This window comes from Pezoporus wallicus, unplaced genomic scaffold, assembly GCF_028554395.1.
Source record: "Pezoporus wallicus isolate ANWC-B61680 ecotype Strahan unplaced genomic scaffold, APGP_CSIRO_Pwel_v1 contig_11133, whole genome shotgun sequence".
Classification (NCBI taxonomy): domain Eukaryota; kingdom Metazoa; phylum Chordata; class Aves; order Psittaciformes; family Psittacidae; genus Pezoporus; species Pezoporus wallicus.
Window position 1 is genome coordinate 761,969 of NW_026636583.1, and position 72,089 is coordinate 834,057.

The 72,089-nt window shown below is 46.3% G+C and overlaps 1 long non-coding RNA gene across 2 annotated transcripts; it reads left to right on the forward strand.

Moving 5' to 3' along the window:
* The first annotated feature begins 28,111 nt into the window (after positions 1 to 28,111).
* Positions 28,112 to 48,589, forward strand: LOC130594751 (uncharacterized). 2 transcript variants are annotated; one of them, XR_008971153.1, is made up of 3 exons: positions 28,112 to 28,249; positions 28,539 to 28,697; positions 48,412 to 48,589. It is a non-coding gene; the product is annotated as an uncharacterized LOC130594751 (long non-coding RNA). The 2 variants fall into 2 exon arrangements; XR_008971154.1 differs by lacking the exon at positions 48,412 to 48,589 and adding an exon at positions 30,173 to 31,025.
* Positions 48,590 to 72,089: the final 23,500 nt, after the last annotated feature.

A 72,089-nucleotide genomic window follows, 5' to 3' on the forward strand; every position in this document is an offset into this window, starting at 1 on the left:
TTCATTCAAACCAGAGAACTGTTAATTTAATTGTCTCAGAAAATCTCATTTGCCTCTATAATTAAAGAGATTCAACATCACTGGTAACCTAAGAGGAGGAGCTGTGAGCTCCCATCATGGACCAACGGAGTGATATCCTGATCTCCCTGTGAAATGCCAGATCAATGTGCCTCAGCTGGCCAAGACCAGCACGCTTACAGGCTCTTAGGCAAAAATCCCAACAGAACTGCTCAAAACCCTACTCCTTCCACCTTCCCAAAGGGTATGGAATGTAAAGGATGGATCAAAACGGTCAAGGGGAGGCTCTGATGTCTCCTAGCAATGGCCCTAAAGGAGTGGCTGTTTTTCCTCAGGTGAGGAGCAAGCAGGACAACCATCACAATAGCAAATGATGCCGCTCTCCTTGAGCCTAAAGGAAATCTTTCGGAGGACATCTGTGACCCTGAAAGATCAATGGCAGGTCAGATACCACTCAGAAACACCTCCTATGATATTGGCACCTTCCTGGCACGGCTCTCCAAGAGAAGCCACCCTCTACCAATTCCTCCTGAAGCTAATTGGGACTCATAAATCATGGCTTGTGGGGAATCACATCGGAGAACTGGACTTGCAGTTCATTCTTATCAGTGTTTCTCAGGTCTTTGCTCGCTGTCAATAGCCCTCCATTTGACACGACAAGAGGCATTATAATACAGCTGTAATTACAGTCCTCTCATTTTGGAGGCTCCTCAGCGGTTATAAATGTGTATTTGAGGCAAAGGAATTGCACTGATGTGCAGCTGATGAGGATCTGGCCTTCGGTGTTAGAAGCACCACTTATAATTTGCTTCAATCATTTTCCTGCAGAGAAGCAACATGGCAAACTGTTTGCACACAGATGAGAAGCAGCAAACACTATTTTCCCCAGTTCTGAACGGATTTAAGCGTGTTGGTTTATAGTGAGGGCTTGTATACTCACCAAATGGGGAGGTACAGCCCAACACAAACTCTACCACCTTTCCACCAACACATGAAGGATCGATCGTCCCTTGCTTGTGTTTTCTCAAGTGTATGTGACACATTACATTCAAAAAGAAAGCGAATAGGAGACATTTCATTTGTCCTATGAGGAACTGAGGAAAAGAGGCTGCCAGGACAAAATTCAGACCCATCTGCTGCCCTGCAGAAAGATGCTTGAGTGCCCTGGTTGAACTCAGGGTAGGAATGGTACTTGCTGCATCCCCGGACCCTTTCTGCTCACAAACACCCTTCGATTTGCAACCTGGGGCCAGGCTGTCAGTGGGGAGAACTCTGCATGATGACACCATGCCCATTATGAACAGGGAGATGCCTTACAGATGATAATGCAGTCCCCATGAACGCATCTGCCCTTCCCCGGCACTTGCTCTGTCCCTTCCCCAGTGAGGAAGGAAACCTGAGAGCACTTTCTGGTGAGAGCAGCGAGCTTGACAGGCTCATAAATATCACACCGTACCCTTTCCTGTCTGTCCTTTGAAAGAAAAGACTGACACTAAGAAAGCATTTGATCACATTGGATTTGTGCCATTTTGCGGCTTACTTGAACGAGCTGAAGGGGAGAGCTGGGGGCAGCAGGGACTGGGGGAATTTCATGGATGCAGTGGGGTTGTCAATGGGCAGAAAGGGGCAGCCAGGACCAGAATGGGGAATCAGTGCCTCCATCGGTCAGGTCAGCTGGAAACAGCCTCATTGCCTGTTAGGGAGCTGAAGACAAGAGGGAGAGGAGCAGAGCTGGGTGCTGATCCCTTTGCAGATCCCAGTGCTGGTGCACGTGGCTCCTGGGTCATGCTCTCTGGTGACTTAAAGTGAAGGGAGACAAGAAGACAAGGAATAGACATGAAGAGGGTTTTAAGCCGCCCCAGTGTATTTACAGCATGGAGAGCATGACTTCTCCAGCATGTCACTGTTATGCATGGGATGCAAAGGATGCATCCAACATGTGATGGGTTTCATCCTGATGGCCCAGGGCATTCAGTGTGCCCCATATAATGCACCCCTAGCCCCATTTCCCCTCACTGTATTATGTATTATATTTATGCATTGGAGGGATGAATGCAGAAACAGCTCTGTGTTTGCAAACTAGTAAAGACCAGACCAGCTCCAACAATAAAACTAAACTCTAGATCTAATTTCTCATTTTCAGGGTTCGTGGCTGTAAATTTTAGCTCTCGACACAATCTCTAGTTGGGACAGATTGGTCTTTTGAAAGCCATTCTCGCTCTCACTTTGGAGCTCTGGTTTGCCCTAAGATATGGGCTCTTAGTTTGCAAACGCAGTGTAAATTTATAGTGCCATGTAGAAGAGAATAAATGAGTCTTTATACCGGGTCCTTGGATTTTTTACTGCTCCTATGAATAAAACACAAAGAGACTTGAAAGCTTTATTAAATAAGAAGGTGGGTGTCCTGAGAACGATCAGTTATGGGCATTGTACCAGTGTTGCAAATTGTTGATTTTAAAGCCTTTGGGGCAATCTATAGTCGACCCAAATGATGAAACCTTTGTAGGCTTCAGGGAGCTCTGACAGCTTACACCAGCTGGGGATCTGTCCTGCATTTCCAATGAGCATTAATGCAGCACTGCATTCTTGGCTGTATTTTGGTAAGGGGATGTCCCCTGACAACCCAAGAGAGCGGGAAGATCAGTTTACGTGTGACTAATAGTTTGGTATGTGAACGCAGCACCGTGACCCTGCTGGGGCTGCTCCTCATGTGGGGCTGGGAAAGGGTTTGTGCTTAATAGTGCTGTCATGTGCCAGCAGTGAGCCCCAGGATCTTTGGATGCAATAGGTAATCCTTTTATCCTTTCAAAGGGTCTAGAGTCCATCTTGTCTCCTTCCCAGGTGAAAGCAGCATCCATGAAGCTAGTTATATGGGATAAAGCTAATCCCAGGGACAAGTCCTGGCAGTCCGTGTGCCTGTGCCTGCGCTGTGGTGTAGCTTCCAGCTGTTTTCCAGCTGTTTTCTCCTCCAATTTCTTTTTCTGTGCATAGAAACCCTTCTTTGTCTTTTCTTTCTCAACCAATATCACTATTTGGAAGAAATTCGGTTACCCCAGCACCGGTCTGGAGCAGGACCGTGGGAGGATCTTCCTGCACATCCCTGCTCATGCTGGTGCAGCACAGAACCGAATCCAACCTGCCATCTCATCCTGGTGCAGGGCTGAACATCCTTCCTGGTACATCCTGGGAGCCCCACATGGGATGGATGGAGCAGGGATCCCCACTGCCCTCTGCCTCACTGGGTGCTGCAGGACTGCTTGCCAATGAAACCTCTCCTGGCTCTGACAGCTCAAAGCACGGAGCAGCTTTTAATTACACATGGAAGCAGAGAGCTCCACAGCTATACTAACGATGACCGAGCATCATTGTCCACACCACCTTCCTCTCTGCATGAACATATGGGTATATAAGGAGAGAGAAAAGAAAGAGAGAGGGAGGAATATGCGCATAGCATATACTGCATAGGTATAGAAACATACATGTCCACGTATAAATGTAACCATGTATAAAATGTGTTGGCTGCTTTGTCTGATAGGGCAATGATCCAGTTAAACGGCACAAAGAGCCAGCAACAGCAAATAGTTTTGTCATTTTTGCCACCAAAAAGTACTTTTCATTGCTACATGGGCAAATACTATCTAAAGACTTCACTGATAACCTTCCCCCTTAATAAGGAAACTGAGTAATTGGAGGATAAAATCACTTTGCAAACGTGGCACCATGACTGACAGATGCACATCTTACAAGCATGATCTCTTATTTCTTGCTGGGGGAATCCCAAACTAAGCTCTTCCTTGCTGCATTTACCTTCCTGTCCACATATACTTGGGGGTTTTTAATGTTTTTCACAATATCTTTTGCTAAATATATCACAGCACATCATTTACTTTGCTCTGTAGCTCCAAGACTTCCTCATGCCTTTCTCTCCCCACAAAATGAATAGCTGGCTCAAATATTTAAATATAAAAATAATACCATCATACAGTATACGAGCAATTTTTTATTACAGTGTGCAAACAAGGCAGAGAGGGGAATATGCTAAAGTAAATTTTATGTATAGCTACTGTGTAAATCTGCCTGTTTCCCAAGAGTGGTATTGTCACTATTAATCGTAATAGCGTTTCTAATATGGCATATTTCCAATATTTTCTCCTTAATTAGGATTCTGATCATACAACCTCATTTCATTCCTGTTGTGCTTCCCCTTGGCTTTCTGAAACCTGCCCAGCTCTTGTGCAAAGGGTCACGTTCAGTGGCACAGGGGAGGAGCAGGCAGGGACAGCCCTGCCTATGGGTACCCGAGCCCTGCATCCCCTGCATCCACCACATCATCCAAGGACAGTCAATGTGTCCTTCATGGCCCTTCTGCACGTGAAGCCCACAATGTGCTTGCAGAAACTGGCCCCAGCCCCTGTTTCTAACAACAGGAACTGAGATTTCCGCGAGCTGAAGGGGTGTGCTGTGCTTTGCTCCTTGCTGTTTCCTAGAATGTACATTTGTGCATAGGTTTAGGCGAAAAACGAGGTTGTTTGGAGAGGAAAACTTGAGGGATGTAGGAAGAGAAAGGGAATGAGATCATTTCCAAGTAGGCTTGGCTGTATGGAATGTCCTTGACCATGACTGCCATGGGTTTCTGACAGCGAAGGGTTTCTGACAGCACACTGATGTGCAGCAGCCGCTCCTCATCCCTCGCAGGCAGGAGCCTGGGGACCGCTGCTCCAGGTGAGCTCCACAGGTCAGGGACCCGAGGTGTGAGTACTCTCTTTGTATGAGCCATCTGCCTAAATGATGAGCAAACTCCTTCTTTAACTGCTTTAAAGTGCAGTTTCCCCGTGTACATACACATGGCTTAATACAGGCTGTCCTTACCTCTGCCTTAACCCTGCTACTGTGACTTTTGCAAGACCCTGATGCGCTCACTTCAGCCTTTGCCATTTTAAACACACACAGCCCCCCACGTTTAGAAGAAACACAGAAAAAGCATCCTTGCACACGGGTCATACAAAGCACACGTGCGTTCCTACTGCCAGTGTCAGGTGCAGGATGCTGATGCTGCACCAATGGAGGTGTTTTCATGGGAGATGTGAGCAGATCAATAAGCCCCAGATGAAAACAGAGGCAAGGGCAGACAGCAAATAGCTGTGGTAGCATTGAAACAGTTAAAAAACCAATATCTGGCTTTGTTTAAAAGCTAAAGTAAATGCTATAGGGAACCTTCACCTGTTCTCTTAGTGGGAGGGTGATTTTTATTGCAATAAGCTTGGTGAGCTCCTGTTCTGTGGTCTCGAGGAAAACCTTTAACCTCCTCTACCTCTGTCTCCTCAAGCATAAAGGGAGAGCACCATTCTTATCCTGCCTTGGTAAAACACTCCAAATGTCATGGAAGAGGCATATAGAACAGCGCTTGTATCCCCATGAGATGAGAAGGGAAGGACAGAGGATCTTTACACATCACGGATCAGGAGAGCCCCTCTGACTTCAGTGGAGCATCATCAGTTTGTCTCTTCTTCTGTTTTATTCCCCTTTGGAAAGGGCAGAAAATGGGTCACTCTAAACCAGTTCAGCCAGCAGTGGGGCTATTCCAGCAGCTCCAGTATTAACCCTCCAGGGTTATAACCTGTTCCACACCTGAGAGGTGTGGGAATGTAACAACTTATAAGGCACCAAGAATTACCTGCAGCACTTGCAAATACCCAGAAGTCAGAGGATATTCAGGGTCCAGTAAATAAACAGGGACAGGGATGCTGTGACCCTTCCCAGCCTTTCTTGGTCCGAGCTCCCCATTTTGCAGTAAATAAATAGCTATCCGTTCTATGGCTATTTTTATTTGGAACAAAAACACTTCCAAGTGCTTTGCTTTGCCTTAATTAAAACCACATCAAGCCATGGATAAAGCATTGGGGAAAGGCTTGTTGTGGCATTGCCTTTTACAGCTGGCAAGCAAATTTCTAATAAAGTGGCTTTTGAAAGGAATATTGCCTTCATTCAAATCTCTTATAAAAACTACCCATCCATTAATTCCAATTAATGGCACTACAGCATTGCCACTAACACTGGTAGTAATTCTCAGCTAATGGATGATTTTCAACAAAATCTGAATCGATGTAAGTTTGGACAGGAGCATTGCAGGATTAATTTACTGCCCCGATGCTAGCTGAACCAAAGCACAGTGGTCTTCTCAGGCAGATAAATCACAGTGGTTTCAAATGGTTTCTCAGCACCACTGTACACAGCCCATGCTATGAGTTTCCTGTGGGGTTTATAGAGAGAATAAAATGCATCCTGCTCTGCTGCTTGATCCTGTGAGTTCATCACACAAAAGCTGCCCCTCTGCACAGGAGCAGGCACCTCTCATGAAAGGAGCCCAGGTGTTGGGGATTAAAGGCAAAATAAAAGCAAGAAGGGAAACCCACCTCCTCCTAAGCTACAACACCTCCCTCATTGCCTCTGAGTGGGAGTAAAGCAGCTCATCCTTCTCCCTGTCCTTCCCTGCTCCATAAACCACTTGTCCTAGTTCCAACAAGACCCTGAGCCTCCTCTTTCCTCTCCTGTTGGTTATGGACTATTCCTCTTGGTTGTCTGGGCTGCTACACCACCCAGACAAGAGATCTGCCTTGTTTCTCCAGTTAAAGAACAATCCAAAGGCAGCAGCACAGAAAACAGAGGAAAATCCTGAAAGCCATGCAGAAATGAAGCTGTGACCGGTCCATCCAGAGAGAAGGGAGTAAATTCAGTCTGCAAGAAGGTCACGGCACCTGCTGTAAGTCTGCAATACTTTACCCAAGGGAGCTGCAATGTTTTCTGCCAGCTACAGCTCTCTGGATTTCTTCTTCCTGAGCTGGAGCAGCTGAGGAGTCCTCAGCAGTCTCCAGTGTCAGGCTGGGAGCAGTGGGGAGATAAAACATAGGGCAGAAATACAATATCTAATTCAGGGAGTTGCTGGAAGGACCCTGAATGGGCCCGTGTCTTTTTGCTCCTCCAGTTGTACTTATTTTATGTATAAATATATACATATAGATATATATACACACACCCCCCCTGTGTATATATATACATAATCTGTGATTCTGCTATTTCATTGCCAAAAGGGAAGAGGAGACCCAATTGCACACTGAACTGGTCAAGAAATGTTGAGTAAGGATTACGTGTCTGTCTGAGAGCTTCTAATGAAAACTGAGGAGCAGAACACATGAGATGCTTTGATGGGGACTGCAAGGGAGTAAGAGGCTTTGACACACAGGAATAAGAGGAAAGGAAAGGTACAATTCACTCTGCCCCTGATAAGTGGCTTTGCCCAGTGATGATGGGAAGGGTTAAGTCATTTCTTCCCCCTCCTAGAGGACTTTAATTAACAGCTGATCATGTTGCTTAATCTATGCATCTCTCCCTACCTGCTGTTCTCTTGTCCTTTTGGAGAAAGAGTGGTAAAACTGAAATTGTTGACCTTGAAAAGCAATCATTCTGCAGTCACCTCATTGGAAGGGCTAACAGCATCAGTGGGTGCTCCACATAAACACCAGAAAGGGTGGGCAGCAGTAAAATGGGGATGGGCTTGGACCACATAACTCTCTTTTCCCCTTTAATATATCATCACTTTTATACCTTTACCAGTGACCTTACTGCAAATGGAAACCTTTGTGTGTATGAGCAGAAGAAAGATCAATTAATGCAAAACGTGGGCAGTTCTGGAATGCACTGGTTTACATCAGAGCCCCAGAATGCACATCCCATGGCTGCTCATCTCTGGATAGAAAAATTCCCATTGTCCACCTGGATGAAGCCCGATGAAATGCCTGATGGGATGACGGCACATCCTGAATGGTGACAGGGCAAATATTCAGACCTTTTCCTGAGCTCATTGCCCATTGCTGGCTACTTCCAGGCCAGCAGACACTGAAAATGGTCTTATCGGCAAGAGGCTTGGAGTGATCCAGGATCGAAGGCTTAAGAATAGAAAGGGAGGTTATTTATGCTGTATTTCAAGTATCAATACTGTGAGAAAAATGCAGACAGCAGCAACATGGGAGATTTCTGAAAGAGAAAAGACACAAAGACAAGCTGGGGGATCACTAATGTAATACTTTTCTCTTTTTTTCCCTCTCCAAAGCATTCATTTTCTAATGATTCAGCTGGGCAATTCAAGTCAACTCCCCTTTTGTATTGTGGATTTAGGTAGAAAACCCAAAGGGTGTTTATTTTACAACGTGTTACAGAGAAATGACATTAACAGCCAGAAGTACAAGGATCATGAGAGATGGGGCATTAGCTGCTCTCGCAGCAGTGTGCTCGAGGGCTCGGCTAGGTCCCAGTGTAAGTATCAGCATCCCTCCATGAGACAAGAAGGCAACTTAATAGAAACGGTTTCCAAATCACAGAGCCCTGTAACCTGTCATTTTCTGGATGGCTTTATTATAGCCTTCCACATCTGAAATGAAACAGGTTCATCCTTCACCAGGTTAAAAGGATTGCAGGGGTTTCCCAGCTGATGGTAATACCGTGCTGTGCAAGTGCTGGCAGCAGAGGGGAAATATTATTTCAGCTGATAATAAGGAGCATTAATGAAAGGAGTTAAATCCACTCTGTTGTATCAGTGTGTCAAAACACAAAATCAAACAGGCTCTTGGAAAGCCACGTGTTGGCTCCAGGGTGGCTCAGGCTCAGATTTTGGGGGCTGTAGGGTGCAGAGCATCACCTGTGCCCCATGCAGAGGTTTCTCAGGGAATCTGTTCTCAAGCCAGGTCTGGATGTTTCATTTTGAAAGTTTAATTCCAACCATCTCTCAGTGGAAAACGTGCTTAACACTGGGCCATTCAAAAAGACTTAAAGCTAAGCGAAGTGCTTAAGCATTCACCTGGTTAAGGATTCTTTCCTGAACTGGGAATGAGACATGGTGTGTTTTAAACTGATTGATATATTTGGAGTAAGTCGGTATTAATGATCATGTAAATTAAAATCTGGAAGACGTCCAAGTTTTTAAAAGCTTCATCTGACACTGCAGCTCCTTGCAAATTGACTTTGTGTTCCAAAGATACCTCCATAGAAATGTACTTTCACTCACAAACATTTCGGAGCAGAGGATGCCTTTTAAAGAAGCTCCAGTAATTACTGAGGCAAGGTGATCAGAAGGGTCACTTGGCATGAAGACCAATTTGGAAAACATATTGTCCAAAATAACCCAAACAGGCGTGGCGTTAATAAATTCTATTTAAAATATTAATAATAAGATGCACGGATGCTCTTTGCTAGGAGTGTGCTGCAAGAAAATAGAGCCAGGGAAAACAAAACTGACATAAAGAAGGACCTACCATTGTGTGTCCCATGTTAATTCCCAGTGAAAGATAATGCTGTCACTGATTTCCATTTGTTACTCATCCCGGGCAGCTTGGTGTGCCAGAAATCAGCCCGCTGCATTAGTCAGGGTTTGTTGATCAACCCTATCGAAGGACACAGAACTGCCCTTACTCTCACAGCATATGCAGATTAATTCACCTTAGTTACATCCTAAGAGCAAAATGGGACTCTGCATCCTTTTTCCTGCCAGTAATTAATGCTACCAGTGATTAACCAGTTCAGAAATTCAGTTTACTGGTGGCTGGGTGTGTTTCAGGCTCCACCTCTTGTGCAATCAGTGTGCCCTTTGCACGGACATCACTGTCAATAGCAAGATGTCTATGTTGTGCTGCTTTTCCTAAAAGGGAAGAAGAAGTGACTAATGTGGGCATAACGGTTTGCATAGACAGACAGACAGAATCACAGCTGGCATGGGCTGCCTCAAATGAGAAGTGGGATCTGCTCATGGCAGGAGGGTTCTGGGGATGTTTTGGAGAGGAGAAGGGTCCAAGGAGACCTTGAAGCAGCTTCCAGTGCCTAAAGGGACCAACAAGAAAGCTGGAGAAAGACTTTTTACAAGTGAATGTAGGGATAGGACCAGGGGGAATGGCTTTGAACTGACACAGATTTAGATTGGATATCAGGCAGAAGCTCTTCCCTGTGAGGGTGCTGAGGCGCTGGCACAGGGTGCCCAGAGAAGCTGTGGCTGCCCCATCCCTGGCAGTCTTCAAGGCCACATTGGACAGGGCTTGGAGCGAGCTGCTCTAGTGGAAGTCCCTACCCATGGCAGGGGTTGGAGCTGGGTGAGCTTTAAGGTCCCTTCCAACCCAAACCATTCTATGATTCTCTGTATCAGGAGGGCAGACACACAGGCTGGCAGGAGGTAGAACAAGGCACAAGAAAGCCGCTATTCGTGCTGGGGATGGCAATGGTCACACCAGAGAGACAAATATGTCAGGGTTTGGAGTAATCCACTCCTTTCTGTGGAATCATCACATCATTTCTGCCTCCCCAGTGAAAGCCTGAACTGCTCACTAGTGCAAGGGCCACCAGCTATCTCATCTCCCCTTCCCCGGGCAGCAGCGCATCCATGTGCCAGGGCATTGCACCCAAGGGCATGTGAAAGCCCCAGATACATCCCCTGCTGCTGGTACTTTTTACATCATCTCTGTCCTTCAGTGATGTCCCCTTGGCTACATCTAAAGCCATTCCAAGGCAGAGATCCTGAGGCTGCTGCATATACTAATCTTGTAAACGCTACTCATTTTTGCCCAGGCTATCACAGTAAAATGTCTCTACAGTGCAGTACATTTATTAAAGTCCTAATGGAATTAGAGTCCTCCCACCAAAAAGCCAGATGGTTGGATTTTATGTTATTAGTTAATGCAATTTAATATTAAAGTTTTGAGTTAAAAACAGTGCATGTTGTTTTCTTTAGGACATCTGCTTATATTCTGCCAGGAAGATGAAGCTATGTTTAAACAGGGCCTTTGCTTTATTAATGAAGTCAATTAAAAGAGTGACCCAAAGGAAGGGGATACTCAGTTTTGTAAACAATCACCTTTTATTACTGCAGGCAGGGCTGGCTTTGGGAGCTCTAATGCTGAGCATGCTCTGGGAGCAGGCCTTCAGTGTCCATCGTGTTTAACAGCCACCGACAACCGGGCAGGGGAAATAAAAACTGCACCAAGAGACTTCCTATTTTTGTTGCTGTAAAATAGCTTCTTCACAGTGATTGGCAGCTGCCAGAGGCGTGTGTGGGTTTGAGGAGGGATGTCCTTGGGCAAAGAACAACCTGATGGCCACATGGTTTGCTCAGTCCTCATCTTTCATTTCAAAACCCGTCACATACGGTGCCAAGGCAACTCCAAAGACCAGAACCCAGGATTCCCCGGCCATCGGGGGTGAGGACTCTGCCCCTCAGGTTGGCATCATCTAATTCCCCACGCTGGAGCTGCAGTCTTATGTAAAACTGCTGCAATTTACTGGTAGCCTCCTTCATACCAACCCCACAGCCTTTTCCTTTTCACAGCGCGCTGTCATTACTGACCTTTCACATTTAGGATTAGGCAGAAGGGAAGATAAAATCTTCATTCGGCTCAGATAAATTTTAATTTTCTTTTTACTACATCCTCTCTTTTCTCTCTTTTCCTTTTCCTTTTTTTTTTTTCCTGAAATACACATATCTGCAAGAGTCATCCAAGCAGCAGCAATGCCATCAAGCAAATGCTCTCAGCAGTCATCACAGTTGTTCTGGGATGTGAAATTGTGAAATACCCACAGCTTTACACTGGAAATATTACCATAGCATTTATGGACTGATACTGCCAAGAGAGCTAGGACAGATTTTGGCTGGGTTAATCTCTAACGGCATATTAACATTGCTTCTAAGTCAGTAACTATCTGTTAATAAGGAAACTAAGAAAAGGTCTCAGATCCATCTCACACAGGCAAAGTGAATCATCAGAATAAAATAGAGGGTTTTTCAGTTTCCTAAACATCACCCTCTTCCTGGGACATCCAGAGTGGATTTCATGGCTGCTGTTCTTAGAACAGAAAATAAGACGCTTTAAAGATGGGTATCTGAGAGACATACCTGTAAAGCTGTTAGCCTGCAGAGCACAGATTGATACTCAATCACTACGTATAATGAGTTCTAGTTTATTCCATCCTATCCCATTCTATTCTATCCCATTCCATTCACCACCTTTGAAAATGCACCTTACCAGGTATGCATCAAGCAGTACACCCCACATCTGTCTCACACAGCCAACTTCCTCTCTTGCTTCTCTCTTTGCATTGCTAATGCTCAGCTTGTTAGATTTCTAGATGTCTGCACTACTCTGCCTGTACATGAGTTGAAGTCCTCTGTGAAAGCAGGCTGCACTGCAGGGTGTTGGACCCAGGGGTGGTGATGGAGAGGGCTCTTCTCCCAGTGCTGAGAAACACATGAGACAGCATGCAGAAGAGCCTGTCCCTGGCTCTTATGGGTTGCTCACACCTTGCCATGGCAAAGGGTGAGTAGTGGCTGTAACGAAGTATTTGGGTTAAGGAAGGTAGGAATGGTTATGGCTACAGAGCACTCTGCATATGGGAATCTCAAACAGCCTGATGCAATTAAGATTCGCCAGTGCAGAAAAAAAAGCAGAGCTCAACTCATCATTTGCATGCCAGAAAAACTTCATCTTGGCTTTTTCTTGCCTGTTTTCATATTCTGCAGTAGCTTGGCAGCTCTTAGAGAGGACCCTGGGGAAGCAGTGCGGTGGTCACGGGGAGGGCAATGCAGCCAGGGCTGGAACAACGCTCAGGGTGAAAAAGGGCTGTGCTCATCTCCATGTGTTGTCAGGAGCAAAGGCTCTCCATGAATCCCCAATTAACCAGGGGGTCTTGGCTGACTTTGTCTCCCCCACCCCTCAGTATTGACATGAGGAGCTGCATCTTGGCAAGACAAAGTCAGGAGAAGCTCCTAGAGTTCCCTAAAATTCCCATGCAGGTTGCAGGGTTTATTCCTTAGTGCCCCTCCAGTAGGAAAGAACACTTCCTCCAGAAGGGCTGCCTTCGTCGCAGTGGGATTTAGGGAGCTGCTCGATAAAATGGAGCCTGGCCATTCAGCTGCAGATGAAACCCCCTTCTCCACTCTGCTCTGCTGCAAGAGACAAGTGCTCCTCGGAAATTATTCCTTCTTTTCCCCTCCCTTGAAGCACTTCCTGTAAACCAGAAGATATATGACTGTTTCAAAGAGTTTTAATACTTTTACCAGTAACTCCGCGGCGCTGCTATGAAGAAGTGAGGCATTGCGGGTGAAGAAGTGCATGGCAATTTAGAAGATTTAATAGAAGTCGATTTTACACTGACACACATTAACATTCACACGGACTTGATAAGAAAAAAAAAAGCACCACCCAGTATTCTTGCAGCTATATGATGCTGTTTGCCAAAGCCTTTAGTTATAATTAGTCAGATTAAACTCCATCCATGGATAGCTTCAACTCCATCCAGAAACGCTACCTCACTTTCTATTTTTACAAACCACGCTGACAATAAGCACTCTCACATCTGACAGGATATATTGTCTTTGCCCATTGCCTCTTATAACCTGACAGTGAAAAATGTACACTTCAGCATCCAGGGAGTCGTTTGTTACCTCTCCACCTCCTTCTAATTAATGAAAACATAAGGGAAAGAAACAATAACCAGGTCTACTGTTCAGGCAGAAAATGATTATTGCTCAGATGAAATAAAACCCAGTATTTTTGGCACCTGATTGCCTCAGCAATGACATAATCAGCAGGGATTTTTACTGACTATGCAATAAAGCTACATAGAACTATAAATGCAAAATACTTAAAGGTTTTCCTCCCCACTCCTTCCTTTGCATGTAGTTACACCTACCTTAAAGGCTATCTGCACGATGACACAAAAGAGGTTGCGCTTTATAGACAAATGGTCTTGATACAGAAAAGTGAGAGGTTGGACCCAAAAAGGAGGCCAGCCTGGCTTCACTGATGGAGACGTGTTGTTTGGCATGGAACACTTTGATTGCTGTATTTGAGCCAGGTAACATATTTTAGTGCTGGTACATGGGGAAATGATTGATACAGATGAAATCTGGAATGCAGCAAAGCACTGCCCAGGGTTTTACTCCAATGGGAGCCAGCAGAGGGGCCATGGGGGCTGGGGAAAGCACATTCACTGACACAAAATGGGTTTCCCCAGTGGCTTTAGGGTTTCTGCTGTGAAAGGTGGGGGCTTCCCCAGCCTTTTTGGGGTTTAATTTTCATGAACACTACACGTGGCCAGGGCATTTCTGCTTGTGATGTTCGCACCCAAGATCCACCTCCGAAACCTCTCTGGGGTACCTGAACTCATCTCAGAAACCTAATTTTCCCATTCATCTTCCATTCCTTGGGACTTTTTATGGAAATTGCTTGCATACAATGACTGTCCTGGCCTCATAAACACAGGGCAGGATTTTCTCAGTTGATCAAAATTGCTGACATAGTGCTATTCCATTTCTCAGAAAGCAAGTTGCAAATAGCTGTTGGGATGAGAACAGATGCCTTCATTACCCACCAGAAGTAAATGGAAAACCAGTGCAATCCAGAGAAAAAAAATAAAAGGAGAACAGCAGTGATATGATGATATTCCATGATATTCTAGTTCATGCTGAATGCTACTTTACTGCCTCATCTTGAATTAGGCTATGAACAGTGCAAGATACTTTAGAACACCCAGGTACTAAACCCAGTCCTCAAGCAACCTGTGACTGTTTCGTCTTCATTGTAAATCCAACATGTGGCTTGTACCAAGTATAAACAACACAGCAAAACAGAAAAGTGTCATTATTGACTGGACGCAGTGGCTTGCAGTGATGGATACATGGCTACCTACAAGTAACTCACTCCAAAAAGGTTAAGTGTCTTTCATCCTGTTAGGAAAAGGATGGGTTCTCAAGTTAATAATTGTGATGCACAGCCAGAAATAATTAGAGACTGCAAGACGGGCAATCATAAATTACTTTTCTTTTAATAACATAAAGAAGGCAGAGTCGCAGAGGTAATAGAAAAGTGCAGCTCAAGCAGAGAAGTTCAAATGAAAAAATCAAGGCCAAAAGCATTTCTTTAATTCCCTTCTTGCACAAAGGACAATATAATATTCATGGTTTCCAATGGACTAAGTTTAACTACAGGTGATTTTTTCCACACTTATCTAAGGGAGGAGAGGAAGAAATAAAATCCTAATGTGGAGCTCTGCTGCCTATTTAAACCTATGAAATGTAGCACTGGAAAGATTTCCTTCACAGTCCGCAGGGGATGCTCTGACCGGGTGATGCTGGTTGAAGAGAAGGGTGGGTCTGCTCAAAGAAGCTGAATGCAGCTCGAAATTCCAGGAGAAATTCTGGATACCAGCCAGAGATGCTAATGGGAGCACCAAAAGCGCATTTCTCTCACGGGATTTTCTTGGGATATAGCAAAGTGATATTTCTTCCATTGCTTGCAGACACATTGCCGGCCTCCTGCCCAGTTTGCTCCCAGAGCTGGTACGGAAGAAATTAATAGGCTTAACACAGGTGGCTGAGCTAACACGGGACAAATTATCCTACAGTGAGACTCTATAGGACTGACTGAGTGCCTGTCTTCAGAAGCTGTAGTTAGGGGAGATGAAGTTCAGTATGCAAGGAGCAGTAGAGTCTGGAGCAGGGAAAGCAAGATCATTGAAATCTGCTGAGTTGATGTTATCTGTTGCAGTGATTTTCTTTAATTACAGCAGCAGCTGAACATCCTTTTGTCTGTACAGTATGACAGACCTATTAAAACATAATGTAAAACTTGAAGCGCAACAAAAAGAGGTGAAATGATTCCTATATCACTGTGACTCTTTTGGGAAAGAGGAAAGGTTTTGCTTCCATGCCCAGACCTATCTTGCAGAGATAATATCAGTATTAGAATTACAATAGTATCTGAAAGTCCTGAGCTCTAGGTTCAGTTGACCTGGGCGGCATCAAGCAGAAACATGAGTCAACCTTTTACATGAACGTCATTAAATATAGTTTAATATATTTTCCAATAAGAATGTAAACATGTCTGAACCAAAAATGGGCTTGGTTTGAATTTTACAGATAATGTAGGCTGGAGGTTCCCGTGTGACTTCTAAGCAGGAGCCTGCAATTTGTCCTACTTTAATCTGACCCATCCATTTTGATGGGTAGTCTCATTAATACAGCACAGTTTTACATCAGAAATATCCCCTGATAATGATACGAAGCCTAATACGTTCCTTCCACTCTGGAAAAAAATATGCTATGTGGTAAACATATTACACCTGGTGATCCTGAATGTAACTGATCGATCATCAGTTTTCAAAAGGGAAACCATCATTGGGTAGAAAATAGATCAGCTATTGAGCCAGACAATTATCTTCTCTCCTGAATGAGATGCTCCCTGCCAAACCGGAAAGAAACAGCTATTTGGCAGAACACTAAATGTAACTAATACCTTTAGAACACACTGGACAAAATTATTTGTTAATAGTGCTCCCAGGACTGGAAAAGGTTGCAGGACCAAAGTACATGTCACATTAGTGGCATGAAAATCACTTCGGGGTGGTGCAAGGCCCTGCTCTGAGTGAAGACCTGTCACTGGTACCTGTTGAACAGCACTGTCCTCCAGTTCTCCTTGCCTCCATCAGGGCACTCTCCCGCATGGGGAAAGCAACACCAACACACCAGCATTGGGAATAGAGATGAGTGGTAGGGTTAGACAAGGTTGGCAAGCATGGGCTGAGCTCACCATTAGCTCACCACCACCTGCAGTGCTTGCACCACTCCATCATGCCTGGCTTACCTCTCATGCTGCCTGGATGGAACTGTGGTGCAAGGAAACTCTCTCTCACCTGCCTGGCTCTCTTTGACCTTGCAGAAAAAACAAACCCAGTCTTTCCTGAGCTGCCTGTGACTGCCTCCAGGTGCTGTTCTCACCAATATAAGAAGTGGATAAAGCTGTGTTGGGTTAAATGAGCTCTGGCTGGGTGACTGGCTCACTGTTTCTGCAGAGATTTCAAGAGCAACGCTATGCTTTGCTGCCCTGTGAGATATGGCTGCTGGGCTTGGCACAGACCCCATGCTCCAACCCAGCCTGGAGCAGAGCTCCTCACCAACCTGCTGCTATCTTCAACTCCTGCTGGAGACCTCAGCCTCAAGCTAAAGGTAATGTGATAGAAATACTTCAACAAAATGAGATTATCAGCTATCTTTTAAAAGATGTATGTCAGCTTACATCAAACCCTTTGTTGGGTAATGGAATGTATCAGAGGGACACTGTCAAGGGGTTTGGGGCCTCAGGTTTGACCTCCCTTAAAATAGCCGGGAGAATTATTTGAAATCCAGATATCCTTTTTTTTTTTTAGGAGGAAAATTACATTCTGCCCTTGTAAATTTGATGCCTGAAAGTAAAGAAAGGTGAAAACAAAAGGAACATATCACAAGAGAAAGCAAAGTGTTAGGGTTTACAGAAACACAGGCATTTCTCCTTGTGCAGCTTCCAAGCCTGGCTGGCTGAAGCAGCCTGTTGCTGGAGCTGCACAGTCATTGCTGCTGAGGCTGATACACACGCAGAGAGATGCTGGCATGAAGCTCCCTTCCATTAACATATATTTTCTATGAATGGCACTGTTTGTCCTGCAGAGTGGAAAATCCCTCTGCTTGAAAAACTGGCCTCGAGGGACCACCTCTAAAGGAAAGAAAGACATTTATTCATCCAGGCTCACACGGTCTCGGTCCCTCTGCTGAGAATGACAACCAGCGTGACTCCGTGGGTCAGCAGAGGTCCTGGCTCAGGAACTGGGCGAGAAATATGGGGTAATTTGATGTTGACATGAAAACCTGTCACCATCTGAAACAGCGGGGGGTGAGGGGGGAAATAACAGTGTTTGCTAAAAGGCAGAGGATAAAATCACTGGATGAAATGACTGCTTCGGAACGACCTTCTAAAAATACCTGCGGTGATCAGGCTGGATGGCTACGGAGCAGAAAGGTGGAGACTCTGCTCCGAGGGCAGGTCCTCCCTGGAGGAAGGCAATTCGCACCTTTGCAAGGTAATTTGCACCTTGCAAAAACCCTGTCCCCAAATAATGGTCATAATGAGCCACAAAGAGGACAGACAAAAGGAGCCCTGCCCTTGTAAACAAAGGAGCAGGAGGGAAGGCTTCAGCAGCAAAGAGCTTGGTCATCATCCCTCTATAGCCCAAGGGCTAACGAAGCAGGCAGGCTGGGGCTCCAGCTTGGGCAGACCCAGGCAATTTCTCTAGGTGCCAGTGTGTCTCCCCCAGTCACCTTCCCCTACAAAGCAGGCAATGATTCATTTGCTGCTCCATTTTCCCTGTGTCCAACGACACCTCCTTGAGTTTTCCAAGCTTACTTGAATCCCTCTTTGAGCAGAAGCCCTGTTTGCATTTCCCACCGCCTCTCAACAAGGCTGACTTTACTGACGGACCCACTGTAAGGTAGCATTTCCTATTCCTTGCAGAAATTCCTTCTGATTTCATTATCTCTTTGCTATTGGCAAGAGCACTAAAATGCAGCTGGGCCACCCCATGAGCCCATGTACACTCGTGATTTCCAATGCATTACTAGCACACTCCAAAACTCCATTCCAAAACACATGCAATAAAAATGAATTAACTGAGCAGCCATTAGGATGTAATGTGGTAGCGCTAAGGTGAGTCACAACCTAATTACTATTATTTCTAATGGAGTTACCGTGCCATTACTGCAGAACAACACACCTCAGCTCTGCCTTCGAATGGGCACACACCTCATTGCACACACACTGGATCCAAGCTCAAAAATCAAGGAGAAATGATTGCTTGGAAAATTGCAGCCCCAAGTCAGATGTGTGCAAGACCCACACGTGCTGTTAGTGTTAGTTAGACTTGTTAGAAAAGCTGTGTCAGTGTCAATGGCATCAAAACGAGCCTTTTATTGACTGCAGGAAGTCTTAGATCAGGACCCTCAGGCTTCTTGAGGTGGATTCCTGAGGAAAGGGAGATTAAGCATTCATGATCTGTGGGCATTTCAGTAACTTTTGAACCTGAGAGCTAAATTCAGCCCATTTATTGGAGGAACAGCAGATAGAAGGTCATTGACTTCCAGCAGCCTGCAGCAAAACGTGGCTGAGGCTAAGACATAGGCTTGTGATGGGCCCATGAACAAGGTGGCTGTGGCATGTGTTCTTGCTTTGGCTCCTCCACAGGGTTTGGGTTTGCTTCTCTCGGGACTCCTGATTTACAAGGTGGTCAATGAACTTTCCACAGTGTTCATTTCACTGCAGCTTTGGGGTGTGTTGCCTGGTTCCTGAGACATTCCCTGTGAGGAGCCTGCAAAGGCAGGGAATATGGGATGTGACATAAATGTATTCTGCTAATGCTGTAAATTAGTCATCTCAAATATGTATTTAATATAATAAATTTGGAAGACAGCTACTGTAGGTTAAGTGGCAACTGACAGCACTTACAATGAGGATTAATATACATACGGGTCCTACAGGTTTGCTAAACTTCAACAACCATTTATTATAATCCACTGGTTCTTACCTTACACTTGAATGAATTGGGTAACGTTAAATAAATAGAGAAGCATGACCAAGAGGAATGGGCAAAAACCTGCCAGTGCCACTGTAAGCTCACAACTCATGAAGGGTATGTCCTAACAAAAACCAGCCTACTTAGGTTTGGCTCCAACACCAGTTGGTTTAAGAAGATTTTCATTAAAGCTTTGCATTCATTTCCAGAAGGGAATTTCTTTACAATTTTAGGTGACATGATCCTTTTCTGCCAGACCACGGCTAGAAGCTACTTGTGTCCTTCCTAAAAAGCAGGCTTTGCTCCAATTATTCCAACAATCCCAAGAGGTAATAAGTTATTCTTGCCTATATTGCATCCTGATGCAGCCTGAGAATGAAAAACTAACCTAACGTTTGCAGCTTGAGGAAGAAATAACATCTATTTTCCCTTATATTGGCTCCATATTTTTTAGGGAGAAGGAGCTAAGGCTATGGCTTTAAGTTTGAAATCTAGCAAGCATGAAATTGCTGCCATCAAGCTATTGTGTCCTACTACTAGTCTGGGAAAGCTCTAGTTGGAGATACCTGGCCAGGGTCTAAGTGCAGTCTAGATGTCTTCTGACTACATGGCCCCTCTAGAACGATCTGGTCACAGCAGTTCGGGTGCGTTGTGCTTAGCTGGAGGCATAGCAGTGTGCCTGGAAAGAGCAGATTTTCAAGCATATTTGGGCCTTTTAAGTGTGGGAGGAAGTTCAGCTGAATTTCAGAAGTGCTTTGCTATAAGTAAGCATCTAATTCACTGCTTGTGCTTTTGGAAATGTTACCAAGCACCTATCTGTCTGCATGGGTTGGTGCCTAATTGCCGTTGAAGGTCTGGCAGAGGCAGGGACTGCATTAAAAGCTCCCCACACATTTTAGACCAGTGTGGAGGGATTTGCGCAAGGCAGAGATGAAGAAGACCAGCAGAGTTTTGAGCTGCCCATCACGATGAGTACAGAGCACCTTTGTTTTGCTCAATGATTTTTGCTCACTGCTTCACCTGTGATTTTTTTGCTGATGTTGTTTTTTTTTCCTGATTTAGCAAGGAATTCTTGGATCTTCCAGAAGAACTTTTACCTATATCTGATGACAAATGATCTTGTCTTGTAAGTGCAACACCGTGCACGCTGCTGGCTGGCACTTCTGCTCATTACCATCTTTCATGGATCACCTTGTTGGCTTCCTCTCCCATCATTACCTCTTTCCCTATGATAACCTCCTTGACATTGTCTTACTGATATTTTCTTAGCCTTCCTGGACACTTTTCTTACCGCTGTCACGCACAGGCTTGCAATGAATATTTCCCCAATCCCATGTGACAGATAATAATGTTTTTCTTAATTGCTAATCACGTCTATTAGTGAGTTACTTGCAGGAGAACAGTTAATTCCAGACCGCTTAGGTATTCTGCAGCAGGGCTGAGGGTACGTGCCATGCTTCCCAGGGCAGCTCCTGAGCCTCAAAGCCTGGTGAGCTGGTGATCTCTGCACCATCCACACTCTGTGCAGAAGTGATGTAGTTTCATTCCCAGCTCTGAGCAAAGAAAGAGGAAATATTAACCTTATGGAGGAGTTTGACCCCATCCAGCATCACAAGTCCTGTGTAGTGGTTTTGGAGGGGTGAGCACAGACCCTGTATGAAAGGTGAACTTGTAGAGAGGTTGATCTGAGCAAGGGCTTGGCTCAGCAGAGCATCGGGCACAAAGCTGCTGGTACAGGTCCCTCTGAGGATGTCTCGCCTACTCCTGGGCAGGCAGTGGAGCCTCATTGATGCCCCTGGCTGCAGTGGGTTGCTCGTTTTTAATACCCTTGACAGAGCGCAGCAGGATTTCCTTGGCTCAGACAATGTCAGAAACTCAGATACAGCCTCTTATATTAGATAAAGGTGGTGGGGTGACCCTCAAACCCAGGCAGTACCGGCAACTGCAGTATGAAGATGAGATGAACTGAGATGAAGGCAGAAGTAGAGACTGAGAGCTGAAGGTGCCCACACGGCACAGCCTGATGGGGAGATAAGTGCAGGGATGGGGTAAAATGAAGCAGTGAGCGTTTGTAAATGGGACTCCTCTGGCACTGAGCATGACTGCCTGAAAACTCCCATACTTCCTCCGAACAGCTGCTTTCTCTGTGCTAAATAAATCATGCATCTTGTTACCTTACCCTGTACGCACGGAAAAGATGTGTCTGAGCAAAAAAGCGTGGAGCCCTTCCAGCTCTTTGGTTTTCGCACCAGCCCGTGCCTCTCTTGTGTCAGTTCCTGATCAGGTTTATCTTCCATCCTCCCAGTTCCTCTGCTCCCAAACCAGTCTGGTACAGCTCTGGCTCTGGGTCAGCCATCAGTGGTGACTCCAGGCCTGAGATTTGCAGTGGAGGAGCCCTATAAGAAACCTAAGAGCAGGTTTGTGCTCAATGGGGTGTTGTGGAGGTGCTCAAGGAGACTCAGACCATCCCCACTGGTGTCCCTGCCACAGCCCTCATCCCTTCAAGGATGCTCTTCTTGCTCCTCAAAAACTTGCTGAGGGTGGTACAGGCTGCATTGGGGGGTGCAAAGGGCACAGCTGTATTTCAGGTATGAGTGAGTCGAGGCAGCAGGTCCTCAGAGAGGACCTCTGCAGCGCTCCGTTAGCATCAGGGGGTATTTCTGTGGCGTGCACCAAGCCACGAGTGTCCTTTTTGCTGTTAAGCACCACCAATGTTAATCTGGGAGGGAGCGGGAGGCGTGCTCGCTTGAGGAAGATGTGGGAAACCAATTACAAGTTCTTATATAAATCCAAATGTGTCTTCCTAAATATGCCACCTCTCAAAATGAGGCTGAGATTTAGCTTTCACAATAAGCCTGAACTGTGAACTTTTTAATTTGCACATGGTTTCAGGAAATCTAACTCATCCTATCAGGGAAGGAAAAAAAAAAGCCACTTAAAAAAGAAATGCTCTTTTGCTTGTTTCTTTATTCCAGAGCAGAGTAATTTATGTACTCATTTAATTTTGTTCTGCCACAAACAAAACCACAGTATATAACGTGATCTCTGCTGCTGGAACGCTTATTGTTGGAAGGACATCGGAGAAGACATAAATGTCCCTGACACAAAAGAAGATCCCAGGTTTCAGAGAGATCACGCAGATGGGAAAATATGGGGGGTTTGTCTAAATTTATGAGTGGGCCTTTGTTCTTTGCTTTATAGTATGATAGCATAATAATCTTTTAAAACCACAGTAAGAGCCAGGTACCTGAGAGATTGGTGCTTCATAAATACTTAAACAGATAGACCGCTATGAAAACCTTTTGTTCTGCTGCCTTTTTGCCCATTGTTACTTTTGCTCCAACAATGCAGGGAAAAAAACCCATCTAATAAGTGAAAACCATTTGTGTTTGGAGGTGAGGTGGGGAGTGTTTTCAGAAGAGTATCTGCCAAAACAAAGAGCTCTGTATTATGCACGTAAACTACAGAAGCAACATGCTGGTTTTGTGTATATCTGCATAAGAGACACTGGAAATCTCCCAGCCAGCCAGTGAAACAGCTGTATTCCATCATTCCAATCGCATCTGACAGCTGTATTTCACAACTTCAGGAATGTTAAAGAAAAACCCAACCCTTCCATGCTGCTGAACTGAAAAAAGCCCACAACATGTGAATGAACTCAAGTTGGACAGTGGGTATTGACTAAGTTATCACTAATGTCACCGTTTCATCCACCAACAGTGGGATGCTGATAAACCCCAGAGGTGGCTGAGCTCACTGGAAGGATGCAGAGAAGCAGCCCCATGCCCTGGCTCCCCAGCAAAGCAACCCCGACTCTACCTCAGTTTCCCTATTAGAAAGGGGAGAGCATAACACGGCGGTCTCCCACATTAGGATCTTGAGAGGAAAGGATGTTACTACTGTGCTATAGTGAGCACTGCTTTTGTTTGACATTAGTTTTGAAAACTATTTCATTTTCTTTCTTTCTCTTGCCAGAAACACCAAATAAAAGGACAAAAGTTGGGACGAGCGGGGATAAAGCACCTTTTGCATCATAATGAACTGTATGTCACACAGACATGTTATATCCATGTACAGCGGATAAGGCTGGAGCTGGCATCTGGGTTAGAAGATGTGTTTTGAAGCACAAATACGTTGGAAAATGGTGCTGCGATCGCTGCATTCATCTGGTGGGTGAGTTGCTGGCAGCTCCTTCCCTTGGTCTGTCTGTGGGGCTGCGATTTTCCCAAGTGATGTGGAATGGGCTCAGTTAATGGACAGATGGGACCTTGCACACAGAAAAAATGTGTTTTATTTAAAAACTGAGCTTCAATTACCAAAGGGAAGAAAATTAACTGCAGGAAGATGAAATAAACACCCTTCTTTGGGGTCAAACAGGCGTTACAGTGGTGTGATGTAAAAGCCAGATCTCACACTGACTTAGGGGACTTTGCAGGCAGCTCCAAAGCTCAGAGTTGGTCTTTCCCAGTCATTAATAAAAGACAAAGCCAACATTTGCTTTTATAAACCAAAGAATAACTCATCATTTCACTCGTTGTTTGGGGTATTGTTTTTTTTTGGTAGGGATGTGCCAATTTGTCAAGCCCTTAATTTTTGGCAAGAATTTATCTGTGTTGAGACAACTGCTGTTGGCAAAAGCTAATTCCATGTACTGATGGAATTCAGAGGCAAAGTAAGAAAAAGAGACCAAAAAGAGAGAAGGCGCATCCCCAGCAACCTTATCAGTGAGAAACAGGAGAGAGCCAGAGTCAAGCTGCTGTGCCAATAAAATATTAATTATTCATACAAATTCTCATGGAGAACAGACAAAAACCAACCCCTGGGTGACCATGAGCTTCCTCACCACCAGCCAGGTGGGAAGCTGGCCGGGCAGCTGGGTGCTGGGAGGTGTTTGGCTTTTCCAAGAGCTCCTGGAGCTGGAGGTGGTTGAGGATGCAGGGAGGGTAAATGGGGTGCAGGGCTCGGTCAGTTTGGCTTCATCCCAGGAAAACAAAGCATCTGCGGGAGGAGAAAACCTGGTTGACCTGGCTCTTGTCACAGGGTACTGTCCAGTCGTTTGGTTTGAGATCAGATTTTGGCCCAAAGCAAACCTGAAATCAATACAAATAATGCTCCAATTGGGTCAATAATCTGCGTTTTTAGGGTTTCTTTTAATATTATTAGAAATATTTATATTACAGTAGCTTGGTATTTTAGAAGGCTAAAAATGCATTTTTATATAATCAGCATTTTTAAAAGTCTATAAACATCCACTATGTTTGCCTAATGTACTATAAAAGCTTCCAAAGGAGCTGTTATTATCCAACTTGTCACCTCACACATGCTCCGAGGAGGAATCTCTCTTTTTTTTCCTTGTCTGCTGTTAATAAAATGAAGCAAACCATTAACAGCTTTGGAGCTGCAAGGAGAAGTAAAGGGGCTTGTAATCTTGGACTCCAAAGGAAACGTCTGCAGCTTTGCTCCTCTCCTCTTTGAGATTCCCCACACGCAACAACAATTTCAAACAGACAAAATCAGTTTAGGTTACATAAATTCAAAAGCCCAGGCCTGCTTCTTTTAAAGTAACATCTTGCATTTTGTTTGGAGCGTTGCAATCTCTCACATAACATTTCGAACTGGTTCAGTTTTACAGCCTGCCGTGCATCTTCCTCAGGCTTCTTTGGTTAAAGGAGCTTTAATGCAGAATGATGATGTGCACGCACACGTGCATTATTATTACATATGCACATGTAGATAGGTATATGTGTATATATGTATGTGTGTAGGTAAATATATATATATATATATATATATGCAAAGTCTATCAGGCTGCGGTGGTTGCACATTCAGACTTGTCTCTCCCGGCATTCTGCATGCCAAACTCCCAGTGTTATTAGGGCATGGTGCAGGCTCCAAACCAGGTCCTGATAAAAAAGTGCAGTGCCTTTGGGAGAGGAACATGGGTATTTCAGTCCCTGTGAGCTCAAGGGTGAGTGTGGTGTAAAGCAATTAGTGAAGGGAAGAAATCTGTGTGCAAAGAGCAGGTTTGCGCTCTAAACAATCTCTTCATTCACATCTCTGATTTGCTTTTGGTTCATCTCTGTTTATAGTTCGCTCCTGTTCCCAACATATCTTGGTGTCGGGATGGATTCTCAACCCCAGGGAACCTGTCAGGGATGTGATAACAACTCACTCAATCCAAAGAAGGGCACAATTGTGCCTGCGATAGCAGCGGCTCTTAACAGCTCCCCTGCTGCTGGTGGTGGGTTCTGCTGGAGCACGAGGAGCTGCTCCTCAAGGGGACTCTGTGATTTCGGATGGGGCTGAAAATAGAGTGAGAACTTGTCGCTTTTGGCACTTGGGTTCTCAACCCCCCCACAAGATGCACCCAAGTGTGTAACAGGCAGTGAACTACCCCTGTGCTGGCTGGTATGTTGGCTAAAGCCCCCGCTGGATGTATTCGGGTGGCCCTGGGGTGAACCAGTATGCAGAAGGGCTTTTGTGGCTTCAGTTGGGAAAGGGCATGGTCTAGGAAAGCATTGAAATTCCAGGATGATGCCCGAGGGGGAGAGGCTTGGACATCCCTGCAGTGATGGAAAAGAGAAGGAATTAAAACCCAAAGGACGTGGTTTGTGCCACTGCAGGAAATGCTTGGCTGTTCTGCATGGAAATGACCTGAAGGTGCAAAGGGGACATTGGTGGTCACAAGGACCGCGTTGGAGCAGAGGAGTGAGGAGAAGCATGGTGTCTCCTTACTGCTGGTTCCAAGTTTGTACCCTGGGGTCAGACAGAGTGTCCTGAGCACTGCTCTATGTTATGGCCACTACAGTGATGGTGCTGGCACCTCAGAGACACCAGACTTCCTGGGTTTGCTGCCACACACCCGTTCCTGGGCTGTCTGAACAGCGCTGCTGGTGTGGAACAGCCTGTCCTTGGGACTGGGCGGGCAGAGGAAACCCATGTTCCCAGTGTGGGCTCAGGAGAGCTGCAGGCTCAGACAGAGCAAGGGCCAAGGCAGCCCAGGACAGGGAGCAGACACATCAGCCACTGTGGCTATTTCTGGCAGTGCCCTCGGAGCTGGGGAGTTCAGGCATCAGGGCATGGGGAAGCACTGCTGGGACGTCCTGGGAGCCCTTCCCACCTCGTGGCACTGTGGGGTGGTTCCTGCAGGCGTTTCCCATTCTTAGATGACTTGCTGTCAGCTCCCAACAAGTACAACACCCTCAGGCGAGTGTTGCCTGACAGTCTCACGTGATGTCCTAAGTGGAGGTATCCGTCGGGATCAGCATTGCCTGGTCTCTGTGTGGCAGTGCACAGACCCTGTGCCTGGGTGTCTCTATTATGTGTCGTTCCACATTCATTGACTGCTGATGGGAACAGAGGGTGTTGGGCACCTCATTGGGGTTCCTACCCTGACCCCACATCCACCATCCAAGCAAGCGTTGGCAGGTACTGGTCCCTCCAGCCCCAGTCCCTCAAAGCCTGCCCATGGCAGTGGTCCATCAACATGAGGTGCTCTTGGGATGCAAGGAGGTGATGTGGACCTTCTGGATGAGGTGGCATGGTATTAGAGAGCTGGTGTGGTTAGGGCAGGAGGGGGCATTGGATCCAGGAGGTGTTCCAGGATAGATGTCTGCTGCAAATAAGCATTGAATGCAGCCAATGGCGCTTATGTCATCATTTACGTGCTCTCTCAAGGTGACCTCCTCAGGGTTCTGTGGTCCTGACATCTTTACGTTGAAGCGGGGCCTAACTCAAGTTTCTAGGCACATCCACCTGCTTTTCTGGGTGCAAGCCAAAGGCAGTGCCTGTGCTGCCAAAACTGGCCCTCCTCAGTGTACTGCTGGGTGAAGCTTTGGAGGCTGGAAAGCTCCCATGACCCCAAGGCCCAGCAGACACCACTCTGTTGGTGACCTGCCTTAACTCACCATAACAAGGGGTGTTCTTTAGCTGGCGATGGGGCTCCCTAGTGCTCCCCATGTAGGGTGGAAAGAGTCCAATACCATTCCAGCCTTCAACACTGTTGGAGACATGGCTGGACAACGAGGTACCCAAGGCATTATGGTGAGGAACTTGGCCCCAGCGTGCGGTCTTTGAATCCTGGCTCTTCCCTACGTAAGGCAAAAATCAGGATCCACTGAGCTTCTTCCCCACCTTCTCACCTGGACACCTTTCTACCACAGAGGAAGAATTACAAATGGAAGAAGGTAAAGGAGAGGAAACACATGAATTTGGGTGCGACCCAAAGGTCTTCCGGCACTGACAAGGTCTCCGCTCCATGTCTCCCAACACCGGTGCTTACCAAACATAGCCAGGGCCCCACAAACCCTCGGGCTGGTGGAGAGTAGTAAGATGAGCTCCTGCTGTATTTGGCCTAGCTAAAAATAGCAGGAGGGGAAAAAAAAGGCAGAGTCAGGACCCTGCAGGACCAGTAGTCAATGGGCTGCGAGGAGTGATTGAACTCCAAATACTGCTCCGCAGGCTCCAGCTGACGGGCTATTTTTTGCCGTGGTTGACTAAATATGGTCAGGGAGGGAAGAGCAGGAGAAGGGGCCACTCGCCCGGGAGTGCGTGTTTCGGATGCTTCGCTGGGTATATAAGCACTGGAAAGGTGGACTCGCTTTCTGACCGGCGCTGCCCCCCCCTTCTCCTCCACCAACCTTCTCCCCCCCCACACACACCCCGAGGTGTGCACCCCCCTCTTTGCCATCCTGACCCCCAACCCGGGGGCTGGATGCGGGGTGGGTGTGAGGAGGATGATGATGATGAGGAGGAGGATGGGGATGGGGAATGGGGGGGGGGGGCGCGCAGGCACTTCTGCAGGCGCAGCCCTTTTCGCATCAAGGTGTGCTGCAATCCGGGCGGGCAAGGTTGTTTCTCCTTAACCCGTGCCGCGCTGCGCGGAGCCCCGCGGAGCCGCGCTCCCCCCGCCCCGCCGCTCGCCCCCGCCGCGCCGCGCTGCCTCCGCCGCACCGCGGGGCCGGAGTTGTGGAGGGCTGGGGATGGGGCTGGGGATGGGGAGGGAGCCTTTGCCTGGGGACTCTTGGCTTTATTATTTCGGTCTTTTTTTCTCTTCTCCAAGTGAGGACTAATCCCATCCCCGGGCCTGCTCTCTTTCTCCCTTCCTGCATTAGAGATTGGCTATAAGGAGAAGGCTGACGGCTGCAGCATGAAGCGCATTATTACCTTGTGATTCCATGACCCTCCTCTATGCATCCCTAACTCTCGAAAGCTGATTCAGCTTTCAGCTAGTGCTCTGGTGAGTCCTCTGCTGCAACAGAAGCTCCTAACTGGTATGTCTTTTTTTTTTTCCTCCTCCTGCTCCCTTGCCTTGCCTTTAACCGCTCCCAGCTCAGCTTGTTTTTAAACACTTTTCCTGGCCAATGCAGGACTAAGCGCCCATCCAACTTACCCGGGGACTTAAATCTGGGCTTTTGCATCTGGCAAATGTATGTGTGTGTGTGTGTGTGTGTGTGTGTGTGTGTGTTGCCTGTGTGTGTCTGTGCAGGGATGTGCTGGGTGTGTGTTTCATGTGGGGATGGGTTAAGAGACCTCCCCCCCCCCACCTTTCTTTTTTGTTCTGCTGTGGCATACTCTGCATATAAAAAAACCCCAACAAAACCAAACCCGAACAAACTGCAGAGCAAGCAGTGCACTAGAATAATCTGAACTGAAATGTTAGAACTTTGACATGCAGCCGTTCTGCAAGGTTAAACTGGCCTTTAAATGCCTAATTCAGACACAGGCTGCTAATGACACCTGGGGGGATTGGGGCTTTATTTATTTATTTGCAACAAACTAGTGCTATGAGCTAATACCAGGCAGAGCAAAAGGGTGAAATGTGGTTAAACTTAGCCTAAACTTGCAATGATCTCAGTGCTGGGGGGATTAACTGTTAAAATGCTGAGAAATGGACATTAATTACAGGCATGTGGTTTGTGGACTAGCAGAAGGGGAATAGGAGGAGAAGTTAGGTTTTCCCTGCAAGGGTTTGGAATTCAGGTTACATGAAGTGTAACATCAATTGACTGTTACAGCTTCTGCAGCTCAGAGTTGACTGTGGTCATATTTTACATGATAGTGGTGATACCTTGTCACATAAATATATAGGCATCGGTATTGTGAGATGGATACTGTGACACATACATGCGCACAGATTTAAGTGTGTTCTATAGCATGCATATGGATATTTTATACATAGTAATATGCAAGTGCTATCTATTAGCAGGTGTAACGTATCATCCACGTAGAAGCATCTCCAGGCTGTGTTCAGAATATGGGTATGGGTTTATGTCTGTGCCGGGGAGAGCGTACACTCAGCAGTAGTGTGTAATTGTATAGGCAGAGATCTGTGATCTGTGCTGCCAGTTTAATTGCTGGGTTTCTCTCGATGGTTGTGTCAGTGTCTCTCAAGGACTGAATCCCCTGCCCAGCCCAGCCCTTTGGCCTAGGGCTGTGCTGGGGCAAGCACATGCCTCTGCCTAGGTCCTGCTTGTTTCTCCCTTCCCCAGCACTCAGCCCTAAACACAGGCTCTCTCCAAAGTCCCCAAAGTTTTGTGCTTGACTTTGCCACCAGGACCTGAGCAGCACCTCGAGCAGAGCAGGTATATAATACAATATACAGCACCTTGCTTTCCACTCCTCCCACCATCCTCCTCCCCCTTCACCTCCAGACAATACCTGAGGCTCTTCCCTTTTCTCTGCCCCTTGGCCTTGGCACTGTCCATGTCTCCATCCATTTTTCTCCCCAGGGAATTTTACTTCCCAGGTTTTTCTGCTGGGAGCAAGCCTAGGAGCACAGCGAGCCTAGGGTGGGTCGAGGACGTTGGATGACATTCACCCACCACCACTTGCTCCTGGTGGTAGCTGCAGGATGGGAACCACAGGGTGCCTCTGGCGTCACCATTAAAAGCACCATTACGCCATTTATCTGCTCCTTCCAAACCCTGGAAAGCACCAGCTTCCACACGGAGCCTCAAGGCAAATTGAAATGTCCAGGATGAACTTTTCCTGCCAGGTTTGTGGCATTGCCTTCAGTTTTAAAAGGTCATTTTTCTTTAGCTCTTATATAGTGCTCTTTTAGTGGCTGGCAGTTACTGTCCCACTCGTTGCAGAAGTTGGGGACTGATCTTGACAGCCTATATCAGATGTATTAGATGAAAGCAAACTGGGTATGAGTTGCAGGTGTTTAATGGTCCAAGAAGTCCAGTCGCTCTCCTACTGTTACCAGTCTGAAGGAAACTCAGTACCATGGAGTGCCTTGGCTGCACAAAACCCCCCACCAGCACTTTGATTTTTGTTGGGTTTGGGTTTTAGTTTTGAATCTTAAGCACTCAGACTTTGCCTCACACTCCTCAGCTCTCTCTTTGCTTTAATTTCACTGCAGTCATGCATTACAATGGTGCCACAGCTCCATCTCTCTTCCCCTTAATCCAAACTAAAGGTAGAAATTTGCCTTGGAGTGAGGCAAATAATGATGGTTAAAAAGGCCAACAAACTCAGGGAATGGGGAGAGCTGCAGCGAGCCAGGACCAAAGCTTTTGCTGGTGTTGTATGAGTGGTGTAAAGCCATTTTGGGGGCTGAGAACAGTAGATTTACACCCCGGCTCCGCATGGCCTTTGCTTTTTTTGTGGTGCTAGAAGTCAGAGGGTAGCAGGGAAATATTTACTCCCCGTCTGGCAGTGATATTTTATAAAGCAGTGGAAAAGCATCGATGCAATTAGGTATTCCAAAGTGCTTAGTTTGCCACTTGCTAAGTTTACTTAAACCCTCTTTAAAGGGTTCATTAGAAGCCTGTGAGAAACGGTAAAATTCATTAACACCAAGGCAGCCATTCCGCATTTGCCTGTAAATTGGCATCGATCGTGGCGAGGGGCGGCGGGCGCAGGTGAGCTCGCCCTGCCCGCCGTGCTGAGCGAGCAGGCAGCGAGCAGGCAGCGCCCGGCGTGACCTCCGCCGTCGCTCCCTGCCTAAATCCTGCCTATAATAGTCCCCCATTCAGCCCGGGCGGCGTTTGCAGCCCTGCCACTCGGCCCACATTGTTCCAGGAGCTTTAAAGCTCAGCGCTGCTGCGGGGAGGCGAGGGACAGGGGGAGAGCTCATGGCTGCGTGCAGGATCCAGCCCCATGGGTGCACGAGCAACCCCACAGGGCTGTGGGAATAACTCAGAGAGACTTTGGTCCGAGCTCCCAGCACCTTGCTTCGGCTGCCTTTTCCGTCGTGCGTCTGCAGGTGTATCCCCGAAACCCTTTAGCATGGAGCTACCGGAGGAGTTATTAGAAGCATCTTAATATTTCTTGTTTTCCAATACCCTGAACTCCCCAAAAGGCATGTGCTGTCTTTTTGGGTTTGCTTATCTGCGAGGTAATGTCTCACTCACAGTGACCAGCAGAGGAAAAATCATTGGATTCGCTAGGTAAGATGCTTTCTTCTTCCTATGCTTTAATCTCTACTTACTGATGAAAGCAATTGCTTGTCTGGGGCTGATGAGTTTTCTTACTCTGGCAAATGGAGCAGTCCTTCCCGGTGTCGGTCTGTAAATCAGTAGCTGACCATTTGATTTTGAGCTTTCTGAAAACAAATTGGCTTTTTGTTTCCAAATTGCAATTGGAGGCAATTGGGAAATACTAGGTATTCAACTTTCCCCCACATGGCTTTGTCTGCAATTATCTCTATATGCATATAAAGCAAATCCTTTCCACTAAACCACATTTTAGTCTTTTAAATTGCTGAAAGTTTACCATTTTGAATGAAACACCTACTTTTGAGGTGGAGTGGGAGGTTGGCTTTGACTCTGTGCTGTTTATGTGACAAAGAGCCCCTGCCAGGGCAGCCACCGGAGCGCTGCTGCTTTGTGACCGGTGAATTATCCAGTTCCTCTTCCCAGGGACCAAAATCCATCACCTGCCGAGGGCAAAGCCTGGAATTACCAGTGAGGAGCAGGAGCTGGGGGGGTGTATGTGTGTGTATGTGTGTGTCTGCACATGGGCTGGGCAGGAGGAAAGTCTGCTGGTTTAAACTGAGCCGTAACTCGCTCTCAGGATGTAGATTGTAAATCAGCGTTATTTTTCCTCCTGTGACCATATAAATGCGCATATTGAAACTACCTGCTTGAGAGACATACTTCTTTATATGCCCATATGAACCTGGCAAGCTATGGAATGTAAAGAAGTATGTATTTCAGGTGGGAACCCTTCTCAGAGGAGCGATGTGTGACCCTGGGCAAAGCAGGGGAGAAAGACAGACACATTATTTGGTATTATTTCTTATTTAACTGCCTGACCTGGCAGCCCGAGTGGGGAGTCAGTTGATGGTCTTGTTCCAGCGCGTGTATTGTTCTGTCACTTTGCCTGTGTCAGCAGGTGGAAATGCTCATCAGGACATTAAATATTCAATATGCTGACTGCGGCATGGGCTTTGAAAGGCGATGCCAGAGGAAAGCTGGCTGGCCGCTCCTGGGTTTTAACAGGGATGCAGGCCAATCGCTCCTTTTTCCTGCTTCCCCAACAACCCTTTCCCCCCACCTCAAAACCAGGGCAATAGGTAGCAAACAGAGCTGGCTGATCTTTAAATAGAGGAGAAACAAAAGGAGATGGAGGTGGAAGGAGAAGAGAGAGAAAAAGGATCCAACAGTTGTGACTCGGGTGTGCAGTGTTCCAGCTTTGAATTAACGTGCAAATTCCGCTTCTCCAGTCTTTCCCACGTTAAAACTTTTTGTGCTTGAAACTGGAGACAAGGAGATCTTCCCTATCGGTGTGGCGAGTCTGCAGATCACAGCTAAAGCCAGAGGAGTGCTCTTGGATATAAGGGTCTTATTTCCCAAAGGAAAATAAGAAAACGAGCTCCTTTAGTTCTGGAAGCCTTCACTGGCTTTTGCTTTTCCTTGTTAACCTTTTGCAATGTAAAACAGTTGGGTGTTTTTTCAGGATCCTACAATAATGAGGCAAGATGAAAGGAGCTGGGTTTTAACACACAGGTGGGAGTCGCATCTGAGGGTTTAAAGTTTTCAGCCCCAAACATCCTCACTCTTCTGTGATGCCTGTAACACCAGGCAAAGCCAAGCTCCCCAGATAGCAGCTCCCCAGCTGCCCAAACTCACCTTCCCATCTCCATGGGGCAGCTGAGAGCAGCGTTTTGATTTTGGGTGATTTCCCAGCAATTGCAACAGCCCTCTTCATTTGGCTAACGGGCTCCTGAGGCATCGTTTGATAGGTGTGATGCCTCCACATCCTGCACCAAGGTTAACCAAGCCTTACCCATCACAGCACCCTCTCCTAGGCATGGGGAGAGGACGAGACTCGAAGGTTGGATTTTGTGGAGTCTTTATCCAGCTCTATTCAGCGCCGTCATCACTTGCTACAGGTATGCCAAAGGGGATTTAACTGTAAGCAGGTGCTTGTGGATATGGGTTTGAAAAGGCAGGCTGGCTCTCAGGAAGATTTCCTGTGTATGAGATTTGGAGGGATTTATTAAGAGGTTTTTTGTTTGTTTAATGTAAATACCGTGGCTGATGGAGGTGTGGGAAGTGCTGAGTCTTTCCTAGCAGAGGAGGAGCCTTTCCTTTGCCAGGTGGCTTTGGTTTGCATTGGAGAGTGGCTGGTTTGCACAGCATCCTGTTTGTGTGTCATGATGCTCTGGTTATGCTGGGCCTTGGGAAGTCTGGGTTTTGCTGGCTGGCAACGGCAGAGTCTCCTAGGACTTCATTGCAGGGATGCAGAGTCCCCTGAGCTCGGTCACCCTACATGGGGAAGGGTCCTCAACAACCAGGTCCCCACAGGATAGGCCCTGGTGTGTCCAGCCCTGCTTTGGTGGGTTATCAGATTTAGATATGAAGCTGGTGGATACTGGGAAACGAGCTGAGCCCGAGGAGGGAAGCTCTGGGGCCCAAGCGGGGTTGCAGTTTTGCTCCTTTGTAAATTGCCGATGTTAGCTTGAATCCGTGATGAAAAATGAGGACAAATCTCACCATTCTGGATACAGCACAAAATTATACGTTATATATAATTTATATATAAAATCTCACTCGCTTCCTTGCTGACCCTTTGCCCTACCTCTTCTCCTTTTTCTTCTCCTTCCTGCTTTCTTTTCCTACCTTCTTTGCTTGTCTTTATCTTTGTTCCGTTTCATTCTGCTTTTTTATTTCATTTTTTTTCCTTTTTCCCTTTTTTCCATTTTCTTTCCTTTTTTCTTTCTCTTCTTCTCTGTATGTCTCTCTCTCTCTTTTCTTCCCTTTCTTTCTTTCCTTAGCACAGGTTTTACTAAAAGTCCCTTGCCACTGCGCGTTGCTTTCGCGAAGGTGCTCATGGTCTGATTTACGGTAGATACCTGCATTCCTGATGCAATTTTTATCTCCTTTCCCCCCCTTCTCTGAATTAATACGCTTGTTAATCACATGGAATTGCTAACTTTAGGAAGTCACTAAGTGCTCAGATTTATCTTTTTATGTAAATATTTTCAAAGCTCTAATTCTGAGCGCTGTCTCACAGCATGGGAGCGGAGGTGGCGGGGAGGCTTTGCTGTGGCACGTGTCCCAGCAACCCAGGCGTAGATGATGCTAATAATGAAATGGGGTGTCTGTGTGAGCCCCCCCTCCCGAGCCACAGCAGCCCGTTGCTGTTGGTAGTAATGGAAGCAGATGATGGCTAGAGGCCTTCAGCAACTGGTTTGCGCCGTTCTTCAGTGTTGTGGCAGCTCCTCTTCCCTTTTTCACCTCTTTAGGTTAAAGCTGTGACCGTTGCATCGCACTCAGTCCCCTCTATTTGATAGCTAAAATGATGCCACTTCTCTTTTCGCTCATTATAAACTGGTGAGCATCTCCCTGCCTTGTGTGCTGTTGCGGGGAGCACCGGGATGCTCAGGTGCTCCCATCCATCCTACAAACCGAGGGCTGTGCAGCGCCCGGCACGGGAACAGGAGCTTTGAGGATTGTAAAAGCCATAAATCCAGTGGACCAAATTAGTTAAATTTTTCTATTCTATGCCTCACAAAATCCAGCCGTTCTCGAGATGGATTCTCCGCATGTAAGCGGAACCACCGGCAGGTAGAAGATGGATATTTTGCACGTGCACACGAGAGCACAGGGACAAATTTGTGCCATCCATGCGTTTTTTCCCCAGCGGGTTTCTTTTGTCTTAGTTTTCCGTGTTTGTTGTATTGATGATCTGTTATTACTGTTGTTACTTAATATTAGAAGACAGGTGGTCCCATAAATTCCAGCACCCTCTTTTGGAAAAAAACACACACAAAAAAGGAGGAGGGGGTGTGTGTATGTTTGCAATTCAAGTTTAATAGTGCATTCATCAAGAGCAATAAAGCATTTTATTGCACAAGTATTTCAAGGGATGTGCTGGCCCTGGTAAAAGCATTAGTAAAGGGGTGCATCAGCAATCTCATTTAAAACTGTCGACCCAACGTGAAAAATGTTGTGTTGAAGAATAAACTGCTATTAAGCATGATTAGATTGACCTGCAGGACAGATATTTTAGCTGCAGCAGCACAAGTCGATCAAAGTGAGCATCGCTTAGATTGCAAATTTCTTTTCTTTTCTTTTTTTTTCTTTTTTTTTTTTTATGCCCTAAATTAAAAATGAAAGAACCTCAGAATATTTAGGACCAGAGAGTGACTTTGGGGGTGAGATTTGTGCATTCGATTCGGACCGGTTTGGAAAGATGGGGAAAGGGGGGAAATGTATTAATTGCTGCCCCTTTAGCATACATTGAAAATATGTTGCTCAGATCAACCAATCAAAAAAGAAATTGTGCTGACTCAGCATTCGGGCTAGTCTGCACGTCCGATTGCAGAAGAGATCAGCACTGCACTGCAGTATCTTTCCCTGCCTTTGACACCAGCCTAGCTGGGCAGGGCTTCCCTTGTGTTTCCCAGGACTGGTTTAGGCCAAGAACAAGAGAAGGCCCTGAAGAGAGAAGGAGAGAGTCAAGGTTGCACGAGCCTCTTGCTGTTAATGATTCTTTTTAGTCAGTAAGAAAGAGCTTCCATGCTAGGCTTGCCCTGCCAGATGCGAGCGGCATGCATTGCTTGGGAATATATCTATTTTTAAAGACTTTCACCACATCTTGCACTTAGCAGTGACTGTGGGCGAGGGGGTGGTGTGTTCCTTGCAAGAGAAATATCCTCGCTCCTCAGCTCGGATCCCTCCCCTGAAAGCCCAGGGCTGATTTAAGCACCGCGCTTGCAATTGCCTCCCGGAGAAGATGCCAGGTTAAATGTTTGCTGCTTGATGCTGAAGTTGCTCTTGACCTTCGCTGAGTGGGCAGCGATGCTGTGAGATGCATGGGGTCACAATGAGAGCAGCCTGGTCCCCCAAGGATGGGAGTCGTAGCACGGGCTCCACTGCCAGCTTGCTGGGCTTGCAGATGGGTCGTGTAGCTTCCCCTGCCTCAGTTTCCCCCAGAGGCAGAGTAGGTGCTTGCTGTGGAGTTCTTGAAGCTGTTGCAAGACTAAAGCTGGAGGAGGCCAAAGTGGGTTGATGCTTGAAGGGCAAGCTTGTTCTGGGTTTGTAAGGACTTTCCTGCTTTGGTATTGGCTTGCACAGTGACGCCTGGCATGTGTTTTGGGGAGATGGCACAGCCTGGCTGCACTGTGCCGCCTCCGTGCTCACGTTGAAATGCAAAGACTTGTCTGGACGCCCTGACATCTCTAAGTGCATGCAGGGTGTGAGGTGCTGAGGCCAGAGCTCAACCAAGACGCTGCAGAGCCATGTCTGTGTGGGGGTATCCAAGCGGGAGTGAGCTGAGCGATGGGGTCCATGAGATGCTCCAGCACCGTGGGGCTGCAGTCTGGGTGCAATACTGCACGGTGCTGTGTTTCTAGGTGAGGTTGTGCCATGCCAGCACCATGCCCGTGAGCACCTCGGTGGGTACCTGTGTATGCAGATGGAGCATATCGCATAGGCTGCCTCCTCCTGACCACTGATGTGCCCTGTGGTGCTCTGAGGGTGTTTTTCCTTGCACTGTTTGACCAGCATCAGCATGTATCCTTGGTTTAGTTTTATTTTTGCCAAGTAGTCTGTATGGAGGAGCAGAGGCCGCTGGTGGATATGTACAAGGGGAAGGCTTCCAGGCACAGATCTATCTTGAATAAATCAGAATTTAACAGTCAAAGGTTTCAGCAGTTGGAACTGGTGGTGCTCAGGAGGCAAGCCAAGTGCTGGTGCTCGGGGAAAGCTCAGCAGCTGACATCTCCAACAGATGCAGAGTTTTCCTTTTCTTTTCCCCCTTTTTTTTTTCCACGAAGCCCAGGGCTGTGCATGTAAATGCCTCCCCATGCCCAGATATGGCCTGTGCTGGGACCTGTGCCGCTATCTAAAAAAGCCCTGGTCAGACTGATGAGCCCAGGGGGACAGGGGAAACAACTGCTATAAATAGTGCTCATTCTCAGCTGCCCTTCTGGTGGGACCGGATTAGGTGGCATCTGGGCAGCCAAGAAGTGTGGGACTCGTGACCACTGACCGCAGAAGTCACCCAGCAGCTGTAAAGGACGGGAGCCATCCCTGCAAAGCCCTTACATAGGCAAGTCAACCCTGGCATTTGGGGAGTCGGATAAAGCCACGGGAGCAGGAATCTGGTGATGTAAGGGCAATCAAGAATAAAGTTCACCATGATGGCTGGGGCACTGCTTCCAATCTGAGAAGTGACCTGGGGTTGGAGGCACTGCTTGTTGAAGCTGTTAGGTGCAAGTGAAGGAAGGTGTCAGGATGGAGCTGATGATGCAGGAAACGAAGTGTTGTAAGGAGCTGCTGAGATGAGTGCTCCCTTCTGGGGATCTGGGGGTTAATTTGCTGGCAGTGAGATTGTTGGAAGCTCTGATTTAATATTTGTGTTTACTTTGGGTAAACAAATTAACAAAAACCCTCAAGTCATAATAATTTAAGGTACCAACGTGGCTGAGGCTATTAGAAAATAATGAATCTCCTGCAGTGATTTCACGTCTAACCTTGCAGAAGGTGGACAGTGTGTGTAGTTTATGTCCATGTGGATGCAATACAGCTGGTCCCTATATGCAAAGGGTATGTGTAGACTGCGGGAGTGTGATCCAGCTCCTGTAACAGAGGTGGAAAAGGACTATGTTTTGCTTGAATTAAGCTCAGTCTTGAGTATGTGAAGGGTAAAGATGGAGCATGGAGCAGGGATGGTTTGGCTGAGCAGAGGGGATGGCTGTGCAGGAGGTACTTGGAGGGGATGTCCTGAAATAGGTGCAGCAGTGGACTAGGGTCCAAAAGCAGGGAGCAACCCTGCAGCTTGTCCCTAAGCAGGTCTGCTGTGGGATGGGGACTGGGATGCAGAGGCAGGCAGGACCAGAGGGGTATTTATTCAGGCTTTGCCCCTTCCCTTCCTCACCGGTGTCAAGCTGTGATGCATGGGGAGCTGCACCTCTTTGTCTCTTTAAATGAAGCTAGCTTTGTCCTAAAGCCTTGTCTTTGAGACAATAAGATGCACCTACTAAAATCTATTGCACTGTTTTTGCAAAGCCCAGCAAAAGTCGGCCGTGTGCCGTCCCCTCCCTGTCCTCCACACTCATTTGGCCTATTTGAAGTTGAATTTATTCCTGGGAAGGTCCCCATCAATTTGCCTTGCTCTTTTGTTGACAAGTTTATTAAAAACCTGGGCAACTACATATTAAACTTTTATCAGTGTCGAGGAGGAATACGTCCTTTGAGCGGCCACAAAAGTTATGGATTGGGTCTTAATATTCCTTGTTCCACTGTTCGTCTGAGTCAGCGTAACAAATAATAGCTGCCACTTCTTTTGCTTTGCCCCTTCTTGAGAAACAGTTCTCTTAACAGTGTCCAATGATGCAAAAAGGTTTCAGGTCTGGGTAAACAGGAGTTGGTTGGGTTTTTTATTGTAGCTATAAGTCTTTAATAATTTGAATTAATAACTTAAAGCAGGACTAGAATACAAACCCTAGAGAAAGTTATAGCTTCTTAGCTCTGAGTCAATAGTTTTGGTAAAATAACTGCTATTTCATAGAGTTGATATGAAAAAATGCCCTCCAAATCAATAATATTTGCTGTACCACAAGTGATGTGCTTCCATCCATCGCAAGGGCAGGAAGGGGCTAGAGTGTCGCTTGGTTGGGGCTGTACCTTTTGTGCCGCTGCGATATGGCTCTTTTTCTTTAGTCATAAGATGAAACAAAGAGGAGGCCAATATGTTGCACCAAAGATGTTAAAAATAAAGCGTTAGAATTGCATAACCTAGTTCCCATTTTGCCATGCAGCTGAGTTTTTAGGAGTTGAAAGAAGCCTGAAAAATAATCGGTGGGAAGGAGGTTTAAATTGATATAACAACAGACAGGCAGGGGGAAAAGTGAGTATCCACAGGACTGAGCCACAGCGCTTGAACCGTGCCAGATACATAAATAAATATCTGTCCCAAAACAGCATCTTTCTCTGCCTGTCACCGTGTCCAAGGATTTTTTAGTTCTTAAGCAGGTTTGTTGGCATAATTTGTCAAGTCCAACAGGGAGGTTTCCGTGTGACAGAGGATCATTTTTCACCATGCACAGTGGTGCACCAAGGCAGTCCTGCAGGCTCTGAGCAACTCTGTAATTAGATAACAGTTAACGTAAGTGTATTAGATAGATCATTCTTCATGCTATAGGGTACAGCCGAGCCCGCTGCTGCCGCTGCTGTGCCGTGCCGAAAGCAGGCAGGTAGTGCTCTGGCCAAATAAGTCTTTTTCCAGGAGTTTATCTGCACCACCATTTGCTCCAATTATAACTAATTGGACACATATTGCATTTTCATAGCACCTAATTTTCTATTGATTTTAACGGGACTGCTGGTGTTTTGTACTATTAAGTGGTATCTCGTATCAGTTGCTGTTTAAAAACGCTGAGTACACGGCCCTGTATGGAATCATGCAGTCAGCACATGTTTTAAAACCTCTTTAATTGTTCGGTCCGTAAAATGCACAAACTGTATTAGAGAACAGCTTTGTTCTCTTTGGAGGGTGTGAGTTAAAACCCCCAAATACCCAATCCTACAACTGTTACCACCAGTTTCAGGAGGTGCTGCTCCTGAAGATTTGCTGTGTTTCAGGCAAATGGAGGGTCCATCTAGATCCTGCATGGAGTCAGAGAATTTGCAGCTCCCTCCAGGTATCAGTGCTCTGCTCTGCTAGAATAGACCAGGTCTGTGCTTGAAATAGGACTGTTCTTTTACATAGGACCAGAATTTGGTTGAAGGCAGAGATTCTCATATTAAAAGCCAAGATTCTGATAAGGTGACTTTTGGTGTTCCATGTAACTAAGGAATAAGGTGATAATTGTAGGGCTTGGGGCTTTATTCTCTATCCTAGATGTTGCTGTGTACCTCGGCAATACATCCAAATAAAACCAGACTATCAAATTAGCTATTGCATTTCAGCAAATACTCAGTGAAGCAGGATGAAAGCAATAGCCCTCTGTTCAGCATCATTTAAAGAAGAAAAGATTTTAAAGAGAGATTTAGGGGAGGAACAGAGAGGTGGCCTGGCAAAAAGTGGTTCCAGCAGTGCACAGTGGATCATTGGATCATGGATAACAGTATTAATGTCAGAGAAGGCAGATAAAAGGTGATGGAAATTATGTTATGGGGCAGCAAAGTTCCCCCGAGGTGCCAGGGAGTTTGCTGTTAACTTGCTGCCTTTGCTGGTCATTAGCAAGCACCACATTGTGTCTGTGGGAGACAGGTGAGTTCATGGGGGTGTATAAATTAAATAGACACTTTATTAAGTTCAGGTAATAGTTCTGGTTTGAAAGACTGAGTGGCTACTGCAATGTCAGCAACTACTTTAGTGCACAAAGGAACTGAGTGCTTTTTAATTAAGTCAAATAAAATCCAAGCGGAAGACTCTCGAGCCTTGTCTGGAGTCGACTTTTTGGGGTTGAATATCTATAATTTTAGAGATGTTAATAAAACACGGTCCGCTTTTCCCCTGCAATAATATAAGTTAAATTAATATTTGATGTCTGTAAGGAAAAGGATAAAAGGGGCGAGGTTGTATTTTCTGGTTTGCAAATGGCACATTGTGCAGAATACAACGACTGTGGCATTGATTTAAGCATCCACGCAAAGACACCATGCAATAAAGTTGAATCATCTGCAGTACAAGTATGGCTGTTTGGTAGAAAAGGTAGCAATGTGAGTGAGTAGACATCTTCCTGTATTATCAGAAACCACTTCATCTGGGGGAAATTTCCTCCGATTTAGTCATGTTTGGATGGAAATCAAATAACACATTAGCTTGAGGAAAAGGGAAAAAACCTTCCAAAGCTAATTACGAAGGGAATGTACACTTCATTAAGATAAAGCTGTAGGAAATCAATTTTCTGTATTGTTGTTTTTTCCTTTTGATTGGATTTTAGAATGATAAATTGTTAATGCATTTGATCTAAAAATGATTTGTTTATTCAGATGAAGAGCAACGGTACTTTGTCTCATTTGGCCTTTTAGCTTATAATGATAATGACTTCAAGGGATGCTCATTTCTCAAAAGGGTATCGGACTGGAATAGGCAGGAGATTTCTGGACTCAGAAGGATGGACCCTATGCAAGGGTTCATTGTAGGCTAATTCTATTGCATGTTGAATCTTCTGCTTCATTAGGAATATCGACAAATGCTGACAAATTCTTTGGCTTTTCTGGACTGTCCATAATACATCTTTATTAGAATATTGAGGCTAAAGTGGAAACATCTTCAATAGAGCAAATCCTCTTACGTTGCCTACTGCTGATCCTACTTGCCGTGGTAGTGGTTTGGTGATGCGGGGCTTTTGCCTGTTCTCATGCCTGTTATTGTTAACAGTGTAGCTGACCCTAGGGACAAAAGCAAACCAGAGGCACTAGGCAATGGCCAACAGAGAGGGAAAAGCGATGCACAGGTTTGATTTGTTGTTCTGGTTTTGATTTGCCTCTAACACATCACTTGCTCAATGTGCCCGTGGCTCTTCAGTGCCGTCCTGCAGCATGCATGGACTTCGCTCAACTCGGGGATGTGCCTGTGCAAAAGGCAGGCAGGGGTACGAGCAGGGTCCTGTGAAGGGTGGCACCAGCACCTGATCCTGACCTGGGGTCCAGAAAGGACCTTCCCAATGTCAGACCCAGTTTCATGAGGAAATGCCTAGATGTGGCTTCCCTTTGGACAGCAGAGCTACATTTGGGGGTGTCAATGGTTGAGTTTTTGAATCCAGGACATGGTGCTGTTGCAGGCTGCTCCTACAACATCAGCATAGGCAGGAAGAGAGAGTGACACTAACCCCTGCCTGGCTGCTAGGGCTGGGCAGATCCTGCCTGCTGAACCTGGCAGCACTGAGCCCTGTACCCCCGCATTTCGCAGGGTTGGGGCTCCACAGGCATTCAGAGCATGAGCACTGCCTCGTAGGATAGATCAGGAGCTTCATCACAGCTCAGACCTTCGAACACATCTGAGCAAAGCCTCTGTAATTCATCTTGCTCTGATGGCTTGTACAGCCTCAGAGCCTGGACTGGTGTTTCCCAGCTGGTGGAGAGTTTTGCTCTCCCTGCCGGGAGGCTACAAGTGGGTTATAATGCTCTCCATCCCCTAACGTGGTCTGCTCTTTCTCAGCTGCTGAGGAGGCCTCACCACCAGCGAGACATCATTAGTTTTGATGAATGGCATCCAGAAGAGAAAACCTAATTTTCTAAAAAGGAAAACCTCACCCATAGCTCACTGCAGGATTTAAAGAAAACGGCACAGAACATCCCCGCCGACTCGCATTGATTTCAGATGTGTTCCTGGGCACTCCCCAAAGTAAAGAGGAGCTGGAGCAACACTTGTCCTTGGCAGAAGATGCTCAGTATAACTCCCACTCTGCTCTCCCACAGTGCTGCTTTCTAATCTCTGTCCCCACATCAACAGGACAGGGACAGAGCAAGCATACTTGGGAGCAGGATGTATTTGAAGTGTGCAGTGGTGATGCTTAAGCAGCTTGGTGCACTCTAACCCAAAATCCATGTGCCTGTCAGGGTTTAGCTTGCAGGTTCAGTGCAGCCTCAGTCACCGATGGTACTTCCACCTCCACCTCCACCCAGTCGCTGGTAGATAACTACTTTCCTTTTTCTCCTGTTACTGACCAAAGATGAATTTAATACTTCCAGGTTTTAAGTTTCCATTTAGTTCCTTGGCTTGATAGTCTCTTGAAAAGGTATCCAAAAATAACTTGATTAAATTAATTGTAGAGCTCTTTTTAAAAAGCTATTCTCTCTCCCTCTGTCTCTCTTTCCATTTATTTATAGGCAGCTTAGAAGCTTAGAGTAACATGTTTGGGCAGTTGAGTGATCTGCAGCACTTAGTGTTTCGATGCAAAGCCTGTGTTTCTTGGGGAGCAGTAACGCTGGCCCAATTGCAGTATTTCTGTGAGCAGTGATTGCAAGCTCAGGTGCTTTTTCCTAATATCATCTTCCAGCATGGTGGGCTACAAGGAAAAAGGGGGAAAAAGTCACCTGTGCCTTATGACGCATGTAAATTCTTTAAATAGGTTATGCACATGGCAGTGTGCAATATCTGAGCATGGCTCTCGGTTGGCAGGGAAAGGCCTGACTTTATTGGCTCCCACTGCAGGAATGGTCGGAGTGGCTGTGATTTTGTAAATTCGATTTACTTGAGTTGTTTCTGGCAGTGGGGTGTTGGTGCTGCAGAGGGAAACCAGCTCCCCAGTGCTGCAACACCAACCATTGCGCAGCGGGGCAGGAGCTTTTGGTGTTTGGGGGCAAATTGCCTGATTATGAGATTGCAAGAAAGCAAAGTGGGGGGATTCATTTAATTTCCCTCCCCTGTTTTTCTTTACCTTTCCACCTCTTTTTTGTTGGCTTCTGGCAATGGCAAATACAACCATTGCTTGCCTCAAGCAGATCTTAAAACTGCTGAAACCACTGATTTTAATGCCAGAGGAGAAAACAAGGGAGGCTATAGGGTAGGAAGGCAGAGTTTGCTAACCTCTAGAAAGGATTTCAGGTATTCCAGCCTTTCCCCTCCTGTTTGCCAAGAGGAATCCCAAGGGGAAAAGAGCTCTGCAGCCCTGAGTTACTCGGCTGCAGGCTGGGCTGGTCATAGCAAAAGACATCTCTGCTTTGCCTGCTTGCTGCGTGCTGGGTGGCACTTCAGATACCGAGACCCAGGGCACGGAGGAGGACAGCACATCATAAAACCCCGAAAAGAAGAAAGCAGGAGGTGACAATTAAAGTATCTGGATTAAAACAATAGCTTTTACTTATGTCACACTGTAATAGCAATGTGGCTCTCAAAACAGATGGAGCCAAATATCAGGCTTAAAAATGCTCCAGGCTGGTGGTTACTGCTGCAGACTATTCCACTGCTATTAAACTTGCTTCTTTAATTCAGACCCGCTCTTCAGCCATAGCCTCTAAGAAGCTTAAATTAATCCTGACTGCCTGAAAGTGAAGCCATTTGAACCAGTGCAACATCAGGCAGCAAGTTCAGAAGAGGTCCAGGCAGCTGGGAGAGAAAGGACCCCGAGGAATTCCCCTCTTTGCTGGCCAGAGCCCATGAGGCCAAATGCTTTGCTAAAGCTGGTAAAATGGAACCAAATCAACTGTTCAATGGATTTGGTCCCCTTCAACCAGCTGTAGCTGTGCATTGATCTCTCAGACGCACCTTGGAGGATCAAACACTTGAACCGGACCAAGGCAACTCAGGTAGCAGAAGACAAATGGCCATGTGAACGCTGCCGATAAGGAAATTATGATGACTGGCATCTGCAGATCTATCACCTGGGCTCTAAACTGGTGGGCTGAGCCTGAGTCATTATGTAGTTGCCAGTCAATTCTACCTATCAGAGACCACTCAGGATTGATAACCTCTATCGTCCTCCTCCATTGATCTCAGCTGTAATTCAGGACTGTGTATTTCAACTGCAAATGCTGTGCATTTTCATGTGTATTGGCTTATGCCCACCCAGGAGCCCTGTGTTTCGTCTGCTGCAACGAAGAATAAACGTTTTGATCTGAAGCTCCCTCCTTGTGTTTTGTACCACGTGCCGAGCTGCTCGGTCAATAGGCTGTAGTGAAGAAATGGGTTGTTACAAGGCGACCAGAGCTGGGAATGAGTTGGGAATACCAGCTTTATTGCCCCAAATTGCAGATATCCACAGCCTGTACTAGCCAACAGTGTTTTTTTGTTTGGGAGGTAAAAAGCTGTGCTCCTAAAAAAAGATCCTCAGTTTGACTTCGTTAACCTGAAACACTTGTAAAGTGTCTGCTCCAGTCTGGTCCTTATAAGCACTGATGTTATGCTAATGGATTTAAAGAAAATCACTCACTTTCCCATGTAATGATTGGTGGGAAAGAAAGCTGGGCACCATCTTTTCCTAGCCCTTGTAAATCTATAGTACTATCACAAGCTATGAGTATTGCTGGTACAATGATGGATTAGATGCAAAAGTCTGATGCGAAATTATTCATGGACTTACTTCTTAATGACACCTAGCCCAAGTCAGTCCCTGACCTGAGAAAGTGCAGAGATTTATCTCTTTTCACACACCAGAAATTTGGTTTGCTTGATTCCATATTTCCGGTCCTTTAGCTACCATTTCAGTGTGCTTACTAGGGCCAAACGTATTCATGTGCTTTAAGATAAGGAGCTGTTTGATGGATCTGAGGCTTAACATGCATCTAATATTTATATTACTGAGTATTCAAAAGGCAAAGACATGAGGAGCAATGTTACTGCAGGAGCACCTTTCCTCAGCTAAAGGGAAAACAGTGCTTACCCAATTCTGCTAGCTCATTTTTCTGCACTTTAACAGTGCCTAAACACCCTTGCCAAAATCCTGCTGAAGTCGACATGGTTTTTTTTCTCCCCACATTTTTCAATTAGATCAGGCATGTACATGGTACTTCTGCCTGAGAACAAGTGCAGATTGAAAAGCACTTGTGGAGCTGAGAGCTCTCTCTTTTGGGATGCGGTGATCACTTCTCATACTGAAAAGACTGCTAAGATGGCAAAACTTCAGTGTCACTAGTGCCTCTATTGCTGCCGTGCAATGAGACCATCTTCCGTGCTGAAACCCCCTTTTGCTAAGCCCAGATCTGTACAACAGTGATGACTGATACATTTCCAGGTTGCTGCAGGGAAGATGCAGGTATTAAGTTGTTCTCTTTTCTTCTCTTCTCTTTCTGTGGTTGATCAGTATTAAAGTATCAACACAGCAGCGAGAATGGGCTGTATCAGAACTGGTCAGAAATATTTCCTGCTTTTTTTTTTCTTTTCCTTTTCTATTTAACGCTAAAGTGGGAAGCAATGGATGAACTCTTGGAGAAGGATGTTTTCCTTCATACAACCAGCTGTTTTCTTGGAAATTACTATTATTTCAAGTTCTTTATTTTTCACAAATGAAACAAACATCCAACAATGCATTACAAGGGGCTTTGACCTGGCCTAATAAGAGTCACGAGCCTTTGCAATATGCATTTGCTGACATTTGTGCCTGCAAACAGAGGAAAATGAGCAGCTCCAACAAATCCCTGTGTCAGCATGGAGCCAGTTTGCAGCATGGGTAGTAAGGATGCCACACAGCACAGCTCTGTCCTCAGCAAAATAGCCAACTGGCCACCACCTCTGAAGCTCCAAGTCATGTCGTGACATACTGTCTTTCTCAGCCCATTATTTGCTTTGCAATTAGCAGTGCTGATTTCCGAGTACTACACAACCTCACCTTCTGATTTCCATCCTGGAAGCATCAAGTGAAGTATCCGCTGCGACAGGAACGACTGTGTGAGCAGCAGTCACTGAGCAAGCTTCACCTTAACGCTGTTGCCACCAGTCCCAAGGTTCATAAAGAAGAATGGGAATGAAAGCGCAAGGGAAAGGGAATCCTCAGCACAAGTCCCTAATTGCTGGCAGTCTGGGCTGTGAATGATAGCAGGACTCTAGAGGAAAAGGTTGAGCAGAAACAGATGCTTCCAGCAGGCTGTGGCCTGGGTTTCCAAAATACCACCCTCTTCCCTCCTGCTCCCGCAATCTGGGTTATTCTCTCTTGTTCCCCAGGGCTGCATCCAGTGTAAACAACACCTTTATTAAAATTCTTCCTTCGTAAGGATAATTAAGTTACTAAAAAATGTCAAATGGGGAAGCTGGAGGAGTTGCAACGTGAACAAAACCATGGAATGTAAATGGAAAAGTTTTCTCCTTGAAGAAGTGTGATCCGTATTTAGGTACCCCCGAAGCAGCCTGAGCCTCGACTAGCAGGAAAGCTTCCAGTTCTCTTGAAGGTAGAGAAGGTATGAATACCCAGGAATCTCCAAAGTTGGACCATATATTTAGATGCTTAAATGTGGATCCCACCTTCAGGCACCCATGCTTGAAGATTTCTGCCAGTATTTTTATTGCCTAATTATATCTTTATGGAATGAGAAATTCATTTCACTTAGCAAGGAATTTCTTTAACAGTACAATTATGGTCTAGTCAAGGAAATATGATGCCCAAGCAGAAGGCAGTAGGTAGGCTTCAGGGGAACTTTCGAAAGGACTGCTAATACATAAGGACAAACAAAGGCACAGGCCATGAGGCTCATGGCCTGAAAATCAGATCTGCCTCAGTCAAGTTCCCATAAAGCATAGCTCTGGGTGGAAGTTTTTCCACTGACTTTGAAAACCCCAGGATCAGGTCCTGGCAAAGTCATTATAAGCCTTTAGCCAACCACCCTTAACTACATCAAATCTAATTGTCCTCCATATCCACTAAGAGGCTGCCCTGATGGCCCACCAGACATTGCTGGTTTCCTGGAAACCCTATTAGCTCCTCAAACAAGGCAATCCTGAGGACTCAGTCCTGCAAACCTTTTGTGCAAATATTAAATAACAGTGAATAATTAGTAGGAATAATCCTTTTTTGCTTGACCCTCTTCTGTAATAAAGACCTTTGTCAGCAAACGCAAACGTTATTGTGAGGAGCAATTCATAATCTAGAGCTGCTAAATACATCAGCCTGAATACACTAATACTCTAATATCCGTATTTATACAGGGCTTAAGGCATAAAACCAAGCACATTATCTGTCCTACAGACCTGAAAGCATTCATCAATCAAGTGTAGGAAGAGAAAGGTGATAAGGAAGGGACCCACCTCTACCTTTGATGCACCTGCAAGCACGTCTCTGCGTGGTGCAATCAGATCAGCTGGATTCTGTCCTTGGAGTTTTATGATGTGAGTTTTTTTCCTTCATCTGTTTTTCTTTTTCTTTTTTTTGTCTTTGGATGGAAGAGAAAAGGAAGGACAAGCAAAACCAACAGGCAGTAATTGTTCTGTGCTGACAGTTTGTCAAGTGAAGGAAGCACAATTTTAGTTAAGAGACCAGCACTACAGTGGCGCTTGAGCAGAAGTCTCTTCTTTTCCTCCCAGATGGCATTGACATATAGCCTGAAGGGGCTATCAGGATATAAAGCTAAAGATGGTTAAAGACGTTAAAAACTGTATAGTGTGAGCACCATCTACACCAGGACCATCATCTAGGAGGAAGATTCATCCTGACATATTGGGCAGAAGACAGACCTTCTACTGGTGCTCTCTGTAGCTGTTGAGCTAAAGGTATCTTTGAGAGAGGTGAAAAATATATATATTCCTGCTACTAACCATGCCCTTCTAGTGGGTCTTTATTGACTCTTGAAAAACTATGACCAATAAATGTAATGATCTGCCTTCCCCTTTCTTTCAGGGTGAATGATAGCTCCTGCAGGTTGTTTATCACTGGGTGCAATGACGGGCTTGAACCATTCGTGTCTAACTCCACTTCTCAGCAGGCTATTGAATGCATCCTCTTCATCACAGGGACACCAGTGTTTCCCAGATCCTGCCAGGGCTTCTGTTAATGATAAACACTGCATTCAGAATAAGCCTGCAAATCTTGCCATAGGAAAAAGGGAATTTGAATTTCTGCATTCCTTAGTTTAGTGTTGTGTAAATCACTGTAGTTTACTTGCACAGAGAGTGGGCTTAATACTCTTGCTTTTCCCTAATAAGCTGAACAGCCCTTTCATACAGGGGGTGCAGCTGGAGAGATAGAGAACTCCAAGGAGGGGCCTTCACCTGCAGGAAAATTCCTCTACTTCCTCCCAAAGCAATGAAAATGTCAATACTGTTGACACAACCCTTAATTAAAAATGACTGCCATAATCATGGATGCGATAGCCATGGGACATTAGTTAGGATTAATGTAAACAGTGAGATGTGCTGCACATGTTTTCCAAAGGAATAAAGGGCTGGATGATGGTATCTTCTACAGATCCAAGTGAGAGCAGAAGAAGGCTGCCTCGGCTCCTACGCTCCTTTGACACCCAGCCCTGGTGAGCTGTGCAACGGTGACTGCCTGCATTGAGCTATTTGCAACCATGAGATAAAACGTGCCTATGTGTACTTCTTTGGCTGAGGTTTAAGCAAACGTCCTTTACTTTGTGTTTGACGTGGTCATAGCAGCTTGGCGGGTTCATGCATTACCTCAGTTACTGCGGCAGTGCTGAGCTGTAGTAACACCCCAGCCTGCAGTGTGGATAAGTCATCCTTTTTTCTCCCAAAGAATAAAATCCTTCACATTGGGGTATTCAGCAAACAGAATTACAACAGAAAACAGCTTGTCAATGTCCCATTTATTTTCTTACGCAATTGTTCTGCCTGGATTGGACAGGCTCCCTGTTTTAATGGTCATCTGCTCTTATTTATCCCATGCCTGTGATATTAACGCACACCCAGGCATCTTAGCTGGGTATAGGTAGCTGTCTTTTATTATACAACACCAAAAATAAACACTGTGATGTTCAAAGTAGGCCCAGGGCTGCAAGGTGGGGTTGTACCACAGAGCTGGGGTTGAGCATGGAAGGTGGGCTACAAGCAGCTGGGCAGAGACAAACTGGAGACCCGGTACCTCTTACACCTAGGAAATAAGTTGAATCTGGATCCGCAGCTTCTGCATCATGGCGCAGGTCCATGCCATCAGTTGCAGATGATTTATGTGGTTAACATGGCCAGCCTGACTTTGCAGGTTCCCCTTGGGGAAATGCCCCCCTTGATGCCCACAGGGCTTGTTCTGTGCAGGGCTGCAGGGAGGATGGTGCTTGCCAAAGCCTCCCCATCTATCTGCCAGCAGGATCCAGCGACGTTACCTGCAGCAATACTACCAGGTCCTTGTGCTTGTAACAGGTTGTCAGACTATGTGGTGCGGTTAGGAAGGAGCTGACACGTGTCTTGGCCCTTGTTTTATACACTGTTGGTCTCCAGATCCCTTCTGCTGCCAGTTGCGGGTGCTTTTTGCACTTCTGAATAGGCAGGGTGAGGCTGGGAAAGCCCAGAGGTTTGCTGCTTGCGCTGATATTAAGAGATGCGATTCCATGGCTTTACTAAGACTGCTTCATCTCCTGTGAGTGAAGCTGGAGTTAAGCCTGGTGTAACACCCTTACTTCACTTTGGGGATGAGCATTTCATTCTCAGCTGTGTTGGAATGGCTGAAGACTTCCCAGTAATACCTCTTCTTCATTTTGAAGCTTTGATTGTTATATCCAGCATACAGCTTGACACTGGAAATTTTTATGTGGGGTGTTAGTAGGTTCTCAAGCATAGACAAATTGATTCATGAATGGATTAATCTGATGCATCTTTTAGATGGAAAACTGACATAATTTTCCATCAGAGACCCGCTAATAAAGCACATTTACTTGGTTAATCCATTTTTTTTTCTGTACTAAGTGCACTACATAAGGTATAAAAATATCAAATCAATAGCCAAAGAGTATATACAAATGAGACTGAGTGATCAGAAACCATGTGGCTTCTTGGAGGACTCCAGTCTCGTTTAGGCTGTTGAAAGACCCATTCCCAAAATCACCGCAGGAGAGGGAAGCTGTAAAACCCCTGGAGCAGGGAGCGGGTGCAGCAAGCCACATGCTTCCAGGGTCTTCATGGCTTCAGCTCTCCTACCGCCCTCCCTGTTTTTAGAAGGAGCTGGTTTGAAGGTGCTGGGGTTTTCTTCTTTATTAATTTCTTTATTATTGCAGAAGGAGCCACGTAAGTGTGCTAAGTCCCCTTTTTCATCTGGAGCAGAGCAGTGTTATTGCAAAGAAAACGCCTGCACAGCCTTCTCTCTGCAAACACTGCAGCCGTCATTCGATCAGTGCAATTCTCTTGTGTGAGCTCATTTAACAAGCGGTTGCTTTGCAGGCTGTGGAGAATTGCCTCTTACCTAATAATTCTGCTAATTTGCTTAACTTCCCCAGATTGCAAACAGCCCTACTCTGAACAAGCAGCTTTCTAAATGAACCTACAGACAAGCTCTTGACAAGAGGGGAAAGGAAAGGTGGATGGCTCAGGAGGTTGGAGTTCGCAGTCTTTTATGTTTGACCTTTGGGCCAGCGTTCAGATTTGCTTGTTGGGAAAAGTGCATTCAGGATATATTTTCTTCAGGGATTTATGCTACCCTTTTGCTTGTAATTATTCTCACTCTATGTCTTCCATAAATTAAAGATGCTTCTATCAGTGAGCTCCAGTCCTCTCAATTATCTTGCTTATTTGTGGCTGTGAGCTAACACCACACCACGATTGCCATCTATGCAAAGCTCCTGGTCGGTGGCTACAGGCAGAGAAATACATGGGAATACAAATGTCTGAGAAATCCCAGGAAAAAATGAAAACTCCAGTAAAGGTAAATGTCAGACTATTTAAGGACAATGTTAACTATTGATTTTTTAGAGGAGACTGCCTCTTCAAAGGATGGCAAGCATGCCTGCAGATACAGACCAGGCAACCTAGATGGATAGCGGAGAGAGGGAGGCGAGCGATCTAGGAAGACAGAGATTTTCTGGGAGAGCAAAATGAACCCTTTATGACGCCTTTGGGATTAAGTTCTTTTGCAGTGTCCACCCTTCAACCCATTTAAACACCATGACTTTTCCAAGAAATGAAGGGCAAAGAAGCAGTGATAAGCAATACAGAGATAAGCAGCAAAGTACTCGTTTCACCGGTGTTTCCCAGTGAAAAATGAACCCTCAAGCACACCCCGTGATTTGTTGTCGAAGTGGCAAAGCTTACCCAAGTTCCTGATTCTGCTTCCAGCAGAGATGTTCATTGCTCATTCTCACACCACGGAGCAACTTGGATGCATTATGCGGTGCTTTCTCTTCCCACCAGCACCTGCCTGCACGCGTGGTGAGACCACCATCCAATATATCTTGTTAAAAAATGCATATATATGTACATATACATTATATATGCCTGTCTATATGTGTATATATATACTTACCTTATGGCCCATGCTGTGATATCCCTGCTAACGCACCTGGAAGCAGATATTCCTGGCCTCAGATGTGTGCATCTGCAGGGAATTGTGCCTTTCAAGCTGTAGTGCAGAGATGATGCTGTACATGGTGCTCGAGGAAAACGGCATGATAAGAATTTAGTTAGGGGATTTAAAGGTCTTCCAGGCCTGCATTTTCAAAAAGGGAAACTTCTTACCTCGATGGGTGTTTTGGAGCTGGAGGAATGAAGGTTCTAATCCGGTGAAGTGTAGTGTCAGAGAGGGTAAATTAATTTTGCAGCTGGATACAACGCCTTTTTTAAAGGCTGATTTGGGTCTTAAAAGAGAAGGTATTACACATATCTACTCAGCAAAGGGAATGGGTGACACTGGCGGGGTTACTACTGACTTTGGCAGGTTTTAAAGTGGGTATGTGAGGGGAACACACCCTCTCAGTGCCCTGTGGTTCCCCCCTACAAGTCTCTTGGGGGCTTCAGTTTGATGATCCCTGTAGGGCTTATAACCACAGCTCTCCTTCTTTGGCAGCCAGCTCCAGCTGCAGAATACCCCAGTTTGTGGTAGATCCTAAACACAGCACAATACGGTATTGCTGCCTGGGGTAACTTTTGGTTTCCATGTATTATTTCAATAGGCAGGTCTTCAGACAGTGTTAAATGACAGATGATGCAATTTTTGAATGTGATGTTCATCTGAATTTTATTTTCTGATGTTTTGACTCATTGACTTGATGTCTCTCTATTATGCACACACCTCTGGAGATGTTGCTGGCAACGGTTATGCATAGCATTGAGTTAGTGAATAAAACCACTCCAGGAACTGCTTTACAGATCACAGTATCGTTTTCTCTGTAATTGTCCCACAATTGGTGGAAGTTATATGGAGAGAGTGGTGTGCTCTGACAGGCTGCGTATTTTTGCAGGGTGCATCAAATCTCACTTTGGCTTCTGAGACTTATTTCTGATGGTTCTCGGGGATTTAACTTTAAGACCAACGTATTTTAGTATCCCTATATGCTCCACTGTTCATGTCATCCAGCAGCAACTGAGGATGAGCTGTCTCCTTAATATGGATGAGGTACCAATTTATCTAAGTTATCACCTCCCAATCTCTCATTCATCTCCGCTGTTAACTGCTGTGTTTCTGACATCCATACCTAAACTATCAGCAACTTCTTCTCCTTCAGTTGAAACCATAAGTAATTTTTGGCTGGAACTTCTTGTTATGTATATAAAGGCTTCTTCTCCCAGCTGGAATTCAACCATCAGATGACTGAATCAGGCTCTGGACACTGCATTTTAAACCCACAACATTGCATAGATCCACACAGCATACTATATCAAAAGTCTTTCTACCATATGAAAATATATGACCAAATTAACATGTCCCAGGCTTACTTTGAACAATGCTGCAGCCCCAGTTGTGTACAGCTCAGGCATTTGACTGCAAAGTCAGCAATAACTTCCCCCTTCCTGACACATTCCCAAACCGGCGAAACTTAGCTGTACTCCTGGTATTCTCCCTATAGAAGGTCCCAGTGGTATTATGTATCAAATAAAGGTCTCATTACTTTGTTTCTCGTTCCTTCATGCCATTGCTCTCATTAATCATTCTGTTCTTCAAGCCGGTGCTACAGCCCATTAGAACCATCTCATTCCCCATCCCTAAATTAGAGCTTCCCTCCCCTGCAGTTCCTTGCCCCTCTCTGCTGCACATGTCACAGGGAGCACTGACCCACTGGGACCACTGCTGGTGGTGGGGCCACTGCTGGATGGCTGGGGACCTTTTGGCTATGAGCTCTAGACTTGAGTCGTCATGCAAAGAGCATGGTCTCCCCTTTCTGCCCAGCCTTGTCTTGGGGCTCCTGGGGATGCTGCCGCTGCTGAACACCCCAATGCTGTCAGCTCTGTGCCTTGCAGCATCTCTAGATGCAGTCCCCGTCCCAACCCACCAGCCACGCAACAGCACTTCTGTTTCCAGTGTGGGACCAGGGAGATTGTGACTTTCTCCTTTTCATTCAGGAGCACAAATGACTTGCTCGAAGCACTGCAATGTGATTCTCTTTGTACTGAGGATGAAATGCAAAAGGGTAGAAGAGCGGGAGTAAAGCAGATCCCCCCTCAGATCTATGGATTCACCAAATCCAGTGATTTATTCATTTTAATTAGCCTTGGAATTAATGTGTAAGTGTATATATATACACACACACATGAATTTATATAATGACACATAATTAATTTAGAGTTTGGCATTTCAGAACAGGTAATTAAAATAGTTCATTGTTGATTAATCACTTGAGAAAGAAATTATTAGCGATATCACTGTTAGCATTATGTTTATTACTACAATTTAGGGAAATTAAGGCAGTTCACTTACATTAAATTAAACATGAAAGCACAGCTGTAATATACTCTATAGACAATATCTATTTACTCAGAGAGCAAATGTGATGTGTGCATTACTGTACATTTGCTAGGTCATACGTCTTGGATGGCCTCTTCGTGTCACCGACAGGACTGTAATACTGACACACAGACAATTCCCATCTCTTTCTGTAAATACAAAAATAGGATCTGCTGGACTTCAGCACTTGCTCTGCACTGCAGTGCTCCAGGCAGCTCGCACTGGTTTGTGGATGCTGAAGGCAGCTCGGACCCATGTGAGATAGAGGGTGGCTCTGCAGCACTGCAGCCAGACGTGGGGAGTGGGGAGCTAACAGGGACATACAAAATGTAACCCCCCCCCCCCAAAAAAAAGAAGAAGTGGGATAGAAACTCAAGCTTTCACTCCTCAGCAGGACCCCGGGTCATCATTTTGAGCCAGATTATAGCCAAACTGCACAGAAACGGAATAAATCTCAGCCTGACTCTATGAAGTGCTAAAGGCTTAAACAGATCGTTTAAGTGTAAGTTGAATTTGATTTTTAAGCAGCTCTCTCCTGGGGTGGGGAAGGATTTTGCCCTGTGGGGAAATAGGTATCCTTTGCTTTTGACAGCTGTTTTGTCTGGAGTATGTTCAGCCCGGAGTGAAAGGGAGCAAGAGGGAGAAGTCAGTGGAGATGAAGAGGACCCAGAGCATCTCACGTCACGTTTCCTGGATCTGTCTCTCTGTGGTTTTATAGCTATGGGAAACAATCTATAATTAGGTGTATAAAATAGGCCTCTGATCTCCTTGCTTCTGGCCCAAAAGAGCCTGAAATTGATAACTCAATTATCACTGCTGGAAATACAAATAAATTAAAAGTACCTGGTAGGAGGAACTCTAACAGAGGGACACCCATTCAGCATAGCGAATGCTGCTCTTTAATTGCAAGCTCAGAGGCAGTTAAAGCCCCAGGGCTCAGGCTGGAGCAGGAGGGGGTGCAGGCTGAGCCTTTCCTCCTTGGATATGTGGGAACAGTGCTACTTAGTGTGATGGAGCCAAGTGCCCCTATTGAGCTGATGAAGGTGATCCCCTTCTCAACCCAGGAGCAATGTCACAGTGAAAGCTTTGGAAGTGGTGAGTGACATCCTCTAGGAAAAGGGGGACGTGGTGGATAACCAAGGTTAGCTTGGTTGTGGGGTGAGGAAGGGACAGGTTTGGTTTGAAGGGTTTTTAGCATAAGAATTTGTGCCTAATCCCATCCCCAGCAAATTGCTGGGAGGTTTTGTTCTGAATTTACAAGCAGAGCAATGGAGGATGCTGTGGGTCTCCTTCATTTTTTGCCAAGTCATCTAGCATTTACAAACCCCCCTCTCTCTACTGAGGCTTGTTTTTAATGACTCCTGTGCTGAGTTAACCGTCTCCACCGGTGTGACAATGACAGCAGTCACTAATGGCCACTCTGTCTAAGCCACATGCTGAGCACTGATTTCAGTCCCTGCCACAGCCTCTCTCTGCAAAAAAGGCTTCTGGGTCTTTTTAAGCCATTTAAAATGTGTAGGATGAACTGGCCTGTCCATTGCTGCTCCTTGGATATTCTGCTGCCTGGAAGTGTCCTTGAGTCAACATGGAGCTCCTGTAGGGAAGTGTGACCTGGAATGATGCAAAGACTTCGAAACTTCATATCCCATTCTGAGAACCCACTCAATAACCAGTGAAATTGTATTTAAGCAACCTGCCCTTTGGTGCAATCTCAACCAGATCAGAAGGACAAGTGCAGCTTGTGGAAAGCTCTGTTTTAAGTAGGCAGCACACTTCATGGCTCCATGGGGAGCGTGTGACAGTGCAGACCCATGGGATATGTGCAGGTATTACTTTATAAAGGAAACAAAAGCACTCCAGATGATCCCCAAAATCTTTGTGCCAAAACCGTCCCACCAAACCCCATTGAACAGGGAGTTTTCACTGTTGGAACTGATTCTTGGATGAGGGAAGGCATAGATTTAGCTTTCTGTAGTGCCAGTGCAGGGTTCAAACAATGCAAAATCCAGCCAGGGTCACACGCACCCTGTGACTGCTGGGCAGGGGAGGAGGCATCACCCAGGGAGGGTGCCAGCTCTTCTCATCCCAAGCACTGTTCCTCCCACGCTCCCTGCCCATAGGCGTGCATTGCTTTCCTGCTGGAGCAAAACAGGGCAGCACAATAATATCCACTTCATAAATACCATGTGTTTTTACTTCGGCAGCAATATTGCCCATGAAGAAGCCTGGCGCACGTCATCCTTCCACTGCCCATTGCGTGGGGCAGTTGTTAGAGCAATTCTGTCTGAAAGCTTTTAGCTCCCATAGCTGATGATTTATATTTGTGCTGTAATAGCCAGATACGGCAATAACAGTAAGGATTTGACTGTTTTAATGAAAGTAACTTTTTCTGCATCCAAATCAATTTGCTAAGTTTGGATGGTGGAAAATGAGCCTGGATTTGGCCAGGCTTTTCATGTGCCCTCAACAAAAAGGTACAAGGCATTTCGTAAGAGCTAGCTTGACATAATCAAACCTTCAATAAGTGATATCTGCATAACTAAGGACAATAGGAACAGCCCAACCTGAAGGAAAAGGGTTTTACAGGAATTAGTGTCTCGCTGTCACATTTGTAAAAGGGACACATGCATTTTTCAGATCTTTGCACATTAATGGCTGTATTTGATTCAAAATACAGTCAGTGAACCCTCAGTAAATGGAATTAAATGGTATGTGTCTGATTTGAGGGTGACAATCCACCAATTGTTTCTTGTTTGAATTACTACCTGCGTGGCTGGGCACAGCAGTAATTGAAACTATAATGTTTCATTCCCCTTTAGCTATAATTTATCTGAAAAGTTCATTCACTGCTATTCTATTCTCCTTCCTGAAATCTCTCCCTTTGCCAGTACTGTGCTGCCAGGGGCCGCATGCTTTCTGTGAGTCAGGGTTTTGTCCTGGTTTGGGCTCAGCAACTGAAGCCCATGAGCAACCTGCCTTTCCCTGGACCAGCCCCATCTGCTCCCAGTTCTGCAGGACATGGAGCTCCCTTTATTCACCCCCAGGGCTCTGCTTTGCCTTTGGCACATCCTGACAAAGTTCTTCAGATTTCCCTTTAAAACCAAGAATTTGCAGTGGCTTTTGGGCCATGAGGATGATCAGGGACTGGAGCACCTCCTGTATGAAGACAGGCTGAGAAAGTTGGGGCTGTTCAGGCTGGAGAAGAGAAGGGTGTGTGGAGACCTCAGAGCAGCTTCCAGTATCTGAAGGAGGCCTACAAGGATGCTGGGGAGGGACTCTTCGTTAAGGACTGTAGTGACAGGACAAGGGGTAACGGGTTCAAACTGAAACAGGGGAAGTTTAGATTGGATCTAAGGAGGAAATTCTTTCCTGTGAGGGTGGTGAGGCACTGGAATGGGTTGCCCAGGGAGGTTGTGAATGCTCCATCCCTGGCAGTGTTCAAGGCCAGGTTGGACAGAGCCTTGGGTGAGATGGTTTAGTGTGAGGTGTCCCTGCCCATGGCAGGGGGGTTGGAACTGGATGATCTTAAGGTCCTTTCCAACCCGAACTATTCCATGATTATATGATTCTATGATCTTATGTTGCATGACCATGATTATCATCTGCAGTACCTGGACTTACTTGTACAGCAATAGCTGAGACATATCAGAGGTTACTCTTTCTTCATCTGTGCCTTGTTTTATTGCTTTACATGGTTCTTATACACTAAGCAGAGGTGGCTGTGGCAGCACTGGGCACATGCTAGGGGTAGGGATTGCCTCCCTCTTGACACTACCCATTTATAAGCAATTTTTAGTCTGTTTTCACCCAATATTGATAAACAGAATGATGAAAGAAGAAGAAAAGAAAAAAAGGAATGTATTTTATTCACCCATAAAGTCTGACATTTCCAAAGATGGAATCAAATTATCCTCTTCATCTATCTGCGGTAGCTGTATTGCTGGCTAGGTGTGACTTTAGAGTAATGACACCTGGTAATGACACCTATTTCTGAGCTATCAGAACAAGCAGGTCTGGGACAAACAGGGTTATTTTCCTTACAGATAATACAAACCTTAAAAGCCAGACTGTGTCCCAAGATGATAGCACTTCTTTCTCCCATGGGACCAGGCTGGAAATCCCTCGAAAGCCCTTGTCAGCAATGGGGCACGTTCTTGGCAAAGGCATTTTACAAAGGCATTTGTATCTTCTTGAGTTGGTGCCGCTGCCTCTGGTCTAGTTGCAGGTCAGGAGTGATGAACCTTGTGTTTTGAACTTGTTTTCGGGGTGATTTAGATGAAAATCTGATGTGGCTCGTGCACAAGTTGTCTGGGAATGTGTAGGTGCCATGGGGAATTGCAGGGAAAGGCAGACACAGAGGGATGGAAGCAGGATCAAAGAGGAGATCATAGGAAAGAGGATAATGAAACTTAAACAAGAATTAGGGCTGCTGGTTCCCAAGTACCACCGTGCTCATGGCTGGGCTGGTGAGCCCAGGGGAAAGCCAAGTGCTGGAGTAAAGCTGGAAGCTGAGATTGGGCTGCAAATCTGGAAGTGACGCTGCAAGGAGGGGGCTCAGCACCTCCAAGCCCCAGGGCTGGTCCCTCTCTCTGGGCATAAGAGCTGCAGAGATGCTTATGCCCTGGGAGGCATTCATGGCATTGATCTACCAACCTTCACCTCCGCCCGGGGATCCTGGCACCTTGACAAAGCATTCCCGTTTGAAACTAGGCAGAGCTAAGGAGACGGGTGGAGAATAGCAATGAGCAAGGACAGACTGGCATCTATATGTGGAAGGAGGGTGGCAGCCCATGAGGAGAGAGCTGGGGAAGGGATGGGGATGGAGAGAGACGAAGCACCTGGATGATGAGTTCTGAGAGGGGAACACTTCACCCAAGGGCAGAGAAGGACAGTTCCTCCCAGGGGAATCCCTGCATTCCCACAGCAGCACCCCTTAGTCCCTGTGGTGATGGCACATCAGTTCCTCTCCTGCATCCTCCTCCAGACCCAAAGGAGCTTCTCTTTCCAGAGATGATGATGTTGCACCCATCAGAGCAGCCCCACAGGGCTCTCAGCGTGCTCAAGCGTGGTAACTATGCTGGGCAGAAAGAGAAATACCCATCCAGGTCATGGCACTGTTTTCTCTAACCAGATCCCCACCAGCAAAAGCAATCCCAGCTGCCTCTGAAGGGAATTTCACCCAGAATGGGACCTCAAACATTACCCTATGGTATGCTCCCACTACTTCCATACTTTCACACATAAACCGTTGCACACACACTGACTGGCTGTGTTAGGGACTGTATTCCTTCATGCCTGGCATCCCAGCAGTACCAATTTAAACCACCACTTGCCTTTTCAAGTTTACCTACTAAATATTACTTCTCTCACTCGCCTTAGAGTGCAGGCTGAATAATTAGAGCAAAAGGCTGCATTTCTCAAAATAAAGCTGGGATTTGTAAGTGCCAGAGGATGTCGGTGGTGCTGGAAGGGAAAGGTAATTGACATTCCATTCGGGAAACCTCTTCAATAACTTGGGCCCTGGTTGCTTCGGATTTATTGTCAGTGGTGCAGTACAGGCAGGGAATATTGTAATCCTTGCAAGCAAGGAAACAGCACAACCAAATGCAACCAGAGCAGAAGTTTAGCTCTACCGTGTGTCTGGTGGCAGAGAGGGACTTGCTGTGTGACTTGGCTGATCTTCCAGCTCTTTTGTACCTGCCACAATGTTAGAGCATTACAGTGCAAAAAGAAAAGCCAATAAATGGGACTGAAAAGTCCCATCAGCAAACCCAGGACCTGGCAGATGAAGCCCAGGAGGTGCTTAGTGTGCAGTGCTGGGGGAATGGGGTTGTGTGGGCTGCTACAGGACACCCCGAAACACAGCAGTGGAGTCCCACTGCCTGCAGTGGTGCTCAGAAACACGGCTCTGATTAGCTGCAGGCTCCCAGGGGCTTGCCAGGATCTCCAGACAAGTGATGGAGAGAATTCGTGAGGCATCCCACACCCCACCGTGGTGAGAGGAGAGCCTGTCTGCTCGCCAGCCCACATGCCATAGATAACCAAATACCTGTATATGTGCGAGAGGGAGATATGCACCCACACAGCTGCAAATGCAGTATATATTGGTGCACAGCCTTGGTTAACCCTTGCCTGAGTCACTCCTTCTCTGCAACAAAATGTGCATTAAATGATACTCTTAGGAGACGAGTTTGCACCAGCCCCTCATCAGATTCTGCTCAAAGGGCAGCTTTGATGTCCTTGCTGTTGGGATGTTTCCAAAAGGGAACAAATTGTTGTCCCTTATCCCAGTCCTCCTGTTACAAGTTGCTTGGTCTTTCTGAGACGGGCACTTGCTGTTGGCATTTGTAGCAGGTATTGCAGTACCCAGCAATCTAACCTTGGTGCATCAGGATGTTTTGCTCCCAGTTGAGTGAAAGCAAACGCTCAGCTATTGCTCAGTCACCTGCATTTACAGAAGCACTTGCAATGCCCTGAGCACCAAACTGTTGCAAAATGGGTAATATTTTAAAGAAGAAGTTTTAAAAATCAAATTAAAGCACCATAACACAGCTCCAACAGCCCTGCTATAGCGGATGCTTCACTCCTGCAGCATGGGTGTTCGATGGGTGCAGTGACCTTGGGGCAGGTTGGGCAGGGAGTGATGCTGTGAGACCCTGTGGAAACTTCCCTTTCCCCACCTGCAAAAGGCTTTGGGGAGTTTTTCGATGATTCCCCTCATTTACTGCTCAGTTCCTAGGGGCAGAGAACATCCTCCTTCCTTCTTGGCCGCTGAAGGTGCTGTTCTCTGCCACGTACGCACAAGCCTTTGACATTGCCACATCTTTATTGCTCAGGATCTGCTGTACCACACTCCTCACTTCTTCCCAGCATCTCTTTTCCCATTTAGTGATTTTGTAAAAGGGTGTCTCCAGCTCTCCCCTCATTGTACCTCTGCTTCCACACTGTAATTGGGTGTCTTGTGGATTAACTGCTGCTGAGAGAGCAGCAGCTATGGTGCATCTAAATAGCTAATTTTTTCAGGATCTGATTCAGGTCTTGCTTCCAGTGATCTCAGCTTCTCTGCTGCAGTGGGAACACAGTGTTAGATGTGTTGACGTGAAGGAGAGAAACACTTGGGAGCATCAAGTGCCACATGGGAAAGGGGCTGGCAGGCTGCACCCTGGCTGCCCTCCACCCCTGCTGCCCTGGGCATCGAGGCCCCTGGTCCTCCTGCTGCTGCCCATCTAAGTTTGGGGCATGCCTTGGGCTCAAAGCAGTGTCTGTCCTCTTGGGCTGCCGAGCTTCTGCCCATCCCCTGTGGTGTTATGGACACCCCCCTTTGACTCCAGCTCAAATGGCAAGGTCCTGCCGTGATATCGTGCCCATGTCCCTAGATACTTTTCCATGCTCCAAAGGCACACATGCACCTCATCCCCTTGACCTGAGGACATGAAGCACTAAGAACTGGAGGTGCAGCTAAATGCCTTCCCTCGCAGGGCTGAAAAGGGGAGGATGGATGGAAGGGCTGCCCATAGCTGTCACTGCCAAGGAGCAGGTTGTACCCTGATGCTTTCCTCTGATCCGAGCAGGGTTTCCCTGAAGTGCACCCAGAAGAGAGGGGGAGTCCAGCACTTCAGGTGCAGTTGGTCCCTATGACCCCACACACATACACATACCCAGGAGAGGGTGCATCTTCATTCTCCACCCACTGTGTAGCTCCAGGGGTGCTTTGGGAATGCAGTGAAATGATTAGATTTAGCAAAAGCCTAAGAAGCACTTAATCCGTGATTATCTGCAAGCCACTTATCCCATGGAAAAGTGTCTGCAGGGAGCCAGGCATGGGGCAGGGAGGCTCCAGCAGCATTTAGAGCCAGTCGCAAAGATTGCCTTGAGACAGCAGGCTGCAGGCACCACGATCTTCTGCTTCTGTCTGTGAGCAGGAGGTCCTGACCCAGCAGCATGGACCCTGCTGCAATCAATGGGATGTTCATGCCACGGTGCTGGGCTGTGCACTGAGCAAAGCCCCTGGTGGGACAGTGATGGAGGAGAGTAGCCAGGACACACAGCTCCACTGCCCATGGAGCCACTGGGGCTGTCACCACAGGTCCCATGGTCACTGAGGGTCGGCCACCATGCGCTGGCACGTAATTCCTGACCTCAAGCCGAAAGTATAACTCTTCCTGCCACATCTGACATTTAGCTGCACGGCGATCCCTGCCAAGGAATTGCCATCATTTCAGTCCTGCTCCCAGCTACCGCTCTGATTTATATTTTTGTTTTTATCCAATTTTTCTGACTTGTTTTGGTAGGGTGGACAAAATGTTCTCACTCAAGACGGATGACAGTTTGCCGATAAGAGGAGCAACTTATCACAAACGGCTCCGATTCTTTCTCAAATGCTTAGTCTGTTGGAACAGCTTTAAAGTCTAATGTGCTATTGTAGGTTAGCCCCAAATCTGCTTTCCCTCCTGTATTTCATACTTTATGGCTCCCAGCATCAGTCCTTTTAAAACAAAACACTTCAATCTTTGCTCAGCTCATCCCTTCCTTTTGTGTTCCCTCTTCCCTCCTCTGAATTTGAAACTTCTTTTGGTGTGGCAAACACAATAACCACCATCGAGGAGTGACCTCTTGGAAGCTTGGTGTCCTTGAGTCTAACTTTAGAAATCATTTGTCACAGGCACAGAAATGTGCACTGCAATCAGAATTAGCTGCCAGAATATTCCCCCCCCCCCAATTATATTGTAATTTGAGTGACATTCTTGATAATACTTCAGGCTCTGCAGCCTCCCTTCCCCCCCCCCCCCCCCCCCCATGCCCCAGCAAACCATGCACTGGGAAAGGAAAATTCTGTCTTATTCTGGTTTAAAAAAATCCTTTTTTTTTTATTATTATTTATCATCTAGAAAATAAATGAGAAGGAAAACAGAGACAAGGAAGTTGAACAGCTTTGAGCTCTGGAGATAAGCCCAGTAGGCTAAGAGGGTATTATACAGCTGGTTTTAGTTCAGCAAAACCAGGACATGCTACCAGAATTGGGTGAATAATTCACAACTGTTAATTTGGGCTGGAATAATTCAGGTTATTTCGAAACTTGCTGCTTTATTGAGTGAAATGCCCTCTTCTGCTGGTGATTTGGACGCTAACAAAGCATTACATGCTCGGATCAGGTGCGTTTACCCCTTGAAAATGTAGATTTTGTAGCAGAATCACTTTTGGTCTGAAAATGAGCTATTTTGATGCAACCATTTATTGCTAAGGCTCAGGCTGCATCGGTGCCTAGCACAGGACGTGGGATGCAGTGGTGAGCAGCTCAGGCATGTTCAAAGTGGTGTCTGGAGATCAAGGTTCAGACCTCCTCCTCTGCCATGTAGTGGTGTGACCAGAGCTCGTTGCAAGTGCCCGCGCTCATAGCTGTGTTGCAGATCTGCTCGGGTGTGTGTGACAGGGCTGCATCAGGGCTCTGTCACAATGCACCTGGGGTTGAGGCTCAGTGAATAATCCATCAGATTGCTCCTTCTGCCCTCCCTTAAATAGACAGTATTAATTTCTATACATCAGTGCAATCCCCAGTGCCTGAAACCACCCTGCACGTACCAGAGTGACCGAAACTGAAAGAGTGGAGACTGAGATGAGCTCTGAGGCAGAAGCTCTTCCCTGTGAGGGTGCTGAGGCGCTGGCACAGGGTGCCCAGAGAAGCTGTGGCTGCCCCATCCCTGGCAGTGTTCAAGGCCAGGTTGGACACAGGGGCTTGGAGCAAGCTGCTCTAGTGGAAGGGGTCCCTGCCCGAGGCAGGGGTTGGAACTGGATGAGCTTAAGGTCCCTTACAATACAAACCAGTCTGGGATCCTGTGATTCTATGAGATCTCTGCTGCGTGCACATTGGCTGCAGGACAGCATGGAGGGACAGGGGACATCATCCTCCTTGCACCCCCTTGGGTGCAACATCACTCATTGCACCCCAGAAAGCTCCTGAAGTCCTTTGGGGAGCTCCCGCTCCCACCCAGAGGATTGCAGTGGGTTTGCATCACCCCAGGCTGGGAAAAGCAAGCTCCTGATCACTGGCTTTGCATCATGGGTGAGAACTGTACAGGGACCTCACTTGAATTAATACATTCTGGTGGAAAAGCCTCTGGACTTGTAGCATTTACTGAGAGCAGGAGAAGGAGTCGGTGTCCTGAAACTGGGGCAGCTGAAGCTGCCGCACATCAGTTGTTCAGGGGTCAGGTCTCTTGGAGGATTTTCACACTCTATTTTGAAGCCTTGAAAGACCTTTTTTGGGGCTCAAAATACAGCTGCCAGCCCCCATTGCTGATCACATCAGTACAAACACCTCTCACGTGTATTTGGAAGGGAGGTTTTTGGTGGAAAGCAGAACGGCCTGGTCCTACTTGCGAGTGTCAGGGGAGGGTTCATTTATCAGGCACAGCAAAGCATCACTCCTGGATGCCACCAGAAAGTGGCTGCACCTGAGCAGCACCAACCTCTCCCAGAGGGGATTTAACAGCTGCACCCCGGCTGATGCAGAGCTGGGTTGAGCATCCCAGTGGGTACCACACGGATCCTGCCATCGCAGGAGGCATCATGAGCTGCAGCCTGCAGCCACCTTGCAAACCTCTCCCAAGGTCAAATCCCTACAAGCAGCACGAAGGAGCCTCCTGGGACCCTTAAGACTAACAAAGCCTGAAATTCAGGTCTAAACACATGTACGGGCAACAAGGTGCCTCTTTCACACCCGGTTGTTACCTGGAAATAGGGTGTGTGGTGTCTTGTAAGGGCACAAGCTTCATTTTCCCTGTGCTTGAACCCCCCCACCCCGCACTGGTAGCTCCCCCTCTGACTTCAGAGGCCCTGTGAGTACTGAGGCAATTGAAGGAGACACGTTCGTGTCTCTGTGTGATGGAGTTATCCTCCTTGCAGTAAATAAATGTCTGTGTGTGTACTTCTTGCTTGTATCTGAAGAGGAGGGACCGTGCACCCGGCTCTTGCAATATTTCATCCTCCTGGAGGGAAAATATGATAGGAAAAGCTTAAAAATTAAAAAAAGACAGAGTGAACAGCCATAGGTAGCACCTTTTTCAGCACAATCCACCCAATTATTTTCCTTCCTCTGCCTTTTTTAATTTTAGAGCTTCTTCTGAATGTAGGTCCCAGGTCAGCCAGGCATTAAGGCACTCGGAAGTACCTCAACTTTAAACCACAGCCCGTGGAAAGGACGCTAATCATCTCTCGCATCTTCAGCTAAAGACACAGCATTTTATCTGGGATCCAGAGTGTATCTATAAATATCAGCCCATCTCGCAGCCAGGCAATTGCTCGGTCCATTACAGAAACAGGGAATCTAAATCACGGAGCTGGCCAGGGTTCGCCTATGGTTAATCTTTATAATAGGAGGGAGCTGGACCGAAATCTCTGCATAGCTGAGCTGGCAGGAGGTGCAGAGGATATATACAGTGCAAACACCAGGGAAAGCTGTTCCATAAAGACACCCAGAATAATCCAGATTCTCTCACAATCCCATGGGACATCTCAGGACAAAGCAAGATCTGCTCTCGAGGTGTGCAGGTAGAGGACGCATCTCAAGGGGACCCTTCAGAAAATAAGATCAGCAAAACCCTATTTCTCAGCTTTTCTGCTGATGGAGGAAGCTGGATGGTGCCAAGGATTTTGTATATGATTGAGAGGTCTGTAAAAAGTAGGAATAGTTGCCAAAATCTAATGTGGCTCTTTCTTTACAGAAAAACATCTCAAAGTTATCAAACATTGACAAAGCGAGACCAAAATGTGATGGTTTCAATGTGTTTTGCATGTCTATATCTCACAAACTGTCCTGCTCCGGGCTGCTTTTCTGGTTGATTTGATGGGGTTTTGGTCAAATCTCTGAGGGATGTCAATGCATCGGGTTGTGGCTCCTTGGCAAGGATTTGGTCTTGGGGTTGGCATATATGGCGTGTGATCGTCCTCCATGATCAGCCACCACATGGACCTGGCACAGGTCCTGCTGCTCTTTCCTGTTCCCTGCTTCTCTGGGGAAGCACTAGGAGATCCAGGGTGGCCCCATTCCCATGAGACACAGAACAAGAGCCCCTCCAAACGTGGAGATAAATCTCGAAACTACTACTAACAGACAGCCAAGTCCCATAAAGTGCTGGCTGCTCTTTGGAGTGAAATGGAGATTTCTCCTGCTAATTATAAAGATGGCAGGCAAAGCCCTGTGCGATATGATTTCTTACATTAAACAAATTTTATGGAGGAGAAGACTTTTAGTGGCACTATTTGCAGACCTGGCCTTTCGCCAGCTCGCTGTCATTAAATCTGCCGATCTTAAGTATCAGCTGCACTTATTCAAAGGGGCTATAAATAAACCCCTGAAGCTTATTAAAGGAACCAGCTTCCTCAGGCTGTTTGTCAAGCCTGTGGACAGACTGACATCGCCAGTGTTTGGATGACTCCGGCTGGTGCTGAGCATGGGCAGGGCTGAATGCCTCGGGATGGGTCTTTCACATAGGCACAGATTTACCTTTTATGCTGCAACACAACTTTTTAGTTAAAAGAAGAGATAACTTTACACTGGTAACAAATAGCACTTGTGCTGCTAGGACTGGACAAGTCGTCGACCACATCCCTGAAGTCTGGAAGTGTTAAACCATAGAATCATAGAATGATTAGGGTTGGAAAGGACCTTAAGATCATCCAGGTCCAACTGCCTTGCCACGGGCAGGGACACCTCACACTAAGCCATCACATAGCTGCAAGGGTTAAAAATGAACAGAGCGTGGAGAGAGGGTGAGAGACAGTGCTGGGATGTTTTATAAGACAAGGAGGTGTTTTAATGTAAAATACAGAGAAGTCCTCACTCCGAGGATGTTGGTACGCTACCAGTGCACTCAGCACTGCCACCGTTCTGGCTCTCCTCTGGAATTTGCCTAGTAAAACACTGCCAAGCCCACAGGCTTTGAGTGCCCCCCTCCACACTGAGATGCCTGCAGGCTGCAGGCAGGATGCTCCAGGATGCAGCAGCCGTGCTCCATGTCGCTGGTGCAGCCCCTATGAAAAATGGTACTGATGGTACTAATGCGTGGTTAATGACCCGTGGTCCAGAAATGACTAAGATGCAGGAATTAAATTTACAATCAACTTCCTTTTTTGGTTGTTTTTTTTTTCCTCTTCCCCCTGAAACCTTGAAACCAAAGTTCCTAATGACAAAAGTCCATGAAAGTACCTCTTGGCCTCCAGGCAGGGCAGGTGACGCAGGCAGCCGCAGGACTGAAGTTGGGTGCTGTCACCGTGCCAGGCGTGACACGGGGCTGCTTCGGTGGCAGGGTAAATTGATGACACAATCTCAGAGAGCTCACTACTCGATGCCAGGTTTATTTTTGTAAGTGCAAACTAATGAAATTTAGAGGTTTTCATAATAAAATGATAAAAAAAAAATAGAAAAGGTAGAAGCTACAATTTAAAAATGAAATTCATAACTGAAGAGAGCACCGACTGCATTAAGGAAACGAGCTGCTCAGGCTTTTTCCCAGAACAGCCCCTATGCTTTTTGGCAGGAGGCTCAGGGATTCAGCTTGTATTAGTGAAGCTCCTAGCTCTGCACAAGCAATGGACCAGGGCTGGGAGCAATGGGGTCTGTGCAGGGTCTCTGCAGACACTGCATCATCCATCTGCCCTGGGCTTAAACAGGGGGAAACCGCCGCAAGGGGTTCAGGATGCTGCTAGCCCTGCAGCAGGCACTGACCTCTTACTAGACACCATTTATCCCTTTCCCATTCCCCCGCAGCCCAGCTGAGGGGGGACATCGCTCATCATGCTCTGCATTTTAAAAGGTAACAAAGAAGATGTTAAAAATGCAGTGAAAGGGAAGGAAAAATAAGCATAAACCCACTGCAGAGGCATCCCAGAAAATGAAGGTGAGTATCCAGGAGGAAAGCCATTCAAAGAAATAGACAACCTTGAACATCTCCCAACAGGAAGGATGCATAATTTAGAGCAACCTGGAGGCATTTTGTAGCTTGTTTATTTTACAGACTTTCTGCTCTCTTCTCTTGTACTTCACCACTTCTCTGCTTACAGTCTTGCCCCTAAATTCTCTGCTGGATTAAAGAAGATGGAGGGTTATTTTCAAGAGCAGGGACAGGCACATCCCCAGCCACTGAGCCCAGCAAGGGCTGAGCCTGGAGAATTGCTGTGCTTTGATATGCTAACCATACATTAATGTGCGCAACTTGCAAATAAAACCACCCCGATGGGACACTTCAAAACCATCACAAGTCTCTGTTCCAACCCCTGGCTGCAACCTGTTTAGGACCTCCAAGAACAGATTTAGGTGTGTGTGTGGGGGGTCATGTGTTTTTAATTTGCTTTCCAATAAAGCCTGTTAAAATGAGCACAATGCTGGTGGGAACATTCTTCTTTCCATCATTTATTGGCCATCCTGTCTCAACAGGGGTGTCCCAGTTAACTGGGGGATAGTTAATGTGGTGCCCATCTGCAAGATTGGGTGATAGTGAATGTGATGCCCATCTGCAAGATTGGGTGATAGTGAATGAGATGCCCATCTGCAAGACTGGGTGATAGCGAATGTGATGCCCATCTGCAAGACTGGGTGATAGTGAATGTGATGCCCATCTGCAAGACTGGGTGATAGTGAATGTGATGCCCATCTGCAAGACTGGGTGATAGTGAATGTGATGCCCATCTGCAAGACTGGGTGATAGTGAATGTGGTGCCCATCTGCAAGACTGGGTGATAGTGAATGTGATGCCCATCTGCAAGATTGGGTGATAGTGAATGTGATGCCCATCTGCAAGAGAGGGCCAGAAGGGGGATTCAGGGAGCTACAGACCTCCCAGCCTGACCTTGGTGCCAGGTTATGGAGCAGATAATCTTGAGTGTCATCATGTGGCACATACAGAACAACCAGGGATCAAGCCCACTCAGCCTGGGTTTATGAAAGGCAGGTCCTGCTTGAACTCGCCTCATCTCCTTCCATGACAAAGTGACCTGCTTAGTGGGTGAGGGAAAGGCTGTGGATGTTTGTCTACTGAGACTGTAATGAAGCCTTTAGTCACAGCAGGTTGAGCTGAACATGGGAAGTGGCTGCCAGGAGAACTAGTGGTTGGAGACCGTCTGAAGCAGAATTATGACGGATTGGTTTTTGACTCATTCTGCATCCACTGCCATGTTGACCCCGAAATCCATCTGTGCTGCAACTGGGCTGAGGTTTTCCCTTCTACTGAGGTTTTCCCTTTCTCCTGCTAGCCGTCTAGGCTGGTAGCCTTTCTGGAAGGAGGGATACTTGGACTGGGTGAGCAGCAACAGGCACTGGAGACCGTGGAGAAGCACAGAAATCCTTTGGCATCCACCCCCAACCCTAGCCCAAGGAAGAAAATGAAGCTGCTGAGAAAGGAGCTAATGAATACACCTAGGGAAATGATGGGGAGAACATTAATTGCCTGTACAGCAGTGCGGAGAGTCTGAGCAATGCAAAAAGCTGGGAACGACTAATTTATGAGTACAAATTCTACCTGGAGAGCATGACTTAAACTTGGGGAGAAAAATCCATGTGCCTGGAATATTAAAATCAATAGCTGTAACCTATTTAGAAAGAATCGAGTGGGCAAAGAAGGTGCAGGAGGGACAATCAATATGAGAAGTGACATTGCTGCGTTCCAAGCACCACTAAAACATCAGAGAAAGTGACCTCAAGTACAAATAAAAGCCAAGGAAGATGCTTCTCCCGACCATCAACTCTCATTAGAAAACAGGAATTATTGGCTCCTTAAGTCACATATCTGTAATACTTAAGAAGATTTCCCTACGATGTTCTGGGGAACCTCAACCCAAATGATGTGAGCTGGAGGGCTCACACTGCTGGGTTTGGGTTTTTCTATACGCCATAGAAGAGTGTTTCCTCCTCAAAACCAGAAGGATCTTCGACAAGATCATATTGACAGCTGGAGAGCCGATCACAGATCCAAAAACTAGATACAGCCAGCACAGAGGTGACCCCATTTCGATTACACGTGCTGGGCACAGACAGAAGAAAGGCTGAGCTGACTGTAGGTCCCTTTGCTTTTCAGTGGTGTAAGCCAGGTCACCTGGAAGATTTAAAACAGTGAATGTGAATGGTATTTGGCCACTCTTTGTTTAAAGGCACGCTGGCTTCTTGGGAATCTAGGAAAATCTCAGCATTGGGAAAGAGAAGGTTGTTCTGGTTAAAAAGAGAAGCTCAAAGGGGAGCAAGAGTAGGTCGCAAATCACAGAGAGGAAAGAAAAGAAAGCGAGTAATAATGAACATAACCCAGCCCCAGGCAGAAGGCTGTTAGGTGAAACCTATGGCTTGCAGAGCCGAGGGCAACAGGGAAGCGCTCTTTAGATATAAGAGACTAAAAGTAGTTGTCTAGACAGAATAGCAGACATTAAAAAAAGAATGCATAAAAGGCAGACGCTAAATATTTAATTTCTCTATTTTGGGGAAAAAAGCTAGAGGAGGTATTGGTGTAATGTGATGATGTGAAGTATCTGTGGCTCCAGCTCAGGATGTTAAACAACTGCTGCTACAGCTAGAGGATTTTTCCTGTGATCAGCAGCCCTCAGGATTCAGTGCCTGAGAGTTTTAGACTCTGTCCCAGGAGCATTCCAGGGTGAGGAGCTTTCCAGAAGCCCGAAGCAGCACTGACACTGTGCCAATGCCTGAACATCGATGAGGAGGATGACTTGTGTAATTATAAATCTGATTGTTTGATGTTGATTTTGTGAGAAAGAATGGGAGAGCTGATAAGGGCCTTGATTAATACCAATTTAAGGAGAATAACTAATTACAATCAACACGAGCTAATGGAAAATAGATCTTATTAAATGAAATTGATATAATTTTTCAAGAATGTGATTATAGATTTGATTGATTTAGTACATTTCATCAACAGGGCCAAGTTTGACTTCTGCGAGGCGTTTAACTTAATGTTGTCTCATTTATTAGGAAGCTAAAACAATGTGAAATCAACACGGCATGAGCTAA